Source organism: Lygodium microphyllum, chromosome 5, assembly GCF_053477565.2.
Source record: "Lygodium microphyllum isolate KBCC chromosome 5, Lygodium_microphyllum_v1.1.10, whole genome shotgun sequence".
In the NCBI taxonomy this organism is placed as follows: domain Eukaryota; kingdom Viridiplantae; phylum Streptophyta; class Polypodiopsida; order Schizaeales; family Lygodiaceae; genus Lygodium; species Lygodium microphyllum.
This window is the reverse complement of record NC_141139.1, coordinates 75,054,215-75,126,303: the sequence shown is the minus strand read 5'-3', so window position 1 is coordinate 75,126,303 and position 72,089 is coordinate 75,054,215. Positions and strand designations below refer to the sequence as shown.

Here is a 72,089-nt window from a genome sequence, read left to right as displayed (position 1 = left end):
CTAGTAGGTATGTATACACATATTTAGATACATATTCACAGACACAAGACGTGTCACGTACCCAATCCTTAAGCTCTTGTTTCACAAGACTCAATTTTTTATACCGACAATGCCATCTATACTACTTTATTTTGGCTCTTGTTCTATACTACTTTATTTTAGCTCTTGGTTTGGTGATCTCTCGAACCTCCAATTTTTATTCTAAGCATGTTTTTTCTCCTAAACCTAGTTTTGAATTTGAATTTGATGGTTTGTGGATTTTATAATAGCTACATAATCTATAATCATTGAGCACTATAAGGATATGGAGGTATAGCGACGGCGCTTTCTGACGCGAAATAGCAGCGTCGCTATTAGCGTCGTAAATATAATGCTAATAGCGATGGTGCTCAGACGAGAAAAATGCGGGCTAAAACTTGAGCGCGTTATTTTGCATGAGTGCACGAAAGAGAGAGAGAAAGCGAGACCAAACTCCATCTTGCATTTGAGAGGGAGAGGGAGAGAAAGAGAGAAAGAGGGAGCAGGAAAGCTTCTCACCGCCACCGCCCCCATTCGCGAAGAAGAGGAGGAAGTGTACGGAGGGCGAAGAGGAGCCGCCGAATCTATCCTCAAGTCTTTATGGTGAGTGCATTGTTTCTTCTTGCCTTGTTTTTGTGTTTTCTCTTTTTCTTTTACTTGTTTTTGTTAAAAATCATGTGTATTGAGAGAGGGAGAGGAAATGAGAGAGGGAGAGAAAGAAAGAAAAGGAATGAAGGAATGAGAGAGAGAGAGAGAGAGGGAGAAAACATTAAACATAATAGGGAAAGAGAGAAAGAGAGGGAGAGGAAATGAGAGAGAGAGAGAGGAAGAGAGAAATAGAAAGAAGGAACGAGAAAGAGAGAGAGAAAAAACATTAAACATAATAGGGAAAGAGAGAAAGAGAGGGAGAGGAAGAGGGAGGGAGAGGAAATGAGAGAGGAAGAGGAAGAGGCAAAAGGGAAGAAGGAACGAGAGAGAGAGGAAGAAAACATTAAACATAATAGGGAAAGAGAGAAAGAGAGAGAGAGGGAGAGGGAGGGAGAGAGAGAAGAAGGGAGAGTTTGTGGTTATTGTTGCTGTTGTTTTATTTCTTCTTTTCTTTTTTTATTATTTGTTATTGTTGTGGTAGTGGTAGTGGTAGTGGTAGTTGTTTAATTTCTTATTTTCTTGTTTGTTGTTGTTGTGGTAGTAGTAGTAGTGGTAGTGGTAATGGTAGTGATAGTGATAGTAGTAATTGTTATTTAATTTCTTCTCTTCTAGTTTGTTATTGTTGTGGTAGTCGTAGTTGTGGTCGTACTCGTCTAGTCGTGATTGTAGTACTAGTACTAGTACTAGTAGTAGTAATAGTAGTTTTTTTATTTGTTGTTGTAGTAGTAGTAGTTTTTTCTTTTCTTTTCTTGTTTATTGTTGTTTAGTTTTCTTGTTTGGTGTTGTTGTTGTTGTTGTTATTTTTTCTTCTTTTCTTGTTTATTGTAGTGGTAGTGGTTTGTTGTTGTGGTAGTCGTAGTCATGGTTGTAGTAGTAGTAGTTGTTGTTGTTGTTGTTGTTGTTTTTTCTTCTTTTCTTGTTTATTGTAGTGGTAGTGGTTTGTTGTTGTGGTAGTTGTAGTCGTGGTAGTAGTAGTAGTAGTAGTAGTAGTAGTAGTAGTAGTAGTAGTAGTAGTAGTAGTAGTAGTAGTAGTGGTTTTCTTGTTTGTTGTTGTTGGTTATTTTTTCTTTTATTTTCTTGTTTATTGTTGTTTAGTTTTCTTGTTGTTATTGTTGTAGTAGTGGTAGTAGTTTTTTCTTTTCTTTTCTTGTTTGTTGTTGTTGTTATTGTAGTAGTAGTAGTTGTTGTTGTTGATTTTTCTTCTATTCTTGTTTATTGTAGTGGTAGTGGTAGTAGTAAAGAGAGAGAGTTGTTGTGGTGGTCGTAGTCGTCATAGTCATGATTGTAGTACTAGTACTAGTACTAGTAATAATAGTTTTCTTGTTTGTTATTGTAGTAGTAGTAGTAGCTTTTTTTCTTTTCTTGTTTATTGTTGTTTAATTTTCTTGTTTTTTGTTGTTGTAGTAGTATTAGTAGTAGTAGTTTTTTCTTCTTTTCTTGTTTATTGTTATTGTAGTAGTAGTAGTAGTAGTTGCTGCTGTTGTTTTTTTTTTCTTATTTACTTGTTTATTATAGTGGTAGTAGTAGTGGTAGTGGTTTGTCATAGTCGTAGTCGTAATCATAGTCGTAATCGTAGTCATAGTCGTGGTCATAGACGTAGTCATAGACGTAGTCATAGTCATGATTGTAGTAGTAGTACTAGTTTTGTTGTTGTTGTAACAGTAGTAATAGTTTTTTTTGTTTTCTTATTTATTATTTTTTAGTTCTTTTGTTTATTGTTGTTGTTGTAGTAGTGGTAGTAGTAGTAGTTTTTTCTTATTTTCTTGTTTGTTGTTGTTGTGGTAGTAGTAGTAGTTTTTTCTTCTTTTCTTGTTTGTTGTTGTTGTTTTTTTTTTTTCTTCTTTTCTTATTTATTGTAGTGGTAGTGGTAGTGATAGAGAGAGAGAGAGAGATGTTTTGTTAAAGGAAATTGGTCGTAGAGAGATATGTTTTGTTAAAGGAAATGGGAGAGGAGGAGGAAGAGAAAAAGGAAGAAGGAACGAGAGAGAGGGAATAAGCATACATCATAATAAAGAAAGAGAAAAAGAGAGAGAGATGGAAGGAGAGGAGAGAATGAATAGATAAAAAACAAAGAGAGAGTAGTGGCGAGGTCCGATGCAATACCACGAGACAGGAAACACTCTAACATACGTTAATTTGTGGGTGGGTGGAGACGTTACATACATTAATTTTTGCTGAGTTACAAGAGAAGAAATCCCTTCTCAAACAATTTAAGAAAGAAAAAAAGAATGATAACAAAAACAAATTGTTTGTCGTAACGTAGACAAAATGGAAAACGATGAAGATCGTGATGTTCAAGATCATGAGGCGTATCTTAATCAGCGTGTCCCATGTCCTTGCTCTCAATGTAAGCTGGCAATTAGACGAAAACGTCGATTGTCTATAGAACATGTATGACACTTCGATCTGAAATCATTGATTAGGCAATCTTAGATTTTGAGCAAACGATAAGAAAAGTTTATATCAATCATGCATTGTATTCGCAAGCTAATTGAATACCATATACAAAAAGATTGGGTGTGGCTTACAAATTTTCTATCTAGGGAGGTGACGTCTTGTCCCAAGGAGGAGTGCACCCTTTGCGGCCAATTAGAAGAGTTCGTGGGCATGCGATGGATGGAGTGCCTGAGCCAATCCACCACTTGGAAGGTACTACCCAATCTATACCATCAATACCAAAGGAGACACGGAACCTTTGAGACTTACCTACAATCTTGGAGCCTGAGACGAAGGCAATGATCGATATATTGATTCCTATAGATGTTGAGACTTCTGATCTGCTTAGAGCGAAAGCATCCATACCATTATATGATGGGTGCCGAGTATCTCGCCTGAAAACACTGCTTGCACTCCTAAGTGTGCAAGCAAAATATGGATGGAGCAATGTGAGTGTGATCGAGTTGATCAGGTACCTTGTATGTACGCTTTGTACATTTCTTTTCAGCACTATCATTAAAAACATTTGTGCTTTTTCAAGGTGTTTATGATTTTTTTCAGGTTACTGAAGTATCATATATTACCACTTGTAAATACCATGCCTGAGTCTTGTGATGATACACGACATGTTTTATGAAAGCTTGGCATGGACTACAACAACATCCATGCATGTATCAACGATTGCATACTATTTCAAGGAGAATACGAGACTATGAAGACATGTCCAAAGTGTGGTTCTCACAGGTATTGACAGGACTTGCAAGGACAAACCATCCCTCAAAAAGTTCTTAGACACTTTTCGCTTCTCCCCCACATAAACCACATGTTTTGTACATCCAGCATGGCGAGCTTGACGTGGCATGCGTAGAATATGTCCATAGATGGAGTTCAATGAATATCAACGAATTCATGCGCATGGAGCCACATTAACTCTACCTTCCCAAGCTTTTTCCGAGAGCCAAGGAATCTTCGGCTCGGTCTTGCAATGGATGGCGTGAACCCATTCGGTCTGCGCTCAACTTCTTACAGTGTGTGGCCTATAGTCCTTGTCAACTACAATATCCCTCCATGGCTTTGTACGAAGAAAGGACATCTCATCCTTAGCTTACTCGTTTCTGACCGCTACAAAGTAAAAAATATGGACGCGTATCTTTGTCCATTAGTCGATGAGCTTAAGATTTTGTGGAAGAAGGGGGTCACTGTGCAAGATATGAGCAAGCTCAATGGTCAATAGTTCGCCAATATTCGAGCCATTCCCATGTGGACAATGCATGACTTTTTGGGATTCGAAGAGTGCTCAGGTAAGTAGGCTTCCGTTCTCGTTGGTAATATCTATCATAGCTAATTCAAGATTGTATTCACTGGATAGAGGTGTTGGGACAGGTCTAGTTACCTCAGGTTATTATGCATGTCCATTGTGCGGGCCACAGTTAGATTCCCAAAGGTCACGAACCATGAAGAAGATGGTATATCAAGGACACGCTGCTTTCTTGCCAGAGGGCCATGAACTCAGGGAAGGTTTTCTTGGATGACCTCCAACACGTATAAATGCCCAAAGTTGGTATGAGTTGAAAATGGTCCACACGGAGTCACATCCAAACGGAATGTGACGGCTCTTAGTTTTCTACGAGTTGCCATTTTAGACCCACTTATAGATCAACCACTTGGTTGATCCCATGCATATTTTCAAGAACATGGGCAGCTTGCTATGGGACCACATCATAGGAAAGAGAGACACTAAAGGGGCATGAATAGATTTGAAGGAGGTCAGCAAGATGGAGGCACTTTGGCCACAGTCGAGTGCTGATGGTCGCTTGCAGCTACCTCGCGCTCCTTAGGTTTTGTCCACTAAAGAAGAGTGCATTGTGAAGCAAATAGTCAAGTCTATCCGCACTCCAACGAGTATGATGCGTTCTCTCAGGTCTATGTTTTCTAAAGACGACCAATTATTAGGGCTAAAATCCCATGATTGGAATAAGATATGTCAGGTTTGTACTACGAATGGATTGTAAGTGACATGCGTATTTTGCTATTTGGAGTGTAGTCATTGTTCATAATGCTTTCTTATTTTTTGCAGTTTGTATTACCGATTGTGATCGTAGGATGCCTTACTCCAGAAATACGCGGGGCAATTTACAGGTTGTCGACTTTAGTATAATGGATCTCACAGAAGGAGATTAAGACATCCTCTATTGAATCCGCGAGGTGGGGAGCAGTGGAGACGGTCTGTCTTTTTGAGAAATACATGCCTACCAGCATGCTCACGATACAAATCCACATTCTTGTGTATCTTATAGATGAAGTGGAGATTGCTGAACCTGTCCATGTGCGATGGATATTCTTCTTGGAGCGCTTCATGAAAACCCTGAAAGGCTTTGTGCGACAACGAGCTCGGCCAGAATATAGCATGGCTGAAGGTTGGTTGATATCTGAGGCGCTAGTGCATATTTCACAATGGCTACTAATGGTGGATTCAAACAACAGTATGCTATAGTTGCTGAAGAACGATGATAAACTGACCGGAGATGTGGTGGTTAGAAATGGGGTAGAAAAAAGAATGGATGTTGCAATGGAGGAGAAAGTGAATTGCTTTTGTATGTTGCACCATGCCTCTATGGAGACGTACGTGGCTCTCTAAGTACCAACAAGCAAGGTAAGCAAGATTGAGAGGAAGCACGATCTGAATTTCAACGTAGTACGCGCCATCGACCGATTCGATATCCCGAGGGCATGGAGGAGATGCCGCGGTTTATGTCAACGCGATGGTTGCATGGAGCTTTGACCGCAACGTCTCGCGAAGGGATGGAGGTCTCAACCAAGGAGTAGAAATTCTCAAGGGGATGTAATCCAAAGGTGATGACGTATTTAGGGTTTGCCGTATCTATATTTTATATGCGACAACTAATTGAGTGTTTCAATGTACAATACAAAATATATAGTGCAGCGTGGTCGCACGGACGGCATTTCGCATGAAATATATTAACAAAATGCACTCCACAAATAAATTGTGGTATCATGACAAGGTTCGATCAAGAGAGCCGACGACGAGTAGTGGATCCAAACACAGTTATAGATGAGATGGAGTATTTTGGGAACTTGCAAAGTATTGTCATGGTGGATTACCGTAGCTTCTCCATGATACTATTCAATGTGCAATGGTTCAAAGTGGTACTTGAAGGAGCTGGAGCAATGGTTCCATGAGGTCCATTTGGATTTCTTGAAATAGATTCCGAAAAAAATGGACGAATTTGGGCGATACTTTTGTATTCCCAGCCCATTGTGAACAGGTGCATGAACTCATTTGTTTTTTAATTGTATTACGACATGGTACATGCCACAATAGTTAAATCTCTCTTGTATGGATTGTGAATAGGTAATCTTCTATCCAAACCCCTGACAACCTCAATGGTAGTATGTTATACCTTCAACTCCCCGAAGTGCGAGAGTATATGATCAAAGCAATGTTCTGAGCATAGATAAGGACAATATGCAAATAGAGGGATCGATATTGTAAGGGGTGGAGGCCACCGAAAGCTTGGAGCATGTAGAGGAGCCAGCATCGGGTAAGAATGATGGAAATACAATAGTCCAAGAATTCTTTGAGAACGATATGGACTCATTCTTTTGTGGTGACATGTCTATCGACCTTCTAGTGTATGCCAAGTTGTGTCAGGAGATTGACATGGGACCATAGGATATTTCATACTTGGAGTATCCACCTACTCAATTCGTTGACAAATTGCTTATAAGGGTACATAAGATATGCATTTTAAGTAATATCATTTTTTTAAGATTTATATTACCATGATTTGTATGATTTAAATTGATTATGCTAACATCATTTTTTGTTTGTGCAGGTGACCTTTGTGGATACTTAGATCATCAGGATGAGTCGAGGGATGAGTGATAATGATCTTCACGCTTATGTTTCTAGATCAGATAGTGAGATTCAGAGACATGGCAGACCAAGAGCTGTCTCGGACACCGTCATGCCACTCTTTTAGATCTACTTCGACGTTATTTGATGCTTCAGTTTCGAGCAGACGAGGTCGATGCTCCAAACTTGGGCCAGAACGGAGGGAGTGGTTCAAGGGGATGTTGCAAAGATCCGGATGCAGTGAGCCCGCGGTCAGCTCGGGATACATGTACTACTCCTTGCTCTCATAGCGGTTCTAGAGAACGTGGCTCAGGTAGTTGCTGTGGAGGCATGAACGTGGTGTCTCCGTCTCGTCGTTCTGTTGGAGTTGCATTACCTCTGAGATTTGTCACACCTATGGGGATGTCTACTCCAGTCACTCCGGCTTTTGCTTAGCCGTCCGCAGGTGGCACCCCTATGAGTGCTACTCCGATAGATACTACCCCGGTCGGTACACTAGATGTACAAGGGGTCTCTTGGATATGCCTAGGAGCGTGGTCGCAGGTGGGAGAGGACCCATCTTAGGCATACCCTAAAGGGGTATGCCTACCTTGTAGATGATAGGTCAGGAGCCATCATCATGAATGATGAGGGGAGGAGGGTGATGGCTCGCATGAGAGAGTTGTGCTAACAAGTTTTTCATCACAACGTCTTGGATCATTGGAAGAACATACTGGAGGGGAGTAAGGACTACATAGTAGCATCCTTGCATGAGGAGTTTCCGGTACCAGTCACAGCAAATAGGTTTTCTATAGGTTGGATAATGGAGTGCACACATACATATATGTCACACAGACAATCGAACGCACACAAGGCACTCAAGAGTGAGACTGTAAAGCCCGAGTAGCTAAATGATGCAGACGACTAGCGTCGACTTAGGGAGGAGCCTACAGATTCTCCAAGACATTGGAGACAGCAGCGCGAGGTAGCAAGGGCACAACTAGAGGCTGGAGTGATCCATCATCTTGGGAGTGGCGGCCATAGAACATATCTGGAGGACTTTGTAAGTTTTCCTTTTGTTTTTCTTGCTTATTTTTTTGCAATATCCTTTGTACTGACAATCGTGTTTTTAACAGTTGACGTATTTTGTTTTCTTTGTAGCACTCCATTACAAATCGTGATCCAACCGACCTTGAGAGTCGATATGCAGAGAGGCACTGTCTCACTGCATTGATCGACCAATTGTATGGACGCGGCAGCCTTGTAAGTCACTCATCTTTCTTGTCCGTAGTTACCATGTTTAATTAGAATGCATTATTGTATGGTGGACTGATATGTAGTTGTTTCTTTTTTTGCAGAGTCCATTCGATACTCCTTTGCGGCGGGACAAGGTTTCAGATAGCGATGATCTATAGCTCGCCCTTGGATCCTTGGAGCTCACACACCCTTCCTTTTTGGTCACGTGATATGTGTAGACATTTTCTATCACTACAACAAAAAGGCTCCATAGATGCGCTTGTAGACGCAATATTTAAATTGTGAAAAAAAAAGCCAGGCGCATTTATTAACGTGTCTATTTTCGCGTCTACAAAATTGCGTCTAAAAGCGTGCTTATAAGCAGAAGTAGACGCACACTTAGACGCGTCTATAGACGCAGATATAAACGCGCTACGTAAATATATAATCATATTTATAAAAAAGTGGATATATTCATATTATGCGTCTATACATGCGTGTATCTACGCGTCTAAAACCACGTTTACTCTGAAAGTTTTTGGCGAGAATAGACGCGCATTTATCCTGCAATTTAGACGCGCAAAACAGAGGTATGAGAAAAAAACTAGAGAGAATGTGGCTTTGCAAGCCACATGCTCTTTGGCTTTTTCCCCCCCCCCCCCATCAACATCAAATTGTATACTTAGGGAAAACAGAGAAAGATTATTTCGAAGATTGGATATTGAAAACAAAACAATGTATGTAGCACACGAAATTTTATATATATAGATGAAACGTTTTTACATTATGAGTTCTAGTGCTTGTGACCTCAAGCATGGTCATGGTCGCAAGCACTAGCTGAAAGTAACACATATCAAAAATGAAAATTACAAGCCAAGGGGAGGCATGCATGCATGGGGATCCTCTATATCTCCTTACAAGAGGCATCATCATCGCTACCACCACCGCTGCCTGTGCCGCTACCATTGCCGCTACTGCTACTGCTAGTCCCCCCTTCGCTATCCTCAACTGCATCAACGTTCGCCTACACAAAAGATTAAACACTACAAGATATAGACCTTATACCGACGTTTAAAGCGACGAAATTACAAACAATAAAATTTGCCCCTATCGTCGCGAAAAGTGTCGTTATTGACGACGCCATAGAAACGTCGCAATATGCGTCACTATTTGCGTCGCAATATGCATTGCTATTTGCATCGCTAAATGGTGACGCATATAGCGACGCAAATAGCAAAAATGGCGACGCACATAGCGACGCTACCAGTAAATTTGCGACGCTCATAGCGAGGCCAATAGCGACGCGAGCAGTAAATTTGCGACGCAAATAGCGACGGTAACAGGGGAAAAAAATTTGTGGCAGGGCAGCTTGCATATAGCACTGTGTGCTGTATGAGAGTCATACAAAATAGTTTCTGCACTACTGCATACAAAGCGCTTGCAAACAAGAATGTATACTGAAATCATAAAACTGATACATGAAATAAATACATGATCACATAAAATGCGATTGGTACAATCATGAAAGGATATCACTAATACATAGAAAATGTCTACATAGATTAGGCGACTAAAAACTAAAGGTGTGTGAGCTCCAAGGATCCAAGGGCGAGCTACAAATCCTCGTCCCCCGAAAGCTCGTCCCGCCGCAAAGGAGCATTGAACGGATTTTGCAGAAAAAGAAACAACATATCAATCCACCATACAATAATGCATTCAAATATCTCATGGTAACTACGGATAAGAAAGATGAGTGACTTATAGGGCCGCCGCGTCTATACAATCGGTTGATCAATGCATTGAGGCTGTGCCTCTCTGCATATCGAGTCTCAAGGCCTTGCGGATCGCGATTTGTAATGGAGTGCTGCAAAGAAAACAAAATGCTAACTGTTAGAAACATGATTGTCAGTACAAAGAATATTTCAAAAAAACAAATAAGCAAAACAAAAGAGAAACTTACAAACTCCTGCAAATATGTCATGTGGTCGCCACTCCCAAGATGATGCACCACTCCGGCCTTGAGTCGTGCCCTCGCCGCCTCCCGCCTGCTGACTTCAACGTCCTGGTGAATCTGTAGCCTCCTCCCTCAGTCGGCGCTAGTCGTCTGCATCTAACCACTTGGGCTTTGCAGCCCCACTCTTGATTGCCTTGCGTGCGTCAGATCGTCTATGTGACATGTATGCATGCATGCAATCCATCATCCAGCCCGTAGAGAATCTATCTATTGCGGCTAGCACCGGAAACTCCTCGTGCAAGGATGCTACTATGTAGTCCTTGCTCCCCTCTAGTATGTTCTTCCAATGATCCAAGACGTTGTGCACAAAAACTCCACTTCGTCCACAAGATGCACAAGAAGGTGAACTTATATCGTGAGTATGCTAGTGGGTAGGTATTTCTCAAAGAGACAGACCGTCTCAACTGCTCCCCGCCTTGCGGATTCAATAGAGGACGTCTTAATCTCTTTCTATGAAATCCATTGCACCAAAGTCGACGCCTTATTAATAGCCCCGTGAATTTCTGGAGTAAGGCATCATGCAATCGCGATCGGTAGGACAAACTGCCACAAATAAGAAAGCATTATGAATAATGGCCACTTTTCAAATTGCAAAATATCCACGCTAATTACAATCCATTCTGTTCACAAGCCTGACATATCTTATGCTAATCATGGAATTTTAGCCCAGACAATTGGTCATCTTTAGAAAATGCGGACCTGAGAGAACGCATCATACCCGTCGAAGTGCGGATAGACTTGATTACTTACTTCACAATGAGCTCTTCTTTGGTAGACAAAACCCAGGGAGCGCGAGGAAGCTGCACTCCCCCTTCAGCACTCGACTGCGGGCCAAAGCGCCTCCATCTTACCTACCTCCTTCAAATCCATTCGTGACCTGATAGTGTCTCTCTTTCCTATGATGTGGTCCCATAGCAAGCTGTCCACATTCTTGAAAATATGCATGGGATCCAACAAGTGGTTGACCTGTAAGTGGGTCCAATATGGCAACTCGTAGAAAACTGAGAACCGTCGCATTCCATTTGGATGTGATTTCAGGTTTACCATTTTCAGCTCATACCAGCTTGCAGCATTCATATGTGCTGGAGGTCGTCCAAGAAAATCTTCCCTGAGTTCATGATCATTCGGCAAGAAAGCGGCGTGTCCTTGATATACCATCTTCTTCATGGTTTGTGACCTTCGGGAGTCTAACTGTGGCCCACACAATGGACATGTATGATAACATGAGGTAACCAGACCTGTTAGGCGAGCCACGACCTAGTGAATACTTGATTGAATGAATAAAATATAGATATTACCAGGAGAAGGGAGGTCTGCTCACCTGAGCACTCTCCCAATCCCGGAAAGTCATGCATCGTCCACATGAGAATGGCTCGAATGTTGGTTGACCGCCGACCATCGCGCCTGCTCATATCTTGCACAATGACCCCCTCCTCCCACAAAATCTTAAGCTCATCGACTAATGGATGAAGATACACGTCCATATTTTTTTCTTTGTAGCGGCTCGGGACGAGGAAGCTAAGGATGAGATGTCCTTTCTTCGTAGAAAGCCATGGAGGGATGTTGTAGTTGACAAGCACTATAGGCCACACATTGTAAGAAGTCGAGCGCAGACCAAATGGGTTCACACCATCCATGGCGAGACTGAGCCGAAGATTCCTTGGCTCTCGCGCAAAGCTTGGGAAGGTAGAGTCAATGTGGCTCCATGTACGCGAATCCGCTGATATTCGTTGAACTCCATCCGTGGACCTATTCTACACATGCCACGTTGTCAAGCTTGCCATGCCAGACGTGAGAAACATGTGGTTTATGCGGGGGATGAGCAAAAAGTATCTGAGAACTTTTTGAGGGATGGTTTGCCCTTGCAAGTCCTGTCGATACCTGTGAGCACCACACTTTGGACATGTCTCCATAGTCTCGTATTTATCTCGAAACAGTATGCAGTCGTTGATACATGCATGGATGTTATTGTAGTCCATGCCAAGCTTCCGTAAAACATGTCGTGCATCATCACAAGACTCAGGCATGGTATTTGCAGGTGGTAATATATTATATTTCAATAACCAGAAAAAAATCATAAAACACCATGAAAAAGCACAAACGTTTGCAATAATACTGGTTTTAAAAAAAATCAATAAAGCCTATGTGCAAGGTACCTGAATAACTCAGTCACACTCGTATCGCTCCAACCGTATTTTGCTCGCATACTTAAGAGTGCAAGCAATGTCTTCAACCGAGATACTCGGCACCCATCATATAATGGTATGGATGCTTCCTCTCTAAGCGGGTCAGATGTCTCAACATCCATGGGAATCAATGCATCGATCATTGCCTCCATCTCAGGCTCCAAGATTGTAGGTAGGTCGGGAAGGTTGTTTGTCTCCTTTGGCATTGACGGTATAGATGGGCCTTGCGAGTGGTGGATTGGCTCCTGCAATCCATCCATCGCACATCCACGAACTCTTCTAATTGGCCGCAAAGGGTGCACTCCCCCTCGGGTTGAGACATCACCCCCTGGATAGAAAATTTGCCAATAAGACCCAATCTTATTGTGTATGGTTTTCAATTAGCTTGTGAGTACAATGCATGATTAATATTAACTTCAAATTACCGTTTGTTGAAAATCCGCAATCGCCTGACCAATGATCTCAAATTGAAACTCGCCAAATCATCGTACGTGTTCTATAGACAATCGGCGTTTTCATCTAATTGCCAACTTGCATTGAGAGCAAGGACATGGGACACGCTGATTAAGATACATCCCGCGGTCTTGAATAATAAGACCTTCTTCGTTTTCCATCTTATCTACATTACAGCAAACGAGGCTTAAATGGATAGCTTTATGGAGATGTAAGTCAAGTTGCAAGTTGACCATAAATCTTCCATTGTACGTCAAGTTACATAGTAGTTGAGAGATTTTCCGATGTTATATCTCGGCCTTGTATCATGCTCAAAGATTTGTTCGTCCCGATAGATAATTATTCGTTATTGTAAAAAACTGCACTAAAGGGCTTTGAGTATAAGTAATCCATTTTGAGCATCATTAAGGATCTCTTAGTCTAATAATAAATCAGTCTCAACAAAAAGCATCTTAGAAATGTGGTTTTTTTGTCCTAGGATCGCGTATTAAAATTAATGCCATCTATGAAATTTATCAACTATAGTAATAAAATTTATTTCAATCAATTCTATTCATAGTCATAAGACCTGAGAGAAAATATCCTATACTCAATTTAAGGGATTCTTTTTCTATAACAATACTTTTGGATTCATTTTGATGAAGTACCGTAATGACCATTAGCTAGGGTATCATTTTCTTTTAGTCCTTCCGTTGACTAGTTTGCATGATTTCTAATTTGTTATGCCTATAAAGTTAATACAAAAACAATGAATTATGCATATCACAATTAGATCCCCTACTTAGACATTATGAAGGACATGACCAATTTTAAGCCATCTTAAAGAGTCACCAATATACGTGGCCCATGGCAAAGCACATTGCATACCATTATCGATAAGTCTATTATCTTAAATTTCCTTCCCCTCCCTCTCCCTCTTTTCTCTCCCTCTCTCTCCCTCTCCCTCTCTTTCTCTCTTTCTTTCTCATTTTCTCTCCTAAACAAGCAAAAAGGAAAGTGATTCAAACATTAAACAAGCAAGAGGGAGAGTGAGAGAGAGAATGCACTCTCCCTCCCTCTCCCTCTCCCTCACCCTCACCCTCTCTTTCTCTTTCTCTCCCTCTCTCATTTCCTTCCCCTCCCTCTCCCTCTCCCTCTCTTTCTCTCCCTCTCTATCTCTCTTTCTCTCTCATTTTCTAAACAAGCATAAAAATAAAGTGATTTAAATATTAAACAAGCAAAAGGGAGAGAGATAGAGAAACAATGCACTCTCCCTCTCTTTCTCTTTCTCTCCCTCTCTCATTTCCTTCCCCTCCCTCTCCCTCTCTCTCTCTCTCTCTCTTTCTCTCTCTCTCATTTCCTCTCCTAAACAAGCAAAAAATAAAGTGATTTAAACATTAAACAAGCAAAAGGGAGAGGGAGAGAGAGAATGCACTCTTCCTCCCTCTCCCTCTCTTTCTCTTTCTCTCCCTCTCTCATTTCCTCCCCCTCCCCCTCCCTCTCTTTCTCTTTCTCTTTCTCTCTCTCCCTCTCCCTCTCCCTCTCCCTCTCCCTCTCTTACTCTCTCGTTTCCTCTCCTAAACAAGCAAAAAAGAAAGTGATTTAAACATTAAACAAGCAAAAGGGAGAGGGAGAGAGAGAATGCACTCTCCCTCTCCCTCTCCCTCCCTCTCCCTCTCTTTCTCTTTCTCTCCCTCTCTCTCCCTCTCCCTCTCTTTCTCTTTCATTTCCTCTCCTAAACAAGCAAAAGAGAGTGATTTAAACCTTGAACAAGCAAAAGAAAGAGAGAGGGAGACTCAGCGATGAGATATGGCGAGCGTGGGGCGGCTCCTCTTTGCGATGAAGACTTCTTCTCTCCTTCGCGAACAACGGCGGCGGCGGCGGCGGCAAGTCTTCTTCCTCTCCTTCTCTCACGACGGTCGCTCTGTTCCTCGCTCTCGCTCTCAAAACTCACAATGGAGCAAACACGAAATGAAAATCACGCTCGATTTCGGCCGCGTTTTTTCCCTGTGGCCCGTCGCAAATGCGACGCAAATAGCGACACCGCTATCCACCGTCGCTAATCGGTGTCGCTACTAGCTCAAATCCTTGTAGTGAAAGTATGTAAATACCATTACAAACAATAAATCATATTGATCTATACTTTTCATGTAAAAAATAAAGCATACCTCTTCTGGTGGTGGAATCCTCATGGCATGATTATATTGCTCCTCCGTAACGAGTCTCTCCTCGTAGAAATGCTGCCAAGTGGACGCCTAGTTATGACCTCGATGGGAGCCTACCTCTCTAGGAGTAGGCATCCTACCAACGATATGGAACTACAAAACAATTTGAACATACAACGTATTAAAACACACTACATAATGAAGTGAAACAAATTACAAAATTTAATTTAAAAAAAGAAATCAAATAATGCTTACAAACTCAGCCTCCCATGACTCTCTGTCACCTAGATCCATAATGTGACAATCCCATGGTTGCCATCTGGATACGTCGCGCCTCTACATGCTGGCGACTTGTCATTTTCTCTGTTGCTCTCTTCTTGGCCTCTTTCCACTCCTTGCGGTGGCAATTGGGTGGTTGGCCATATCTAAGGCGCCCCTGCTCTTGTCTCCGCAATGACTCCTTGGCGCGTGTCATAAGGTGAGACCTCTTGTTATGAAGCGCGTCTCTCACCTTTGACCGTCCCCAATCATCTGAGAATCGTGAATTCTCGGGATTAGGGTACCTTTTATGTACTGCCCGCAGCACCTCTTGCCACAAACCATTTTTTTTGTGCTTGAAGGAAATCATGCAATCTTTGTATGTGGCATGCACGACACTCCTCAAGTAAGCTATCACTTCCCTCCCCTCGAAGTCATGCAAGATACCACCAACATCAGTGATAGAGTAGTACATTTGTGGAGGCTCACCTCTCTCATTTTCCGGTGAGGGTGATCGAGAGCCACCACCTAGGTAACCCCCACAAAGCCCCGACCTCCTCGTCCTCCCGCACCACTCTCCCTTCTCCCTCGACGTGCACTATCCTCTACCTCACTCGATACACGTGCCTCTGCAGATGTACGTGCTTCGACCGATCCATGTACATCAGCTGATCCCCGTGTAGGCAAAGATGTGATAGGTGTCCCAGACATCACACTGAAAACCTCATCTGCAGTGGGAGGACGACCAAGATAATTGGTCATCTCCCCCATGAATTGCTCCTTGTTGAATGGGGTGCTGGAGGATCCAGGATTCCACATCTACACAAAAAAAATCATATTACCCTGTGTAGATAAAACGTATTACATACAGCGTCTATACCTGCGTCTTTGTCCGCATCTATACCCGCGTCTCTCTGGGCGTCTGTCAGCGCGTGTATCCTCGCGTGTACACTGCAGAGCACATGCGCCCGCACACGCGCTGAAAGACGCACCCCCACAGAGACATTTTCCGCGTCTATATCTGCGTCTACACTGAGATTTAGACGCGCTATCAGAAGCGCTTGGTCGGATGATTTTCCCAGGCGACCGCCATTATTGATTTACAAAATGCAATACATAATGAAATCACAAATCCTAAATACACAGACAGAGCAAAGAGAGAGAGAGAGAGAGAGAGAGAGAGAGAGAGAGAGAGAGAGAGAGAGAGAGAGAGAGAGAGAGAGAGAGAGAGAGAGAGAGAGAGAGAGAGAGAGAGAGAGAGAGTCACCTTGGGTGTTTGGTGTGGCGGGTGGTAGCGCTTCTTCCTTCTCCTTCTTCCTCTTCTTAGTAAGTTACCCTCCCTTGATGCTTGCTTCCTTGCTTGCTGCTTCTTCTTGTTCTCCTCTCTCTTGTTCTCTCTTTCTTCCTCTCCTTGGCTTTCCTTTTTCCCTTCTTGTGTGTTTGAAATGAAAGAAGAGGTGAGTCATGAGGAGGTGAGGCATGAAAAGACTAGGTGAGGCATGAAGAGACTGCATGTCGGCTAAACTCAAGCTTCAGAACCGCAAAAAACATAGGAAAGGAAAGGCGTAGTTTGAAAAGAAATGATTTAAGTATGATTTGAATTTTGACGTGTACGTCTATTTTTGTGTGTATAAGTGCGTCTATTTACGTGGATATATAGACGCAAAAGGTGCGTCTATTTACACGCACGTATAGACGTGCCGATAGATGCGGTGATAGACGCGCCCGACTTTGCGCGTCTAACATGCACGTCTATGCCTCGTTTCTGTTGTAGTGTATGTAGTAGTGATATCTTGCCATGATTATATCAGCGCTTTCATTATGCGATCATGTATTTATTTCATATATCAGTGTTATGATTTAAATACACTTTGTCTTTATTTACACGAGCATTGTATACATTTATGAAACTATTTTGTATGGTCTAAATAAAGCACATAGTGCTATAGTCCTGCTCCACAATTTTTTTTTTCCTTGTTACCGTCGCTATTAGTGTCGTAAATTTACTGCACGCGTTGCTATTTGCGTTGGTATTAGCGTCACTAATACCGACACAAATAGCAACGCTAATAACGACGTTGATACTGATTGTTTTATGGCGTCGCCAATAACTACGCTTTTTGCGACGACAATGACAAATTTCTTTATTAACATTTTCGTCGCTTTTAACGTCGGTATAAAACCTATACCTTGTAGTGGAGGCCTGTTGAGATCACTTTAATGCACGACATGCTCTCTCTCTCTCTCTTCTCATGCTCTCTTTTTTATTTTGGCATTCCCATAGCTTTTGAAACTCACTCGGTGGTGCAGGCAAGTTGGTGATTGTGAGAGCACCTTTTACAAGCAAATTGGTGGTCTTCTTCTTTTGCTTCGGTGCAGTTGTTCACAGGCAAGGTGGTGATCATCCGGGATAGATCTCTCTCTCTCGCTCTCTCTCTCTCTCTCACCGTCATGGGGTCACTGCCTAGGAATAGGCTGCGTGTCTCTCCCTCTGACCGACACGAGGTCAAGGCAGCCGAAAGCTTTGGCTGTCTCTCGCTCTCTCCCTCTGAACGACACAAGGTCGCTACCCAGGAATAGCAACCGTGGCCAACACTCAGGTGAATTGGAGGGAGACGCCCGAGACCCACATCTTCCAAGCCGACCTACCGAGGCTGAAGAAAGAGGAGATGAAGATGCAGGTGGTGGACGGGTGCGTGTTATGCATTAGCGACAAGCGCAGCAGGAAGAAGAAGAAGCAGGAGGGCGACAAGTGGCACCACATGGTGTGGGCGCATATGGTAGCTTTCTAAGGCGCTTTCGCCTACCGGATGATGCCAAGAGCGAGGAGATGAGCGCATGAGTGAAGAATGGCGTGCTGACCATCACCATGCCCAAGCATTAGACTCAACGGCCCACCAAGCATGCCATCACCGACGTGCCCATCTTCTGACTGAGCCTCAAATACCGCAGGTCGTGTATCTCTCTCTCTCTCTCCTCGACTGATGATCATCTCTCCGCAACCAACCACGCTTCTCTCTCTCTCTCTCTCCGACCGACACGTGGTCATCCCCAGGAACAAGCCGCATGTCTCTCTCTCTCTCTCTCTCTCTCTCTCGGACACATCTCTCTCCCCCCGACTGACATGGTAGCGCGGTGACATAGCGGATGGCAGGGCCGGGGCCGCAGCGCCACGACGTGGCGGAAAAGTAGGTTATTAATAATTAATAATTAATTGATTAAATTAAGTTGGTTAATTAGTTAACTAAGTTAAAGGTAATCGGTTAATTATAATTAAGCTTAACTAAGTTAATTAGTTAATTAGATAGATTAAACTTAATAGTTAAAAGTTAAATTAAAGTTATTGTTGTTATTTTATTATTATTTTTTGTTGTTGTTCTTGCTATTAAAATAAGATAAGATTATAAGATATAAGATTATTAAACTTAATAGTTAAAAGTTAAAGTAAAGTTGTTGTTATTGTTATTATTATTATTAAAATAAGATAAGATAAGATTATATTATTATTTTATTGTATTTTATTTATATTATTAATTAGTTAATAATAAATTAACAATGATATTAATATTAATTAATTAGTTATTTTTATAGATTCGTTAGTTAGTAACATGATGATGACGATATTATTATTATTATTAGTTTGTTAACTAATAATAATTAAATAATGGTTAGTTAATTAATATCAATAAAATCAACTTTATACTACTTTATTATAAGCTATATTATTAGTTAGTTGATTAATTAATAGTGATATTAATATTGATTAATTAGTTATTTTTATAGATTCATTAGTTAATAACATGATAATGATTATGATATTATTATTATTATTAATATTAGGTCCTTAACTAACAGTTGATTAATGGAGATTGATTGATTAATAATTAATTATTTAATTGTTATTTCTATTTTTTATTACTTTCGACATTAGTTAGTTAGTTGTGAGTTAATTGATTGATCAATTGGTTAATAATTAATATCGATAAAATAAAATTTATACTATTTTATTATAATAACAGGTTAGAGATTAATTGATTGACTAATTGGTCAATAATTAGTTATGAATATTATATCGTTATTATTATTATTATTACTTATTTTATTGAAGTTAATAAATAAAGTTAATTATTTTATAATTAATCGTTATTACTATTATTATTTTATTAAGTTATATTATTAGTTTTTATTAATTAATTGATTAATAATGATATTAATATTACTTAATTAGTTATTTTTATAGATTGGTTAGTTAATAACATGATGATGATGAGATTATTATTATTATTATCATCATTAGTTAATAACTAATAATAGGTTGGAGATTGATTGATTAATTAATAATTATTTAATTGTTATTTTTATTTTTAATTAGTTTTATTAGTTAGTTAGTTGTGAATTAGTTAATTGATTAATTGGTCAATAATTAATATTGATAAAATAAACTTTATATTGTTTTATTATAACAATAATAGGTAGGATATTTTTTTATTGATAATTAATTAGTTAATTTTTATTTTTTATTGCTTCGATTAGTTAGTTAGTTGTGAATTAATTAATTGGTTGAAAATTAGTTTTATTATTATTATTATTATTAGTTGATTGAAGTTAATAGTTACAGTTAATTACTTTATAGTTAATACTTACTAGTTTTTAGTATTATTATTTTATTAAGTTATATTATTAGTTAGTTAATAATTCATTAATGGTGATATTGATTAGTTATTTTTTTAGATTAGTTAGTTATTAATAATATGATATGATGATGATTATGGTGATATTATTATTATTATTATTAGTTTATTAATTAATAGTTTGAAGATTGATTAATTGATCATTAATTATTAAATTACTATTTTTTATTTTTTATTACTTTCATTAGTTAGTTAGTTAAGAATTAACTAATTGATTGATTGGTTAATAATTAATTGGGGGTGTATGTGTAGTTAAAGTTAATTGGTTAATTTTTATTTTCAATATTTATTATTAATTAAATTTAATTATTTATATTAATATTATTATTGGTTATTAGTTATTTTTATTTAGTAGAGAGAGATCAGCTTTTACTATTAGGTTAAGATTATTATTATTGTTTTATTGTTATTATTAAGATTAAGATAAGATTATTAGTATTAGTATTACTATTATTAGTTTTTTAATTTAGTTATATTATATTAGTTGGTTATTATTATTATTGATTAGTTAATGAAAGTTAATAGTTAAAGTTAATTACTTAACATTTAATTTATAGTTATTATATTATTATTATTAATTTATTACTATAATAATATGATATAACTAAGCAACTAATTAAGATAGAATAATTAATTTATGAATAATTAGTTTATTATTAATATTTTTAGAAATTAGTTAATTGATTGACTATGTTTTAAATTTTGTGTGTGTGTATAGAATTTATTTATATTTTATTATGTTATTATTAATTATATTTTATTTAATCAAATAGTTAGTTAGTTATGACTAATTAATTATTTTTTAGTATTTTTCTATTCTTTTGTGTGTGTGTGTGTGTGTGTAGTTACATAGAGTTATTATTATTATTTAGTTACAATTGTAGTAGATTGTTATTTTATATTTTGGATTTTGGTTTCTTGGAGAGAGAGAGAGGGTGTGTGTGGGGGGTGTTAGTAATTAGTTGATCGATTGACCATTTTATATATATATATAATTTGTATTATATTATATGATTATTAATTATTAAATAGTTATGAATAATTAATTTGTTTAGTATTTTTCTATTCTTTTATATATATGTGTGTATAGTTAGATATAGTTTTTATTATTATTACAATCGATGGTTACTTTATATTTTGGATCTTGGTTGCTTGGAGAGAGAGAGTGTGTGTGTTCGGGGGGGGGGGGGGTGTTAGTGAGTAGGTTTTGCTTAGGTTTATATATATGTGTGTGCTTGGTGTTGGCTATGTTATTAAGTTGGTTTTGTTGGTAGGTTGGATATTAGGTAGTTGGGTACATTGGTTAGAGAGAGAGAAAGGGGGGGTGAGAGGAGGCCTGAGAGAGTTTTTATTTTATTATAGATTTGTTCATATGTTAGTTGTGTTAGTGCATTAGTTGGTTGAGAGAGAGAGAGAGAGAGAGAGAGAGAGAGAGAGAAGGTGGAAAAGAGACGCAGAGAAGAGACCGAGAGTGGAAGCTCGTGTCGTCATTGTAGCCAGGCCGCGGCCATGGCTGCCTCCGTTATTCTCCTCTTCCTGCTGTCCTCCTGCGCTTGCCTCGCCGCCGCGCACGTCTTCTTCGAAGAGCGATTCGACGATGGATGGGAGAAACGCTGGGTGAAGTCAGATTGGAAGAAAAGTGAGAATGCTGCTGGAGACTGGCTGCACACAGCCGGAAAGTGGTCTGGTAATCCAGATGACAAAGGAATTCAAACAAATCCAGATTCTCGTTTTTTTGCTATTTCAGCTGAATTCCCAGAATTCAGCAACAAAGACAAGACATTAGTGCTACAATTTTCTATCAAGCATGAGCAGGATCTTGATTGTGGTGGTGGTTATATAAAGCTAATAAATGGCGAGATGGATCAATCCACTTTTGGTGGGGAGACACCTTACAGTATAATGTTTGGCCCCGACATCTGTGGTTATAGTACCAAGAAGGTTCATGTGATCCTGTCGCACAAGGGGAAAAATCATCCTATTGAGAAGGATATTCCTTGTGAGACTGACCAACTTACTCATGTATATACTCTTATCTTGAGGCCGGACAACACGTACAGTGTATTGGTTGACAACAAGGAGAAGGAATCAGGAAGTCTGTACAAAGATTGGAAAATGTTACCTCCTCAGAAAATCAAAGATCCGAATGCTAAAAAACCAGAAGATTGGGATGACAAGGAATACATTGATGATCCAGAAGATACAAAGCCTGAGGGCTATGATGACATTCCTGCTGAAATAACAGATCCTGATGCCACAAAACCAGAAGATTGGGATGATGAGGAGGATGGTGAATGGAAAGCACCTACTATTCCCAACCCTGAATACAAAGGTCCATGGAAGCCCAAGAGAATCAAGAACCCTACATACAAGGGAAAATGGAAAGCTCCAATGATTGACAATCCTGACTTCGAAGATGATCCTGAGATTTATGTTTTCAAGGGTCTGAAGTATGTAGGCATTGAGCTTTGGCAGGTTAAAGCTGGTTCCATTTTTGACAACATATTAGTGACTGATGATCCAACATATGCAAGTACTCTTGCTGAGGAGACCTGGGGGAAGTATAAGGAGGCTGAAAAGAAGGCTTTTGATGAAGCAGAGAAGAGCAAAGAGGAGGACTCTAAGAAGTATGATGACGATGAGGAGGATAATGATGATGGCCAAGACTCTGATGCAGACGAGGAAGAGGATGCTCATGATGAGCTCTGATCATGGCGGTCCACCAACATGGCCAAAAGTTGCTGCAAACCTGCAATTTATGTGCCTCAACAAATGGACACATTGTAGGAAATTAACCTCAGATTTCAAAAGCCCATTCACTGGCTCCCTAGGAAGTTTCTTGATGATCACTTGGGTATTTGCAGAGATGGCTACTGAGTGGTGCAATTTTGTAGACACTTTTATTTGTAGGGAGTTGGGTCTTCAATATTACGATGTCCATCCAAATCATTCAAATGAGAAATAGTTTTTTTCTAGGAAGTCGCTTATGCCTATGTATGCCAATCAGTGGAGTGTTAAAACGTTTGTTTGAGCGTTTTCCATATGTGAGTCAGTTAATCACACATTGTTTTTGTTTGCCACAAACCCTATGGGCATCTTTTGGATCAGGTGAGTAAGCCTGCCTGCCTTGAAAATGGATCTGAGTATGAAGCAAAGCTGGCTGTTTCAGTAGTTTAAGTAATGTTCTAGGGGCTTGAAGAAGAAGCCTTTTGGATTCAGCAACAGAATGCAATCAGTGAAATCAGAGGTTACTTGTCACTAAAAAGAGAGAGAGAGAGAGAGAATATTTGTTGAAAGTTTTATTTGGTTTTGTTGGTGAGTTGGTAAGCTAGTTTTATTTATGTTTATGCATGTTTGGCATTAGTTATGTTGGTAGGTTAGTTTATGTTGATTGGTTCTGTTAGTAGATTACATGTCAGCTGGTTGGGTAGGTTAGAGAGAGAGAGAGATTTCTTTATGTTTATATATATATATATATATATATATATATATATATATATATATATATATATATAATTTGCTTTAGTTTGTTAGTTGGTTGGTTTGGATCAAGTGTTGGTTTATTGTGTGATGTGATGTAATAGGTGAGAGAGAAAGAGAGAGAGAGAGAGAGCTAGAGCTTTTAATTAAAGCTTTGGTTGATGTTGCTTTGTTGGTTTTTTTTACAGCTATTGGTCTTTCGGGCAGTTTTTTGTGGTTGTTGTTCAGGTTGGTGGTCTCTCTCCTTGATATGATTGTGATTTTGAGTTGGTTTGATTGGATTTTGATGTGTTTGTTATTGGTTTATGTTATTGGTGTAGTTAGAGAGAGAGAGAGAGAGAGAGAGAGAGAGAGAGAGAGAGAGAGAATATATTTATTGGCTTATTGATCTAGATTAGTTTTGTTGGTGTTGTTAGTTGGGGAGAGGGACAAAGATGTTTACTTGGTTTATGTTGGTGAGCTTATGTATATGTTAGTAAGGTTATGTTTGTTGTTATTAGTTTTTGTTAGTGAGTTGCTAGAATATTTATGAGTTTTTTTGGTGGGTTGGAGAAAGATATCCTCTCTCTCTCTCTCTCTCTCTCTCTCTCTAACCTACCTAGGTAACCTCCCCAACTTTTCATTAGCCTCCAACTTTCATTTGTATTGGTATTCGTTTTATTAGTGGGTAGGTTAGTTTGTTAGAGAGGGAGAGATAGAGAGAGAGTATGTTGGTTATTCTTTTAGTTTGCTTATTTTATTATTGTGTGATGTGATGAGAGGGACAGAGAGAGTAGTTGTTTGTTAGCTTATTTTATTTACGTGCGGGGGGTCGTCCGAAGTTAGGCGTGGGGGCCGAGGGTGGATCGTCTGAAGCCAGGTGCATAGGGGGACGTTGCGTTGGAAGCCACCAAGCGAGGGGTCATTAGAAGGGAGGGGGACATCGCCCATTTCTGCCCCCCCCCCTTAAGGGCTTTGTAGCTATACCATGCCATTGCTACCGATTGCACCTATATAGGGAGTAGTAGTGACTCAAAGCCCTGCCTTGTTTCCACTCTACGTGTGATTCCCTATGCCCAGTGGTGAACCCTCTTATGTGTGGCGTCACGAGGGTGTAGTCCTGGGATGTGTCTGTGTTGTCCCGCTTTTTGGATTGAATAATACAAGAGTATACCTTGAGCTCATATCGTGTTACCTTTCTATGCCGTGTTGAGTGCGTAACGAGTGCAGGTTTATCACACTTGGTATCAGAGCAACTCTTGCTCGGAGTGAAGGAGTGCTCACGGAAGCAGAAGGAAAGATCCAGTGCCCCGAAGAGATCGAAGTCGTAATGACCCACAGTGTGACGCCCTGCGTCGTGTCGCCCCACGTTGTGACGCCCCCCCGACGCGCCGCGTCGGCGTGACGCCCCAACCTCGACATCCCACCGTCTGAAGACGCGACGCGGCTTCCCCGCGACACGACCCACACCACCACAGGCGAAACACGGCTTCCCCGCGTCGACACCACCACCAACCACATGGAGGACGAAAGGGAGAACATCACCCTCCTAACACTGGAGGAGAGGAAGAAGAGTAGGGGGCAAGAATGGAGAGTGGCCCAAGAGGAGAAGGTGGCCGGACTAGAAAGACAATTAGATGGTATGTCAGGTATACTAGAATCAATATGGAGGAACATGCAGATGAAAGAAGAGGAGGAAGAAAGGAGGAAAAAACTAGAAGTAGAGCAGGGCTATAGAGAATGGATGATTCAACAACAAGAAGAGGAGAAAAGACACTGAATGCAAGAGGAGATGGATAGAACGGGTAGAGAGGAGACATCTAGGAGGGCACAAGATACAAGGAAGGAGAAGGAGAAAGTAGTAGAATTAGGAAGCAAAAAGAAAGACAAGAAGAAGGAGAAGAAGCACCATCGCAAAGAAGAGGAAGATAGCAGTAGTTCAGAAGATGATTATGGAAAATTCAAGATGCCCCAATCCGCCAAGTACAAGGGAGAGAGAGATGGGTTGGTTCTGAAGAAATGGATCGTAGAGGTGGACAGGTACTTAAAGTATTCACGAATTACCGAAGACAGGAAGGCAGAGGTGGCAGCCATTTGCTTGGAGGAGGACGCTGCCAGTTGGTACCTGCTAGAACAAGAGCAGGGCCACACAATCTGTTCGTGGGAAGAACTCCAGGAAAAACTGAAGGACTATCTTATTCCAAAGCTAGAGAAATTCAAAGTGAGAGATGAATGGAGGAACCTCAAGCAAACACAAGGAAAGATGAAAGAATATGTCAGCAAATATAGGCAAATCATGCTGCAGCTACCAAACATGGATACAGACACTAAGCTACATGGATTTTTGTTTGGGATGCAAGAATGGGCTAGAAGAGATGTGGAGAGACAAGAGCCAACAAGCTTAGCAGAAGCCATGAGAATGGCCGAACGACTGGTGGACCTGGAAGGCAGAAGAACAGCACAAGGGAATCAAAACAGGTTCAACAACAACTTCAACAACACCTTCAACAACAACAACTCATGGAACCAGAGGCCCAATGCTCCTAGAGGGGCATTCACATATACAAGGAGTCAAAACACCACTAACACCACGGCCATATCACAAACCGCATTAGTACCAAGAGGAGCAACAGGAAGATGGGGAAACAATCACTACAGGCCAACCCCTAGCACATCATATGGGCCAGTAGGATCAAATACATCATGGTGGAGACCCCCAGGCCCTTTCACCGGCATCAGATGCTTCAAATGCGGGGGTCCACACTACCAAAACAGATGCCCAATAGAAGATACAGCTTCATCGAGTGGATCAAGGGTGAATGCAACTTGTGCATATGGAGGAGAAGAACTACAACCACCACGGATCCAGGAAATTCCAAATGGGAGTGAAGAAAGCATGGACCACCCAAGGGTAGGGTCGACCCAATGCATGGCAGCCAGGGTAGCGGCAGTCCACCATCTATATATCAAAGGCCAAATGGGCGAAGGAAACCAACCTATTATGGTGGACACAGGAGCAACGCACAACTTCATGACACCACAGTGTGCAGCAAAACATGGATTGAAGCTATCAAAGGCCCTAGAAGGATTAACAGTAACATTTGTACAAGGAGAAGCCAAGGAAGTAAAACAAGTCTTTGCAGTCCAAGTGGAAGCCGACAAGTGGAAAGCGAAACTCAACTTCTTAGTAATCCCCATGGATGACTTTGAAGTGATATTGGGCTTAGAATTCTATGACAAGTATGTCATTGCAATGCTTGGTAAGGGTGTGAATGAAATGATGCTAGATATGCAAGGAGAAGGCGTCAGAGTGCCATGCGAAAGAATGCAGCTACCTGGTAGGACCCCAATCAAGGTGCAAATGAAGGAGAATAAGCCAGGAGTATCATGCCAGACAGTAAAACCAACTGCAAACCAACCAAAGGGCTAGACCCAAAAAGCACCAGTCCAAGGGACCGTGATCAGGCCATGTATCATGACATGTAGTGCAAAGCAAGTCAAAAAATCAGTCAAGCAAGGAGATATGGTCTATCTGTGTATGATCCAACCAATTGAAGAAGAAGAAAATGGCAAGAAACCCAAACAACAGAATAGGAACATAGAAGTGACAGAAATACTTGAAGAATTCAAAGACGTAATGCCAGCTGAGCTTCCCAAGGGTCTACCACCCAGGCGAGATGTGGATCACAAGATTGAGCTGATTCCAGGGTCTGCCCCACCGGCCCAAGCTCCCTATCGCATGAACCACACTGAGCTCATGGAATTCAAGAAGCAACTACATGAACTAGAAGAACAAGGATTCATCCACCCTAGCAAATTCCCCTTTGGTGCCCCAGTGTTGTTTGTAAAGAAGAAGGATGGGGGACTTAGACTCTGCGTAGATTATAGGGCTCTTAACAAAATCACCATAAAAAACAAATATCCTATGCCCCTAGTGGAAGACCTCTTAGATAGACTGCATGGGGCCAAGTACTTCAGTCGGATTGATCTTAGATCAGGATACCACCAAATCCGCAGATATCCCAAAAACAGCCTTCTGTACCCGATATGGTAGTTTTGAGTGGTTAATCTTAGGGTTCGGCCTAAGCAATGGGCCAGGCACATTTTGTGGCCTTATGGATGGAATTTTTAGACCGGAGATAGATATCTTTGTCATTATCTACATAGATGACCTCCTAGTCTACAACAAGTCCTTAGAAGAGCACAAGCAACACTTATGCCGAGTTTTTGAGAAATTGCGGCAGCATCAGTTATACGCCAAGCCGGAAAAATGTGAGTTCGCAGTGAAAGAATTGGAGTTCTTAGGCTTTATTGTAGGAGCAGATGGAATCAAAGTGGACCCTAAGAAAGTGGAAGCTATCCAAAGATGGCCTGTACTGAAAACTGTAAGAGAAGTGCGGGAGTTCCTCGGCTTCACAGTATTTTGTCGAAGGTTCATCAAAGATTACAGCCTTATCACTGCCCCCCTCTCCCACCTCACCAAAGAAGATCACTCTTTTACATGGGGGAACGCGCAACAGGAAGCCTTTGAGCAGATGAAGAAGTGCATGAGCCAAACTCCTGTCCTAAGGGTACCAAACTTCACCAAACCCTTTGAAATCTCTACAGATGCATCTGACTATGGCATAGGGGGTGTACTAGTCCAAGAGGGTCACGCCATTGCATATGAGTCAAAGAAATTTACCGATGCTGAAACAAGGTGGAGCACACATGAGAAGGAAATGTTGGCAGTCATCCACTGCCTTAGAAAATTGAAGCACTATGTTCAAGACAAGCATACAATAGTCTTCACCGACAATATCTCCCTCAAATACTTCCAATCCCAACCCAAGTTATAAGCAAAGCAAGCCCGCTGACTAGACTTCCTAGCCGAATTTGACCTGGAGATTAAGCACAAGCCCAGCTCTACTAACAAGATAGCAGATGCCTTGAGCCGAAAAGCTGACCTGAAAGCTGTCAGTGTGGTCAGCAACAACTTCATAGAACTTGTCAAAGAGGCCCTAGAACATGATCAAGAAATGCACAAGATAATCAAAGATGTGGAAGCCGAGAAGACACCACATGGAATGTACACCTTAGAAGAGGGTATTCTATTTTTAGGCAAGAGATTGTATATCCCCAACAATGTGGAATTAAAGAAACTCATCCTACATGAGATACACGACGACAAGATTGGAGGCCACAAAGGGCAAAGCAAAACCTTGGAGGCCCTTAGGAAGCAATTCTTTTGGCCGAACATGAAGGAAGAAGTGATAGACTACATCAAAACTTGCCCCACTTGCCAAATGGTCAAAGCACCAAGATCAAGACCAGCTGGACTACTACAACCATTGCCAGTACCTAACCGCCCATGGGATGTGGACTATTTCTCCAAACAGGCCCACTTCATCTCGGCCAAACCACCACTGAATGCCAAGGAGGTAGCACACCTCTTCTTCACACATGTATTCAAACTGCATGGCTTACCACTGGCCATTGTATCAGATAGAGATGGACGATTCATGAGTGACATGTGGAAGAAACTCTTCAAAACTCTGGAAACCCAACTAAGATTCTCATCATCCTTCCACCCGGAGACAGATGGACAAACAGAATGAGTCAACCAAGGCATCGAAGATTACCTCTGCAGAGCTATGCTCGAGTGGACCAGAAAGATTGGGCCTTGTACCTTGATGTCTTGGAATTCCACTATAATAGCTCCATCCACTCGGCTTCGGGGTACACTCCCTTTGAGTTAGCCACAGGAAAAGAAGTCATTACACCACTGGCCTCAGCATCCGGAGCGGCCAAAGCGGAGGATCAAGATGCAAAAGAATTCTTGAAGATATGGAGAGATCTCAATGCAGCAGCTAAAGCAAAGTCTCGAGTAGAGCAAGATAACCATGATAGAGCAAGCAAACAAGAAGAGAAAGGTTGTACTATTTGCCAAAGGAGACATGGTCCTAGTGAGCTCTAAGAATATGTCACTTCCCAAAAACATGACCCCCAAGTTCAATCACTGCTACTATGGATCCTACCGAATCACTCAAGTGCTGAATGAAGTCACTTACAAGCTGGACCCGCCAGACAGTATTTGTGTTCATAATGCATTTCATGCTTGTCTTCTGCGCAGGTTCTATCCCGACAACCAATGGGGACGGCGCGTACCAATGCTCCATTCCAATGGTCCCTTCGAAGTAGAAGCATTTCTTCAATGCTGGGAACAAAGAGGCTTCCCCGAATACCTCACCAAGTGGCGCGGACGTGCACTCAAGGAGGCCACTTCGATCTTAGAAGCGGAGGCCCGTGAACGCGGAAAGGATGCCTTTGCCCTTTGGCTCGAGAAGGACCCCCCTGCTCCTTCTATCGACCCTTGAGCCGCCCCGACACTCTAACAAATAATGCGGTTCTCAATCATAGACCCCAAATGTGCCTCCACTCCTCAAATGTAATCGAGTCGAGGGTAGACTCGCATGGTAGCAATCATCACAGATAACTCCATCAAATGAAAAAGCCCCAATGTCTTAGTGTAGCAGACATTGGCCAGTCTGATAGTATAGACTGTGTTAAGACCTCGCGGTCCCCTTAGATCGACAGACACTGACCAGCTTGCTAGGAAAAGCTGCGTTAAGACCCCGGATGAGTCAAATAACAAACGCTACCCTTAAATTGCTGAGGTCAGCAATCTAGTAAGCGAGGGTGAGTGTAAGGGCTTTGTAGCTATACCATGCCGTTGCTACCGATTGCACCTATATAGGGAGTAGTAGTGACTCAAAGCCCTGCCTTGTTTCCACTCTACGTGTGATTCCCTATGCCCAGTGGTGAACCCTCTTATGTGTGGCATCACGAGGGTGTAGTCCTGGGATGTGTCTATGTTGTCTCGCTTTTTGGATTGAATAATACAAGAGTATACCTTGAGCTCATATTGTGTTACCTTTCTGTGCCGTGTTGAGTGCGTAACGAGTGCAGGTTTATCACACCCCCCCAGCCCACCCGCCTACCCATGGATTTGCCCCCCCTCCCCTCCCTAGCCTACCGATGGATTTGCCCCTCCCCTAGCCAAGCCGCCCATGGATTTGCCCCCAGCCCGCCCATGGATTTGTCCCTCCTCCCCCAACCAACCCACCCATGGATTTGCCCCCCCTCCCCATCTCTAGCCCGTCGCCCATGGATTTGTTGTTTCGTATATTAATTTAATTTAATGGTATTAATTTGGTGTGTTTTTATTTATTAGTATTTATATAGATATAGATTTTTATTTGTTGAGTTTAGAGAGAGAGAGAGAGAGAGAGAGAGAAAGATTTATTTAGTGAATTATTTTATCAGTTTAGTGTTTATTTATTAATAATATTATTATTAGTGGAGAGAGATTGCTATTTGTTTGTTTTGGTATATTTAGTTATTAGTGTTGATTTGGTATTGATTAATTTTGTGGTGGTTATTTTGTTTGTTATACATATTTATACATTTATAGTTGATATTTGTTTATGTTTATAATAATTTATGTTGTGTATAAAGTGGTGTACAAATTAATTTGGTTTAGAGAGAGAGAGAGAGAGAGAGATTTATTTAGTGAATTATTTAATTATTTAATTATTATATTTATTATTATTATTATTAAAGAGTGCTATATAGAGATTGTTATTGTTATTATTTTTATTTATAAGTATTGATTTGGTATTTTAAAAATATTTTTTATTATTAGTTTATGTTTATAATAATAATAATTTGTGTTGTGTATAAAGTGGTGTACAAATTAGTTGAGTTTAGAGAGAGAGAGAGAGAGAGAGAGAGAGAGAGAGAGAGAGAGAGAGAGAGAGAGAGAGAGAGAGAGAGAGAGATTTTATTGGTTTAGTATTTATTATTTATTATTATTGTTATATTTATTGAGAGAGATTATTGTTGTTATTATATTTATCTGTTTTGATATATTTATTTATTAGTATTGATCTCATATTTTTATATTATTATTATTATTAGTTATTATTTAATATCTATAATAATAATAATTTTTATTATAGTTGAGTTTATATATATATATATACTCATTCATTTATTTAATGAATTATTTTATTAGTTTAGTATTTATTATTATTATTTTTTATTAAAGGAGAGATTTTTATTGTTATTATATTTATTTATTTTTGTATGTTTATTTATTAATGTTGATTTGGTATTAATTAATTTTGTAGTAGGACATGATTTTCTAGGGAAGGATTTTGTGTAGTGTGCACAAGCAATGAGACTCTTTGTCTTGGGAAAAAAACCTCATTCCAATTAAAAGGCCAACTCGTTGGTTGTAACATTAGGTATATCAAAAGATCCATCCTCGACTCTACTTATTGCAATTCGTAAGGTGGGTATAATTTTAGGAAACTTTTAATTTGTCCATGGGTTGTGAACAAATATAAATTATTAGACTTAAGATAGGACTTAATATTAAGGTAAGGTTGAGAGAGGGGTTTGGGATCATGATGGATGTATTTATATGGATATTCAAATGAAGACATCCATTATCACAAAAACTCTAATCTCTCACCTGGGAAGCCATGGGAATTTGCTTGAAATTCTCTGATTACACCTTGAAGACATGTGCATGACCTGTAAGTAAGTAAGTGAAAAAGCCACTTGAGTTTTGTGTGTGAGATAACCAAATTGGAACCTCTCCAAACGTTGCTTACTATATAAGCAAATCTTGTTGTAATCAATCATATGACGTGCATGTAAACTAGTAAAAAGGAGCCACTTAAGTTTTATGTGTGAGATAAATAAATTGGAACCTTACTCTAAATGTTGCTTGCTATGGCAAATCTTGTCATGATCAATCATATGGTCTAGAGCACATATATTTTAAATTTAATGTGTTGGAAGGCTAATCTAATGCCATCTAGGATATTTTCGTGTTTCTAAATTTTAAGAATAGTTAATATGCACCTCAATGTTGATGCATCTGTTTTGCGTAGCATGGGGGCTTTTACAGCGAACAAAGATGTTTCTACAGCAGGAAATGTTGTGTGATGCACTCCCAGCGTGCAAATGAATATGTGCAAGGTAAAAGAGGCTACAAGGAAGAAGGCAGTTCGTCGTGCACTCAAGCATGTTGGAGGGTATGATGGTTCTATTAGGTTCTTGAGAATCGTTCATCACTTGGATGGGATTGAAAAGCAAGTGAAGACACTATTTCGATGTCAAAGAGCTTCAATTTCTCTTAGTGATAACATTGATAGCCATTTACATAGGATTGAGAGAATATTGGAGGAGAAATATGAAGGGGACATTGGTGATGGAGTGAGGATACATGATGAGTTAGAAGAAATCAAGGGCTATATAGGGGAGATATATGACCATATTCGAAAATATTGGCCACATGTTGGATCCTTGGATGATCATGACAAGAAGATGAAAGAAGCTTACTTCTTTGAAAGTTTGTCTTAATAGGATTTCAGCGATGTTGACCTAGATGAATCGCCGCATAGTCTCATCCCCTTACATTAGAGAACATTGCCCTTGATGTGCAACTTGTTTCTTTCAAAGTTTATCTTGGTAGGTTTTTGGCAATGTTAACTTGAATGAATCGCCACATAAGCACATCCTCAGATCTATGGTTTGCTTGGTGTATATATAACCTCTACAAGACTTCTTATTTGACTTATTTGATTGATGAAAATCTCCATTTTGAAATATGTTGTCTATCTCTTCTAGATTATTAAAAAAAATTAAAACCATTTTAATGGTTTGTTTTTCCATCTTTCACCTTGGTATTCTTTCGATTTGGAGCCTCAAACACCTTTGGATCTACAACACCTTCAACCCTTTGGCAATCCCTACGTATGGATGTAAACGAACAAACATCCATTGGCAAGGCTTGGAAAGAGAGAGAGAGAGGGGGGGGGGGGGGGGGGGGAGATTAGACAATGCTCACCTAGCCTTTATTGAGTGTTGTGTACGCATGTGCTCACACATGGCCATATACGCATTTGCTTATGCATGTTGGACCTAATGCATGTCTATTCTTTTTCTTTCGACTCTCAAATACGCTTGAGATTAGCATATTTTCAAGATTAAGTGGTGCTTGCTAGGCCTTCGGTGACGACAAGAGTTGTGTGCAAATGTGGATGAATGGACATCCGTTAGAGAGAGAGGGGTTAAGAAGGGTTATCAGGTGGCCTTTGGTGAGCACCATGTATGCATGTGCTCATGCATGACTATTCTTTTATCTTTGAGTCTGGTTACCTTCGATGTAGGGTTTTTGATTACAAATGTATTTATCAATTGTATATTGAGTAGCTTTGAGATTTCTCTATTGGAACTCTTATACTTTCTTAAAAGTTTTGTGTAGTCATTATGGAACAACGCAATGCCATGGACGATGTTCTAGACATAGTGCATTCGACACCATTGAATGCAATTGATTTAGTGGAATTAAAGAAAACAGCCACGACATCATCTCTTCGATACTTGTCTACTTAGAGCCATTCGCATCAGTATGGGAGATATCTCTAATTGTATTTACGTCAAGGTGTTGTGTACTTTTTTTGGAGATAATTATTTGTATATGTTGTTGTAGCCAAAATGTGGAGTCTAATAGAGTTAGTAAAGTTAGTGTGCAAAAAATGAAAGAAGTGGTAAGGCAACAAGGAACGTATGTTGCTAAATCTACAAGAACAACAGGGTTTGAAGGAACACAAACAATGCTTCAAGTTCTTTAGACTTTGAACGTCTCGAGACCAAGAAGCCTGCATCAGTTTTAAAATGTAAGGAGTGAGTGAAATGTAATGGATACATACAATGTGATGCCTCTTTCTTAAGGTTTAATTTATATAAAGACTTATTGTCTTGCAATCTAGAGAGAAAACTTAATTGATTTTTGCAATGTAATACATATGAAAGAGTGATATTTGGATCTCTCTCTCTCTCTCTCTCTCTCTCTCTCTCTCTCTCATAGTTATAGTCTTTATTGGCCTTTTTTGATTTGGGTTTGGGCGAATTTCGATTTTGACTACTAGCATTTTAAAGTGCATACATGTGCTTTTTATAATGTTATGTGCTTTCTTTTTATGAAGTTGCATGTCATGGGCTAAGAAATTATACAGCACTTTTGATGTGACAAACTTAAACTAAGCTAGACTAGATGTATTAAGTTTAAAGATTAACTTATAGAAAAAATATTCGCTTGCATTTTGTGAAGAGATAACTGTGTTGCTATTTTCGTCATGGCAAAGGTAATTCTTTAATCTTCATCAAGTCTCAACTAAGTGCTAGCATAGTTTCATGATTGTTGGTGTTGGAAATGATTTAAGAATCCTAATGTTTTGGGTATACTGCACATTCCTATTGAATGATATATTTGGGTTTGAGTTATAGGCTTGGGGGATCACTTGCTGGTTAGATAGAATTTTTCTTTGTCTCTCTTTGGATAAGATATCCAATTATATATAGAATATTTAAAAAATCATTTTTATTTTGACTACTAACGTTCCTTGCGTACAGCACTATGCTAATTTAAATAAATTACTGCAATGTTCTGAATTATGTGATTCTAGGTTGATTCTACTTTTAAGTCTTTTTGAAAATACTAATCCCAATCAAGTCTCTCCTTGAAAGAATGCACGGTCTCTCTTGGCATGCAGGCTTTGTGAGGATCCAATGAATATGGGATTTTCACATCGGTCAACTAGTAGAGATTATGTGTTACATATTCATAGGCATAAACTCAACTCTATGCGGCATAAAGGATGACAAGTTGCTAGGCTTAGGACTCAAATGATTTGGCTACGAACAAAACATGGTCGAAGGAGGCACAAAGGGAAGTGTTCTGCTATGGTTAGGTGCCAAAAAATTTCATAGAGAGAATCTCTAAATCATGATAGCATGATTCATGAGGGAGTTTAGAGTAGCCTGCATAGTATGCAAAATATGCCTTCTCGCGTGGGGATTCTAGATGGAAATAGTGAATTGATTGAGTAGCAATTTACTTTTGCTATGAATTATAATTGCAATACTGAAAATAGCCAAAATTTAGGAAATCCTATGATTAACAAGTTGCGTGTCAATAATGCTTCAATCTTTAGCCCTCAAAATGGAGTTTTGTTCCATTTAGCATGCTTTACCTGCAATAGATATTTATATTGCAACTACAATATTGCTATTTCAAGACCCAGTTGTGCATTCCATGGGAAGTCTTTTTGAGACGTGTGAGTGATGTTCGCTAAATTATGGAGATGCAAGACTCAAGTGCAAGGATCAGTTTTATTTGGTAAACATTGTTGTCGGAATGGAAAAGTAATGTTGCCACTGTTGCAATGTCCATCACAGCCATTGCATGATTTGTTACATGGTATGCATCCTCAAAGTAAAGTATTTAATAATAATATATGGGCGTATAATAGTTCTCTTACATTTGTATCACTTGGTGCTAATGTTGATGAGTTTTTGTCTATTGTGGGGAATTCTTATACCTTTAGAGTGCAACCCTTTGCTTCCTAATGTGCAATGACAGGAAAGGCCAAGATTTGCACAACTTTATGTTTATGATACTGAGGGTGAGTTATTTAATCAATTGGGTGTTATCCTAATTTATTGCCAAATTTACTTGGGGAACTTCAATCTATGATACATCAACACAATGTATATGCACTAGCTTTTAGATCCATGGGTATGCAATTGCAAAACAATCCCTTGCATGATTTAAGAATGATTATTTTTGGCATTCAACAACCTAATAGACAATACTTAGCTCCAGTGGAGTTGCGCCTCTATCATGGTGGGACAAGGCAATGAGAATAGTCTCGATCATCAAGATATACATGTTTATAGTCAAGATGGACGATGTATTGCTATTTCAAACTTGCATAGGGCGTATATGCCAATGCTGTATGTTCTTCTTTTTCCTATGGGTGATGATGGAAGGTTCCATGATAGTAATGTTAATATTCCAATTAATGTACATGGATTGTCTAATAAGGATTGTGTTATTCAAATGCAACTTTATGCATTTCGACTAAAAGTGTATAAGAATACTAAGGTTTGAACGTTGTGTGGTAGTCGATTGTTGTAATGGTTTATTGTTGATGCTTATTGTAGTGTAGAGTAATGTAGGTTGGCTTGATGTCATCAGAATCAATCAGTTTTATACTCAAAAGTTTATAAAGGCTTAGCATATATGATAGGATTGATGGATAATGGGCCAGTACATGTTATTGGTGCCTTTGTTGATAAAAGGGTGGTTTTGCCATCTTCTTTTACTGGTGGGCCAAGGCACATGTATTACTTGTATCAAGATGCCATGGCTATAGTGTGGAGTAAGGAAAAACTATATCTCTTTATAACAATGACATGTAATCCAAAGTGGTCAGAGATAACTAATGCTTTGTTGCCTGGACAAACTACTTATGTTCATCGTGATTTGACCGCTTAGGTCTTGTATAAAAAACATGTTGATATGATGCATACATTGTTGAAAAAGAATTTGTTTGGAAATGTTATAAGCTATGTTAGTGTGATTGAGTTTCAAAAGCAAGGGTTACCACATTCTCATACTTTGCTGATTTTGGAGCACCTTTTAAACTCTCCAAAGCATGCCATTATGATAGGTCTGTTTGTGCTGAGGTTCCTATTAAAGCAAGGTTTTTAGGTTTGTTTGAAACTATCTCAAAGTGCAATGTCCATGGTCCTTGTGGTGCGTTGAATCCTAAGAGCCCTTGCATGCGTGATGGTTGATGCACTAAAAAAAAATCATTGGAGATTTGTGAGTATGAACTATTGATAGCTCTGGCTATCCTATTTATAAAAGACGGGATGATGGAATTACATTCATAACAATAAATGGTAATACTATATGATAATCGATGGATTGTTCCATACAATCCTTACTTAACTAAGAAATACAATGCATATATAAATGTTGAGGTATGCTCAACAGTGGCAAAGTTGTTAAGCATTTGTATAAGTATATATACAAGGGACATGACTGTGCAACCATTAAGTTTTCTATTAGAAGCTCAGGGTTGAATGGTACGAGCATTCGTGAAGTGGACGAGATCGAGAGTTATTTAGATACATGATATGTTTATGCTTTAGAAGCATGTTGGCAAATATATAACTATGCATTACACAATGAGAAGCCTAATATACAGCTGTTGCAAGTGCACTTGCCTAGTGAGAATTGTGTGGTGTTTCGAGATATGGAAAATATATTAGATGTTATGCAAAATGAAGATATTAAGAAAACCACTCTTACATAGTGTTTTGCATGCAATTGTGTTCATCCAGAGGCTCGAGCTATTCACTATCAAGACTTCCCAGTGTACTGGGTGTGGAGTGCATGACAAAAGGTGTGGACGAAGAGAAAGCGTGGAAATACATGTGGTCAAATATACTTTGTGTCACCTACATGTGGTGAGCGTTATTACTTGTGAATGCTCTTAACATTATCTTGCGGATGTACATCTTTTGAGGATTTGCGTACTGTTGGCAATGTTATGTACAATACTTTTAAGGAAGCTTGCATTGCAAAGGGCGTGTTAGATGGTGATGATGAGTATGCTATGTGCTTGGAAGAAGCTGCCTCTGTGCAGATTGGTGCCCAGTTATGTGCTTTATTTGCTGCAATTTTGGTCTTTTGTGAGCCTACTCAGCCTCGTCAGCTTTGGGATTGTAGCTAGAGCGTACGCATGTATCTTGTGCAATTCTACATCAAGAGGCATCAAACAAGGCTTTATTGCATCTTCAAGACCTTTTACGGTAGCATGGGTGAAGATTGTCTAACTTTGATGGATTGTCAGAACCTCATCGAATGAATTCTTAGTTGTGTGCTAATCCTCTTTTAGAAGATGAATATACATACAATATACTAGAGCAACATAGACTTTGTCTTTCTATGGAGGCAATGTTGAATGACGGACAAAGAGTTGTATATAATGCAGTTATGGATGCTATTGGTGGAAACTCTGGGGATGTTTTTTTTTTGGATGGTCTCGGTAGGTTTGGGAAGACATTTCTTTATAAGTGTTTGCTTACATATAAGTGATCTCATATTGCAGCTTTTGCTTTTGTAGGGTGGTTGTACCGCTCACTCGAGGTTTAAATTTCCATTTGATCTAAGGAATCGATCCACCTGTAATATTCCTGTTCAGAGTGATCTTGCTCAACTATTGAGACGGTCAAGCCTTATTTTATGGGATGAGGCTCCCATGATGCACACGTATACACTTGAGGCAATTGATAAAACTTTGAGGGATTAATATTATGAGTTGTGATAAACCATTTGGTGGAAAGGTCACTTTACTTGGAGGTGATTTTAGATTAATCCTACTTGTCGCGATGAAGGGTTTCCATGAAGATATTGTTAATGAAACACTATGTTACTCTCATTTATGGCAGTGTCTTTAGGTGCTAAGGTTGTTTGGGAATATGCGGATGTCAACCGCTGGTGATGTAACAGATAATGGGTTTATTGGTTGGATTCAAGGGATAGGGGATGGGGTGGGTATTATAGAGAATTATGATAAGTTACATATATCCATGTGGCATGGTATTAAAATGACACTCTATTGAAACCTTGGTTGATAGTGTGTACAGTGAAGTATCCACTATGAGAGACTTTGGAGCATATTTCAGTGAGTGTGCTATACTTACAGCAAGGATACAGAGATGGCTTCTTTGAACCATCATGCATTGCAATTGATGCATCGAGAGGTTATATAGTACTATAGTGCGGATTCGATTGTAGAGACGGATGATAGCTCATTTTTGTACTCTGTACAATATCTAAATACACTACATCTTGGAGGTGGGTTTTCTCCCCATCTATTGTTACTAAAGATGAATGCACCTATTAATGTGCTTAGGAACTTAAATTCGGGAAAAGGTTTGTGTAATGGTGCACAATTGATATGTAAGGCATTCAATAGAAAGGTGATAGATGCTGAAATAATAACATGAACAAATATAGGGAACGGGTTTTCATTCTTAGGATCACTTTTATTCATAGCACTTTGCAATTTCTATTTACTATGAGGCGGAGGTAGTTTCCTATTTGATTGGCGTTTGCTATGAAGATCAATAAGTTGCAGGGCCAAACTTTCTCTGTTGTTGGTCTTAACTTGAAGACACTGGTATTTACACATGGACAGTTGTATGTTGCATTTTTAAGGGTGAAATCCTCATGTGGTGTAAGAGTCTTGCTGGATGAAAATGGGAGCATTGTGAATGTCACGAACAAACATTGTATATAAGGATATAGAAGATGCAATAAGGTGTATTACTTTTTTGCAAGGATGCATATAGAGGTGATTTTTGGAGGGTGCAATGGTATGCTTGCTTTTTTGCAGGGATGTATCCATTGAAATTTGACGGCTTCATAGTTACTATGTGAAATGGCCTTTATGCCATGTTCGGTTGGTATATACTCAATAGTAACTGATTATTTCCTACACTATATTTAAGTGTTTACTTAACTTTCGCAGATGTCTACTCCAAGTTGGGGCTATTATCCAGCTTCTGAGGATCAGAAGGAACTGCAATGTATCTTGCGTGTAGTAACAACACATGATATTATAAGAAGAACGCCTGCAAGGGTCATTGAGTGTTTATATGATGATGTCAATATAGAGATTTTGCTTCCAGTTTTTATTGAGGTTCTGCATTGTGGATATACTTAGTGTTTTTGAGTGCATATGGGTGAAGCTGAATAGGATAAGAGGTTTCAACGATCTCACACTGATAGAATACCAAGGGGGTGGCCGACGTATGAATTTAAAGACCTCGGTTGCTTTGTGATGCTACATCAAGCTATGACAATGCCTACTAAGTGGTTTGTAGGTGTTAGGCCAGGTATTGTTATTCTAAAGTTAAGTAATATTTGTCAATCATTAAATGTATTGACATTTACATTGTGACTTTTTAAAAATTTAGGTGCAAAAAAGAGAGGAAAGACTGCCATGTTCCTTGTACCAATGCCAAGGTGAGGAGTAGCAACGGGACTTGCTTCACCTAACCATGTTGTGTTGGAGAATGGAAATTTTCCCAGTGATTCCTCGAAGAAAAGAAAGCTTTATTTTAGTTAGGTTTCATATGAAATTTTTTATTTTTTTGTTCACATTGGGGCCCTTTTTATAACATTTGGATAAAGATGCATAGGCACAATCAAGGAGTAACACTTTGTACTTTGTTGATGCTTGACTTTGTGTGCAAAGTTATTGGCGTAGTCTCTGGAACAAACTTTGGTTTCGGGCTCTACTTCATCTATGTGTATTATTAATACACTGAGAGCTTGTTTGTAATGCTTGGATACACTTAGACTTTGTAATTGTGACATCAAAGGATAATATAGAGATACTTCTAACTATTGTGCAAAGCAAGTATATATACAAGTTTACAAGTTTAGTGCATGGTCATTACATATATATATGAGTGTCTGTATGTTTAGCCTTTTATATATGCATATACGAGAGAGAGGGAAAGAGAGAGTGCGTGTGAAAAGGGGGGAGAGATGTAACAAAAGGGTGAGAGATAGAGGGGTTGGGGGTAGAGGAGAGGGATAAGAAAGGGGAGGAAGGGGGAGAGTTGAAAAAGGGGGTGGAAGGAAGAGATAGAGGTTGCAAAGGGAGAAGAGATATGAAAAGGGTGGAGGAAGGAAATGAGGAGAAGGTATGAGAGTGAGAGAGAGATGAGTAACAAATATATGAGAGAAGAGTCACAGAGAGAGGAGGGAGGTGAAAAGGGGTAGGGAGAGGCAAAAAATAGTAAGAGAGATTCAAGATAAAGAGAAGATAGTGAGCAAGCATGTGATTTCTTACAATCAAAGATACAAAATATGCATTTCGTATGTCTTTTGTTTGTGGTCAGGTGCAATGTTATTTCTAATTGTAACATGCAAAGTAAGTATGAGTAAATTTTACAGGTCTAGCGCATAATAAAAGGTATTGTATACATATATGAGTCTCTATACACCTACATGCAAATGCATGTCTATCCTGTTGTGCATGCGTACATGAGAGAGAGAGAGAGAGAGAGAGAGAGAGAGAGGGAAGAGATGCAAAAGTGGTGTGAGGGGTCGCAAATAGATGAGAGGGATAAATAAGGGGAGGGAGAGAGAGGTGGAAAGGAGGGGAGAGAGGAAGCGATGGTTGTTGTATAGAGAGAGAGAAAGAGAGAGAGAGACATAACAAATATGTGAGAAAATTCTCAAAGAGGAGAGGTGTGAAAAAGGGTGGGGAGAGAGAGATTGGCAACAAATAGTGAGATAGATTCAAAAAAGAGATAAAATAGTGAGCACGCATGTGACCTCTTACGCTCGAGGACGCAAAAGAAGAATATGTGTGATGTTATGGTTGTGCGATTGCATAGATGTTACAATTGTGTACATGTTATGGGTTTACAATGGAAGCGAATTATATGGTGTTTTTACACTCAAAGATGACAAAGTTAGTATGCGATAGGAAAGTGAAGCTGATGTGCGACACTTGTTGGCCTGCTTTGCCATAGAATAGTGTTCCCACGCAAGGAACGCTAGTTGCACATTATTACTATATCAAATGCTCGATCTGGATAGTGCCAAGTGGGCACGACGAGGGGCTTCGCATCGTTGAAGGTCTGCGAAAAGCTGCTGTCTCATCTCATCTCATCTCATATAATTGTTAGAATATAATAAAACTCGTGTGGAGCTGCTGCGTCACTGTGCACCTGACAGGAATCGGTCGGTCCGTCTGTTGTGCAACCTGCGGGGCGCGACAATGTCGACTCCATTGTTGCGGAGGGAGCTTTTCAGAGCAGCCGCTTCTGCTTGCTCCAGCTGTCGAGTGAGTCTGAAACCGTGAATTGGTTTCCATATCCCCATGTAGACTGAACTTTCTTCCGCCTTTCTCCATGCCGTGCTTTTTTTCTGTACCAGTTCACTACAGGTATTTGTTCTTGTAAGCATATATAGACTCAACTGCATAGATCATAGCAGCTCCCCATCGATTGAAAGTTTGGGGAATAGCTGTTTACATCCACCAGAAGCTTTCCCCTGTGGTAAAATGGGCTATTGTCTCTTGCTTTTTCCCCTACAGTATTCAACATCATAAGCTTCTACTTGGGACGCACCGCAGACCTAGCCAGGTGCGGTTGAGGTAGGGGGACTGCTGGCTCGGGTTGCCTGTTTGTACCCTAAAGGGTTCAACATCATGATCTTTTCCTTGAGACAGAGGGGGCGACAGTCACCTGCTTCCAACAGCACCTAGCTAGGTAGCGATCCCTTTATCGCAGAGCTCATGATGTCGTCATTCACAATGTGGGAATTTGTCTAAAACTTATTGATTCAACTGCATATACTGAAGTAGCTAAGCTTACAGATCACGCACGTCTAATTGATTCTGTGGAGTTACAACTGGCCATGAACTCTCATTTCCATGCTCTATGACTTCTTATCTTTCACTTTCGGTAGGTGAACTGGACAACAGCCGTGGCTGCAAGGAGAGCCTCCAATTCATTAGCCTTCTTGCTGATTCTACCCATCAATTTATGCAGCATAGGCTGTTGTGATTGAATTTAGAGGGACATGTGACGATCAACCACAGTACCTCCAAAAAGTAAAACTCTGATAGCTAACATCTTAATTTTGCTTACATGGAATGGTGAGTTGTCAATCCAGTGATATTCGCTCCATCAATGGCTGCACATGCTATTTTGGAATGCTATGCAACTTGTGGAGCAAATCACATTTAAGCTGGCTAACTCAGAAATAATGCATGTTTTATGGCTGCTCTTCAGTTTCACCATAGTTCGGGGACGTTTGCATGTCAAGTCATCAATCTTTGTCCATAGTTCCTTTTTTGGAGCTCATGTGTGTAGCATATCATGTTAATCCCATAATTGTTACCTTATTTCTTTGGCTCTTGTACAGCCCAAAACAGATCAATCCAAAAAGATGATAGTCTAAACCTTTGGTAGGATAAATGGCTCTAATATATAAATAGCGCACTTGGACATGGCCATTCCATCTTCGATCTCCACATCCAGGTGCCATAATTTGCCATCGGCTTCCATCAACATCATCCTCGCTATCCATTGCCATCAGGTTTCAGCCAATCTTGGAGTACATGTGCTCATCCTTTCATGTCTGGCTACTGCATCTTGGGGGAGGCATTACTGTTTCCTGCCTTGGTGTCAGCATTGTGTGCCTCGAGGATTTGTTAGAGAAGAAGATGATGCTGAAATCTCTTCGACATGATGGCTGTTGTTAAGAGGATTGTTGGGCAGCCAATTGGAGAAAGAAACACAAGAATGTCGATGATAATCTCTTCAAGTAAGTGGCTGCGGATAGCTGATTGCTGGACAATTGTTTAGGAGTGAAAAAAACACAAAGACACATGTATCTAATGTAGGGTTGATTTGTTTGGAATGGTTTCACATTGTTGTTTGCCCTTGATGTAGGACATACACTGGGTATGGATCACCCTAACATCTAGTAAGCCATAAATCAGCTGATCACAAGACACCTTTTGAGGGTACTTGTAGTTGAGGTGACCAAACCGAGCATGCCACAATTTTGTTTGTGATTGTGAAGAAAGGAGATAAGAAGTGAGGGGCATGGTGCTCCAAAGCTTGTAAACACCATTGCCCTTTGACCCTTGATACACCACTTGTTGAGTCAAGCCATCTAGAATCCTAAAGGAAGTAAAGCATCAAATTCCATAGTGAGGCCTAGTTCACATATTGCTCACTGAAAGTAAATTGCATTGGATGCAAGTGGGCAATAGCTTCCTTGGATGGAGACGTGTGGCAGGAAGCGCCACTATCCATGCAGGAAGCACCACTATCCATGATACACACATGGGTTGTGGAGCCATCAGTGCCACTTTAGATGTAAAAGGTGTCTCAATGACTTCCAGATGAACAAAGATGGAGGAATGTCTGCTCTTGATGAATCACAATACTTGTTTTCTCCTCGTCTTCCTTCTTGTCCTTGGCTCGGCAATCCTTCTTCCACCGACCAATCTTGTCACATATATGGCAAGTGGTGTCTTTCTCCTTCTTAGACTTGTTCTTTTTCTTCTCTTTACCCTTTCTTTTTTACTTTAGAGTTTTGACCCGTAAGAGCCATTGAATATAATTTTTGAGAATTGTGGTTCTCAAACTAAGCGCTCCTCTTGGTCCAGAACCATGGGAACCAACTCTTCCCATACTCCATGGTGTTGGTATGACCTGAGGTTAACAAAGAAGAGTAGAAACTACCACACTAGGAGGGCACCTATGGTAGAAGAGTCACCTCTATTTCTTCCAAGGAGAGCACATTCCTAACATTTAGAATTTTCATCTATAGTTAGTTGAGGATGTTGATGTGATTCTGCATAAATGCAGACTTGTTCAGGTCCAAAGTTTGCATCAGTACTTCCAAGGAGACCCTTTTCATAGGTGTCATCTTGTTATAGTCGATCAACATTAGCCATTATTTGATGAGCATCGGTCATATGCTTGATGTGAGCAATGATGGCCAATGTACATGAGAGGAATAAGAATGAGCGAATGTGAGCATTCAGTTGTCCCAATGTGCATGGGTCTTCTCTAATCGTGATTTCTTGGCTTGTCTCAAGGATTGAAGACTCCTTGATTGTTGGATGGTCAATGGCTTCGGTCACTAGCTCTGTAAGATCATAGGACTCCAACATGGCCTTCATCATCCCTTACTAGATGCTGTAGTTTTATTGATTGAGCTTTTGATCATGGGAAAGAGTTGGTACGATTGGAACCTTGTGGTCCATAAGGGCTTGGAGCTTCATGTCAACTTCAGACAATATCCTATTCCACCTTTGAATAACTTTGTATATGCTTGGTAGCCCCCTCTTTGGCTCTAAAAAGGCAGTTGGCTAGGACTACCTTTGCCCATTTATTGAACTTCTTTATGGGTGGAGGTGATAAAAACTCAAATCTGCTCCAAAAGGCTCGAAGCACAGCCTTTTTCACCCTTTGACAGCTGTTCCTGCACAAACAAACAGCAAAAAAGCCTCTTTTTGCATGCGTCTCCGCTTGCTCCACCTGCATATTGATGTGCAGCCCTCTTGCTTGAACCTGTATGCTGAAAAAACAGCCTTCTATTTCGAAGGATGACACTCTCCTTCTGTTAGCCTGCTCTTCTTCAGTCTCAGTCTGTCATCTCCTGGTTGTGAGCTCCTGTCAGAGTCTGACAGGAGACAGAGGAGCTCTGTTAGGACATTTTTGTGGCTGCCTTAGTCAGCATGCAGTCTTGTGTTTGTTACAGCCCAAACTGGGCTGTTTTTGTCTAGACTGCCCATTTATCTGGGCAGTCGGCCAGATCTGGCCAAAGTCGGCCAGATCTGGCTGGTCGGCCAAATCTGGCCAGGTCGGCCAGTTTGGCTGGTCGGCCAGTTTGCTGGCCTGGGGGCTATTTATAGCAGCCCCCCCAGTCAGTCCAGCATTGTTCTCTGCAGGTACAGCACTGCTCCCTCCGTCTCCGTCTCCGGCATTGGTGTTGCCACTGCTTCCAGTCTGTCCTGGTTCCCTCACTGACGCTCCGGGCTGCGTGCAGGGACTGTTCTGTCCATTCCAGTGTATTCAGCATTCATCTCAGTCAGTGCAGACTTTCTTCCTTCATTCTCTGCTTTCTCTCTCCTCTCCTCCGTGTTCGTGTTCTTCCGTTGCGCACTCTCACATGGTATCATCGCCTGATTGAGAGCACGGAGGAGAGAAATACCTTACTGCTGCTGCCAACAAATCAACCACAGCCAGGAGACTTCATTAGGCGGCTGTTCAGCCTGCGTTTGCTGTCCATGCTGACTACAGAGGCTGCCACGTCATCCAGCGACGCAACAACCCTGCGTTTGCCACCAGGCGGCCTCTCCTGCTGCTGGGCGACCTCTCAACAGGCTGCGTTTTGCTGCTCTGCAGGTCGCTTCCATCCCAGGCGGCTCTTTTCTTGCTGGCGACCTCTGTCCGGGCTGTTTTCTTGGTGCTGGTGGTCTCTTCTCTGGTGTTCGACATCAGTATTCTTGCGTTTTGCAGATCTAGGTGTTTGTAGGCACTCTCTGCCTGCGTCTTGGTGGTTGGTGACCACATTGCTGGTCCTATTTCGACAGTGGCACAACTTTCTTTGGTATTTTGCAGATTGGAAGATGTCTTACCAGTTTTCAGGCTTTGAAGACTCAGAGGATGAGCTTCTCACTCATCATTCCTCTGAGCGGAGGCGGGATTATCGTGAAGTTCGACATCGGGAAGAACCTCCTCGCACTCGTCCTTCTTCAGTCCATGCATCTCAGAGGGTTCCATCTACTGCGAAGGTTTCTTCAGTGAAGACTGCTTCAGATGTGCGGATGCCTTCCTTGATTCCCTCTATCCAGGTGCCAATTCTCCCTTCCTTTCCGAAGGAAGATAAGTTGGATGGTTCCAACTACTCCCTATGGTCGTGCAAGGTGGCTTGCATCCTTGATACCTTTGATCTTTGGGAGCTTGTTTCTTCGCCCATCGACCGATCCCTCGTGGATTCGTTCGATGGCACCTCTATGGACCGTGCAGCCTTATGGGATAGGCTCAACTCTCGAGCCCGTTCTTTTCTTTTTATGAGTCTACATGATTCTGTTCTTGTACATGTTTACAGGTTACAGACCGTGGCGGAAGTGTGGACAAAGCTTGCGTCTTTGTATCAGCACAATACATTTGCTCACAAGATTTCCCTGGAGAAGAAGTTGCGGATGCTCAGTCTTGATGGTTCTTCTTCCATGAAGGAGCACATCACGAAGATGGAGGATATGCGAGGCGAGCTAGCCTCTCTTGGTCGTCTGATATCGTCTGAGGATATGGCGATGATTCTGTTGACTCAGCTGCCATCACCCCGTTATGATGTCTTCTATACCAGCCTCATCACTTCGAGGACCTGTGAGACACTCCTATGGGAGGAGCTTTCCCCGCTTGTCTTGGAGCATGACGAGCGACTTAAAGAGGTGGGAGCCAGTGGCTCCACCAAGGCATTTACGGCCGGCACAGGTGGCGGCAAGAAGAAGAAACAAAAGAAGGAGAAGGCCAAGGACAAGAAGGAGGAGGACAAGAAGGATGCGAAGGAGAATAAGCCCAAATGTTCCCATTGTGGGAAGGGCACTCATCCCGAGGAGAAGTGTTGGCAGAAGTATCCCCATTTGAAGCCTAAGGAGAAGGACTCGAAGGCGGCCCCAGCCATAACAGAATCTGCGTTTGTGCATCTCTTTGTTGAGGAAGGCACTGGCCTAGCTTCTGCCACTCAGGAGAAGCCTTGGCTCGTCGACAGTGGAGCATCTTCACATATGACCTTCCGTCAGGATTGGCTTCAGGATCTTCGTTCCAGAGGGGGTACAGTCACCATTGGTGACAGTTCTACAGTTCCTGTTCGAGGCGTGGGGACTTTACCTATGTTTTCTGACAGGCGGTCTTCCTCCGCCAAAGTTCTCTATGTCTTGATTTGGGTTTTAACCTATTATCTGTGCATGGCCTCAGTTAGGTACCCGAGTCATTTTTACACAGGATGCAGTCACAGTGGAGGATACTTCTACAGGTGATGCTCTTTGGACAGGTACACAAGAGGGTGGGCTTTATACGCTCACAGCCTTGGCTGCGCGGACTTCCCATGAGCTTGGGCTGCTTTGGCATGCTCGGTATGGTCATTTGAACCTTGATTCTCTTCGCTGGGCTTCTAGGAGGAAGATGGTGGAGGGACTTCCTGATTTCCCTCCTCTCCACACTTTGTGCCCTAGCTGCTTGAGGGGCAAGCAGCACCGGCAGCCTCACCTGCAGGTTGCTTCTAGGCGGGCTACTTCTCCGCTTGAGTTGGTTCATACCGACCTTTGTGGACCGATGGGCACGGCCTCCCTTGGGAAGGCCAAGTATTTGATGCTGATTGTGGACGACTTTAGTCGTTATGTGTGGCCTTATTTCTTGGAGTACAAGAGCGAGGCGTACTCCCGTTTCTGTGAGTGGCAGGTGTTTGTGGAGACCCAAACAACTTCCAAGGTTCGTGGTGTTCGAGCTGATCACGGTGGCGAGTTCACTTCTCACCTTTTTTCTCAGTTTTGCAGGGATCATGGTATTCGGGTGGAGTATTCCCATCCGAACACACCATCAGAGAATGGTGTGGTGGAGCGTGCGAATCGGACCATGATTGAGATGGCCCGATCTATGCTGGAGCATAGGAGTCTTCCTCATTTCCTTTGGGGTGAGGCGGTGGCTACAACGGTGCATATTCGCAACCGCTCTCCAACTTCGGTATTACAGGACATGACTCCGTATGAGGCTTTCTTTGGGAAGCAGCCTTCCGTGTCCCATTTCCGCATCTTTGGGTGCGATGCTTTTGTCCATGTGGACAAGAAGAAGAGGAAGATGAAGTTCGACTCTAAGTCGCGAAAGCTTATCTTCGTTGGTTATAGTACGACCACGAAGGGATATCGGCTCTATGACCCGACGACGCGGACGGTTGAGGTGAGCAGGGATGTGATCTTTGATGAGGCTTCGGCCTCTGAGGATCCGATTGATGGTTCTATTACAGATGTTTCTTCATCCTTGACGGACCCCCCCCCCCCTTCTCTCCCTTCCCTTCCTTCCAGGATGCCCTTTAGCACCTCCCCTATTCCTCCTCCCTCGGCTTCCCTTTCCCCTTTGGTGGATGTGCCTTCGTCTTCTACGAGCTCTTCTACCGCCACTTCAGGATCTTCACGGGATATACAACCTTCTTCAGAAACGGAGGATCTACCTTCACTCGGTGAGGGGGAGTCCCTCTCCGATATGGGTGCTTTACAGGTTCCGGAGACCCCCTGGTCTCCCTCACAGCAACAGGAGTCTCTCAGGATTCCTTTATGGTATCGCCGGCTCATGCAGGATTCAGGTGTTACTCACTTCTCTGCTTCTTCTTCAGGTCCACATCGATCAGCATGTTTACAGGCCCAGCGGGACAGTTCACTATGTGTGAACTATGCTCTTATGTCACAGATTCTTCAGGATTCCGAGCCTTCCACTGTGGAGGAGGCTCTTGCACAGGATATTTGGAGACAGGCTATGCAGGCCAAGCTCGATTCCATTGAGCGAAACCATACGTGGGAGCTTGTTCCGCGTCCCGCGAAACGGAAGGTGATTGGTGTGAAATGGGTCTTTAAGACCAAATATCTTGCAGATGGCTCCTTGGACAAGCATAAAGCTAGGCTTGTTGCCAAGGGTTTTGCTCAGCGTGTAGGGTTGGATTACTTTGAGACTTTTGCTCCTACAGCCAGGATGTCTACCATCCGAGTTCTTTTGGCTCTTGCTGCTCACCACCGTTGGCCTGTCTTTCAGATGGACGTCAAGTCTGCTTTTCTGAATGGCGTTCTTGAGGAGGAGATTTATGTTTCACAGCCTCCTAGTTTTCTTGTGCAGGGGAAGGAGGATCATGTCTACAGGCTGCGGAAGGCTCTTTATGGCCTAAAGGAGGCTCCTCGTGCTTGGTACCAGCGGATTGACCGCTTCTTTCTACAGAGTGGCTTTGCGCGCTCCGCTTATGATCCCAACCTCTACTTACGGGTTGTGGATTCTCTTTCGGTGTTCCTTATCTTGTATGTGGATGATCTAATCATTACAGGGAGCGACACTCAGCAGGTGGAGCATACACGGTCCCTTCTTCAGCAGGAGTTTGACATGACGGATCTAGGGATCCTTCACTTCTTTCTAGGTCTGGAGATCTATCAGATGGCACAGGGCATTTTTATCTCGCAGCACAGGTACATCTCTAAGCTTCTTTCAGAGTTTGATATGGCTGAGTGTCGGCCTATCTCATGCCCCATGGACCCTGAGTCCAAGCTTTTCACAGCTGGAGTTCCTCTTACCAATCCCACCCGTTACAGGTGCCTTGTCGGCTCTCTTATCTGGCTGCTTCACACTCGGCTGGATATCTCTTTTGTGGTGGCTTTATTGTCTTCTTTTATGCAGACTCCTACCCAGGATCACTGGCAGGCGGCCTTGCGGGTTCTTCGCTATTTACAGGGGACTCGATCCTTCGGGATCATGTATGGAGATGGGATTACCCTTTCTGGATGGAGTGATTCTGATTGGGTAGGTGATGTGGATTCGCGACGATCCACTACAGGTTATGCTTTCACCCTTGGATCTGGTGCTGTCTCTTGGAGCAGCAAGAAGCAGCCTACTGTGGCACTTTCTTCTACAGAGGCTGAGTATCGGGCCCTTTGTTTGACCGCTATGGAGGCAGTTTGGCTTCGTCGCTTACTCGCGGAGATTGGCTTTTCTCAGACCGGACCTACGGAGCTGCGCGTGGATAACCAGAGTGCTCTTGCTTTGGCCAAGAACCCGGTGTTTCATGCTTGCACGAAGCACATTGAGGTTCAGTATCACTATGTTCGAGAGCGGATTGTGGATTCGGAGCTGGTGGTGGTCTATTGTCCTACGGCGGCCAATGCAGCTGATCTCTTTACGAAGCCGTTGCCTCAGGCTTCTTTGCTTCATCACATGCGGTTCTTGGGTCTTCAGACTCTCCCAGGAGTTGAGAGGGGGTGTTAGCCTGCTCTTCTTCAGTCTCAGTCTGTCATCTCCTGGTTGTGAGCTCCTGTTAGAGTCTGACAGGAGACAGAGGAGCTCTGTCAGGACATTTTTGTGGCTGCCTTAGTCAGCATGCAGTCCTGGGTTTGTTACAGCCCAAACTGGGCTGTTTTTGTCCAGACTGCCCATTTTTCTGGGCAGTCGGCCAGATCTGGCCAAAGTCGGCCAGATCTGGCTGGTTGGCCAAATCTGGCCAGGTCGGCCAGTTTGGCTGGTCGGCCAGTTTGCTGGCCTGGGGGCTATTTATAGCAGCCCCCCCAGTCAGTCCAGCATTGTTCTCTGCGGGTACAGCACTGCTCCCTCCGTCTCCGTCTCCGGCATTGGTGCTGCCACTGCTTCCAGTCTGTCCTGGTTCCCTCACTGACGCTTCGGGCTGCGTGCAGGGACTGTTCTGTCCATTCCAGTGTATTCAGCATTCATCTCAGTCAGTGCAGACTTTCTTCCTTCATTCTCTGCTTTCTCTCTCCTCTCCTCCGTGTTCGTGTTCTTCTTCCGTTGCGCACTCTCACACCTTCAGCTTTCCTCAGCCCGCTCCCATGAGACAAAGTGGCTGTTGGACAGCCCTCAAATTCTTGAGCATCTATTGTATCACACTTAGCATCTTTGGTTTGTTCATCAAGTTCATTTCAACATTTATTCATTCTTGTTTCTGCATATGTATTTGTTTGAATTCATTTGTTAGTTGTGTTTGTACACTTTGTGTTTCTCTCCAAACCCTAGTGCATTCTAACACAGTATTGGAGCAAGTTGCTCTTAAAAGAGTTACTTGAGCTATCATGAGCACTAGCTTTTTCAAAAGCCATAGGATGTGTCTGTGTTTTGTGTTCTGCATTTGTATTTTTCATTTTACAAGAGTGAAAAGAACTAACTTGTGATGTAACAATCTTCCCCACTGAAGTACTTACTTGCAATAAACCCTCTCATCCACAATTCCTTGTCTTTAGAGGGTTTGAGGGAGCATTTCTCTTCATCTCCATTACCTTTAACAAGCATGAATCCTATCCATATTTCTTCTTGAGAAGGTGCATCTTGGTCGGGGCAACCAATTGTTGAGGATGGCCACCTCATAGCTGAGAAAAAACATACCATTGGGTGAACAACTGACAATATGTCTCATCACAACCATGCTTGGTGGTAGGTTTGTACATGCATTTTGGTTTGTATGAGCCAAGTGTATAGAAAGGTATGGCAAACGTAGAGGAGCACGAAATGTGCAACACATAGAAGGTGACCTGTAGAGTGCTGAATGAGAATATGAATGATACAATTAGGGGCCTCGAACCTCTGTCTCAAGTACTGGGGACATGACTGAGAATGATGTTAGAGCATGTTGTACTCATGAAGGATCCCAAAATGCAGAAGCAGCAGTCCACCAGGCTGGAATGATGATGTTGATGGCAGCAGAGGGAGTAGTATGCATTCTCTGGAGTGTGATGGCTGTCTAGTTGATAGGTGGCAGCTAAACACAGGTGTGGTAGCCCAAAAGGTAGGAGTGGTGATGAATGTAAAGATGTCAGCTGGTCAGATGGCAGCAAAGGATGAAGTTGATTGCAAGGTGGCATCATTGAGGTACCACACTTACCATACATGTTATAAGTTCACTGCCGACAGGTATAGATACATCTCTGCATTATGTATCTGTTGGCAATGCATTTATAAACATGTACATGTATTTGTTGGCACATATATGAGCCTACTTTGATCCAGCACACCTGTGATGGAGCATACTTCAGAAGATTCTGAAAATTACTTAATTAGGCTTTACACTACTAATCTGCATTTCTTGGAAAAGCTGGAAAGCATTGTGCCTATGGCCACATTGAACATTTTACCTTACATAGATATTATGTGGTACAGTGGAGAAAGGGTACACATTCTGAGCTGGAAGATAAACAAGTCCTAATTGTGGGAGATCTTTCCTGAATGCTTTACAACCTGGCATGATCAGTTACACCAGTGGTTGTGTAGCCATGTAGTAGCATGATAATCTAGAAAAGTTTGGATATTTCAAGTGACTTTTAATCATCCAGTGTACATAGATAGGAGAAGGTGGAATGTGTTCTGAGGTCTAGTATTGGATCAGCACTTTGCAAAAGTGAAGCCATGAGAAGAAAGATCAGCAAAATGCATGTGTAGAATAGCTCCAGACATGTCCAAATCAGGTTGCCTAATAAATTGACAGCAGGGTGGCCTGCTTCAGCCAATAAATGCAACAGTAGGGTCTCTAACTCATGGTGTGGCGAGCTGGGTGGCAGCAGAAATGGCTTCCTCTACTGATAAATATCTTCCAGCTGGGCACTAGTAGCAGCTTGAGGATGGGGTATGGGCAAAAGTGTGAGGGTAGAAGACTGATGGGTGAGGGCTGATCAAAATGGGATAAAGGGATGCCCACAACTTACTCTATTGATAGATGATGTTAGTGCGTTTGTCCTACTGCCCAAGAATAAAACCATTTATTTTTGGTAACCAGCATTAATTGTTTTTTGCAGCTGTTTTAAGGAGAATGAAATAGGGATTAATGCACAATACTTTAGGGGGATTAGTGAAAATCTTAACATCAATGGCTCAACATCTGCTCTCAAGTCCAAAAAGATCTGCCCAAGATGGTGAAGATGTCAGAAGTGGTGCAGCAATGGAAGCATAAACATGTGCTGAAATAAACTGCTGAACACAAGACAAAATAAAAGAAAGAGAGAACACAACATAGATGAGATCTCAGATGTATGCTCAGGAAATAGAATCCATTTACCAAGATATGAGACAGTATAGAAGCAATGTGAGTCACCGGGTGTGGAGGCATTGGCACATGCTCCTTCTCTCCAAGAACTGTTAGGTGATGAATGAATGAGGAGGGGGCCTAACAATAAATAGGGCAAATAAATGCCAAAAATATGAATGGTCTCCGATTGGCTGCAAATAATTCCAAATCCCCATAAATAGTAACAAATAAATAGCCTAAATAATCTCTAAGCCCAGCCTGTTGTACCACAAGTACAGACTCAACCATGAACTGACTAATCTGATACAATGCAATATAATATACAATGATAATGTCGCATCATAGTATATACAACAATGTCCATCATTGTAGAACTATGGATATCCAAGTAGTGGGTGTGCAAGCCACCACCAAGGTGTCTTGGAGAGAACCTGATGTCGATGTTGATCGTACCAGCTCCTGAAAATAGACAAGAATCATAGCAACTCTCAATGAACGAAGTAGCATATGTGACTAGCTTGTCACCAATGCCGCAGCGCATAAATGACCATGAATGCCCCTTCTTTGGCCAGACCTCCAAAGTGTCCCCTCATGTGAGCTCTAGACGAAAACCACCCGCTCTTTGTCAAAGAACCAGCCCCCACGAACCTGGATGTCAATTCTACCTGCAGGATTTGTACTTGCCAGGCGTCAGGGATGTCCCTCTCTAGATCCTGTGCATCTGTATAGAAATATAGATGAGGCACGGCTGCTCCATCTCACCACCCTCTCACACTCTCTCTCTAGCATTGGAGAGTCGTGATGGATGACCTCATCACCACCACTAGAAAGTAGCCGAGGAAGGGAAGGGGCCACCAAGCCCTTCCCACGATCCGAAGAAGAGGATCCCTTCCGCACTTGGGACTTCGCCTTGGTCGGAGGATCGGAATCGGAATTTGAGACAGATGAGGACTCATCAGAGGAGTCTGCATCTCACTTCGTCTTTTGTTCCTTTTTCTTCCTGGAAGCTGCTAACTCTTTGCAATCCTGTCCAAATACCTTCTTTTCTCTACTTCTTTTCTAAATCCTCCATCAAGTGGCAACAAAGTGGATGGAAATCTAGTAACACCTTCGTTTGAAGTGGGATTAGTTGGTTGGGGCAAGAGTAACTGTCAGATTTGTGTGCATAATGCTCATGACACTCTGCAGCATCTTGTTTGTAACTGGTGCTCTGATACAATGTCAAAAGTGGTGCAGCAATGGAAGCATAAATATTTGCTGAAATAAAGTGCTGAACACAAGACAAAAGAAAAAAAAGAGAGAACACAACACAGATGAGAACTCAGAAGTATTCTCAGGAAATGGAATCCATATACCAAGATATGAGACATTATAGAAGCAATGTGAGCCATCGGGTGTGGAGGCATTGACACATGCTCCCTCTCTCCAAGAATTGTCAGGTGATGAATAAATGAGAAGGGAGCCTGACAATAAATGGGGTAAATAAATGCTAAAAATATGACTGGTCGGCCAGCATTAAATGCTGGCCGATTGGCTGCAAATAATGCCAAATCCCCATAAATAGTGGCAAATAAAGTGCCTAAATAATCTCTGAGCCCATCCTGTTGTACCAGAAGTACAGACTCAACCATGAACTGACTAATTTGCTAATAGAAGAAGTCACATCTCCACCCTCTTTTATACTTGAAAGGTCCCAATCCAAAGGAATCAAGGCATTGGACTAAGAATGCCTCAATGGGCTGCCCAAGGGTGAAGCTAGCCTTCCTCCTTGGATAGGGTGGTACTAATATGATTTAACACTAATTACAACAAGTAATTAATTCGCAAAATTGAAATGCACACTTTACCACTTTAATCTTGGACAATGGATAGCTCGGGGCCCCAAAACTGGCGCTAAAGAAATACTGCCCAGTGTCCCTTGTAGTATTTCTTTAGCTTTTATTGCAAATGGATGGAGCACAACCGAGATTCTGTGCTCCCCTATGTTAATCCAAGTGCCTCTTGCTGTTAAAACTGACCAGCTAGTCTCTAGACCAATTTGTCCCTTGGTTTGTTCGGGGATTGGCCTTCACCCTCCTTCTTTAAAGACAAATTCAGCTCCATATCTGATATTGCCTTATTTTGTGCATTTGGTTAAAGGAGAGAACCTATGCTACATTTTCTGATCAAGTATAATAGCATGTGTTGCATTTTGTGTTAAGGATGAGAGCATATGGTCTTGTTGCGCCTTCTAACCTAGTATAATCCCAATGTTTTTATGTGGGCAATTTACCTTGATCTAGAATTACTGAGTTTCTATAGTGCTACCTAGATCATATCATAGTCATATATATGATACTAATCACGTATGATTTACTTGTAATTTTTTTAGAGCAACCACACATGTAGTGCTCCGATCTATATGGCTTTGGCTCAAAAACTCTAATCTATTATCTATTATTATCGTGGGATCATCAAATCTCCTTGAAATTTCTCAATTTTAGTTTTTAGAATTCAAGTCCTAGGCCCTCAATTTTTGAGCATACATCTTGAGGTGGTTATCAAACACTAATTTCTGCTGTAAATTAGGGTTTAGAGTAGAGATTTTTCAATATCTTCACCTCTAATGACCGAAATGGCTCAGTTTTGTTGAGATAACTTGAGAGATGGCTGTAAGATGAGAGAGAATGCTGTAGAGAGAGAAATTTCAAAGTTTAATTGCAAAAAAGGCCGAAAAAGTGTTGTTGCTTTGCTCAAACAGGCATGGAAGATGTTATCTTTAGCTTAGGACCATTAGAAAGGCTCATGCTCCCTCTTGTATGCCATCACTTGCACAAGGACCTTGGGCTGTTGTCACCCACACTTAGAGGGCTTCAAACAATTGTTGCTTGTAGGACTAGTCTTTGGTGGTTGCAAATCATATAAACACTATCTTCTTACTCTCTAACAACCTCCTTCTCTTGCAATGGCTTGAAGAACTTCCGCTAGTTCCCAAAATATTTTTTTTACTTGCATGGGCGAGTTTTTTCAAGTGGCAGCTTTCTAATCCCAATTTTCAGCATTCTCTAGCTTATTAGATAATTTTTAAAATATTAATTTTGTAAAATTAATTTAATAACTATTCCAATGCTTGAAAAATAATTTTAACAGCCAATAATCAAATTGGCTAGGTCAATTTGTCTCCCAAGTGTCCTTGAGCAGTTATTGAATCATAGATTGGTAGTAACTAATTAATTAATGCTAGTCTCTAATATCACTACTAACATTAGTGGCATTGGGTACCACCTAGTACCTATCAAACATAGCTTATTACAACTTTTCCCTTTGGTACCCAACTGATATCTCAAGGTCTTGGGTCCCACACTGTGAAACAATTAACTTGCGCCTCATATATACAAGTCGCATTTGCACATTTGATTAAGTTTTAGTCAAATACTAAGCAAAGCAATAAAATTTCGCGTGCTCGTGACAAAACGTCCCCTTGAAATCCTTGCAATCGTCCTTGAATTGCATTGCAATGTGTCAAAGCATCCGTTCTTGCTATTGGAAATACATGTTGAATTGCATTGCAATGTGTCAAAGCATCCGTTCTTGCTATTGGAAATACATGTTAGCATTGTAGTCAAGCAACATGTGCATCTATCATTTAACCATGCCCATGCTCTTTGCATGTGAAATTCCAATCACTCATCAGTTTACAATCCATACACATGAATCATAGCCAGTGTTAAAACCACAAGGGATGCATCCACATACCAAAGCCCGACATTGTTCTGGTGGCTGACCACTAAGCTTGACGACCACTAAGGCATTGTCATACATAAACTAAGCATAACCAGTGCCTCATCGCAATGATGATACCACATGATAGTCATGTAAAGCATACATCAGTAGCAAATTACATGTAACTTATGCAATTGTATTTCTTTTGCATCATTTGCAAATATTCGTTGCATACCATCCATATGTCCCATACATGCCTTATAAATGTACATCACATCAAAATGTATATTCCATGTACTCCATACATGCCAATAACCTTGCAAATGTATAGTTTTAGAGCCTAGGTGCAAAGCATACCATATGCATACTGACTCACAGTGACTAGTACACTGAATAGTAATCCCAATGGCAGAAATACTGTTAGCACACAATACTTTGGATGGAAACTAAGTACATCTGAGATCCACTATATAACCGAGTTTTCCATCACTAGGGGAGTGGAGATGCAACCTCCCCATTGAGCATTAGGCAATACTTTGGACCTTCTATGCTCTGTAGAGCATGAAAGAGCTCGATCCAAAATCAGCTCTAACTGAAATACATCAAGTTAAAGTGTATGACTGAGGATAATTTGCCAAGTCACCCTTCTCCATCCGGTTGCATTCTTTTATAGGGGAGACAACGTTGAAGCTTTGCCTCAAAGCCTCCACTAGGTTCTAGGCTTTTTTCCCTCTTAAGCATTGCAATGCTTTATACTTTCACATTGTTGTAGTTCCAACTTAACTAATATGTAACATTGCATCCAGTTGACTACGCCCTCATATTTACTTGATATGCTAGGAGCAGCACATGCATTAGGAAGCATTCTTGTTTGTATATTTTGGACCATTGCAATGTGATTGTGTATGGGAATTTGCATACTACCAATTGTATCAAGATACATTTTTCCATACATTGCATGCATTACTAGCTGCATTTTTTGTCATGTAAGCATCACTAGCTACATTTTTCCTCATGACCAACACTATATGAAGTATTTGCACGATCAACATTAATATCATGAGTCCCAAACACACTGGGTTGCATATATGCATTGCCAAACTTGCCACTTCATGCTCCAAGATCATGCCAACATTGCTATACATGGGGTTATGCATATTACTGGCCATACCTAGATACATTGGGCCTTGCACACCATACATTAGTTGCTGCATACCATAAGGAATTGTGCCATACATCCTCGTATGGAGTCCTTGACCCACCATAGCATGGAAACTAGTGCCACCACCAGAGTATCTTGGTTGCTCCATCATTGCATACATGCCTTGCTATCCAAAAGCATTAGATTGACACTTCCAAGTCCGCCTTGCATGTGCATCAATTGCCATTTAAGAGTTAATTATAACAACAAATAAATGCACATAAAATGAAATACACATTACCATAACATTTTTGGACAGTTGACTCTCTGTTGGTCCCAAAACTGGCGCCCCTTGCGGTATTTCTTTAGCTTCATTCAATTGGAAGGAGTACAACTTGAGATTCTTCAATCTCCTCTTGCTAACCAATTGCTCTTGCTGTCATAAATGACGAGCAAGTCTTTTGGGTCATTTGCCCCTTGATTCACCCAGGAGTTCTTCTTCAATTTGACCCTTTGCTGGCCAAATGCTACCCCAAATCAATTTGGGATGGACTGGATCCTGAATTCCCTTGATAATCTTTAATTATCAACTGCTAATTTCAATCCCTTGAGCCTTCAATCTCTGGCACGGATCCTAGGGTGGCTGCTAAACCCTAATTTCTGTTGTAAATTAGGGTTTAGTGCAGAAATTACATATCAACCACCAAAAATGGCTGAGACCTCCCCCGAATGACTAAGAATTGCTGAGAATGGTTGAGCATAGGCTGAAGGAGATGAGAGAATGTTGTAGAGAGAGAAAATTCTGAAATTTGTCGTGAAGAATTGATAAAAAATCAGTTGCTGCCTTGCTATACCAGTTCCAAATGGATGCACCAACAACAATAGAAGCACCAGAGTCTGTGATCTTCAGGAGAAAGTGCATCAGCAATTGCCAGCTTCCCAAGGTCAAGAATATGCAATCTCCATCACCTAAATGGTCTCCAATGGCCCCAAAAGCTGGCAGCAACAGTCCAATACCTCTTTCCAACAGCTCCAAAATGAAAAAACGAGATTTTCCTCTCCCTTTAGCCCTATTTAGCATTTCCTCCACTTGCATGGGAAAGTTTTGCCAAGTGGCAGCTTTCTTAATCCATTTTCAGCAATTTTCAACCATTTAATTAATTTTCAAAATTAATTAATTATGAAAATTAATTCAGCCCTTAATCCATGCCTAGAAAATTGACCTTGCCCATCCAAAAATTAATTGGCTAGGCCATTTGCAACCCAAAGTGGTCCCATGCATTAATTGACCCTTGGACAAGCATTAATCCATTAATTAATGCCTAGTCCCTAGTGTCACCAGTGACACTTAATGATCAATTAATGGTCCTAGGGGCAAGTTGACACTAAAATTCACCTAGAATCTAACAAGTGTAACTTGTTACAACTTTTGCCTTTGACACTCATATTTTTCACAGGGTCCTTCAGCCTTCACAGCCTTCAACTATGAAAAAGTAGCTTGCACCTCACATGTGCATCTTTTAATTGCACATTTGATTAATCCTTTAATCAAATGTCAATTAAACATAAGCAAAGCATCAAATTTTCACGTCCTCGTGACAATCTCCACCTCTGATGACGCGTATGGCCGGATTTTGTTGAGATAACTTGAGTGATGGTTGTGGGATCAAAAAGAATGCTACTGTAGAGAGAAATTTTAGAGTTTCATTGCAAGAACGATTGAAAAGCTATTGCTGCCTATGCTCAAATAGCCATGGAAGTTGTCACCTACAGCTTAGGACCACTAGAAAGGTTGTTGCCCTCTTATATGTTGTCACCTGCACAAGAGGGACCTTGAGTTGCTGTCACTTGCATTTGAAGGGCTTCAAATTGCTGTTGCCTGAGGGCTTCTAACTACTGCTGCCTGCTATAGGAGTGGTCCTTGGTGGCTAGAAACCACATCGGCAGCATCTCCTTGCTCTCTAACAATCTTCTTCTCTCTTACAATGGTGGAAATAACTTCTACTAGCCCCAAAACGTTTTTTTCACTTGTATGGGCAAGTTTTGCCAATTGGTAGCCTTCTAATCCCATTTTCTAGCATTATCTAGCTTATTAAATTAATTTTTAAAATATTAATTTAAAAATTATTTTAATAATTATTCTAATGCTCAAATAAATAATTTCGAGAGTCGATAATTAAATAAGCTAGGCCAATTTGTTTCCTATGTGTTTTTGAGGAGTTATTGACCCTTAGATTGACATTACTTAATTAATTAAAGCTAGTCTCCAATGTTATCTATGACATTAGTGGCCAATAAATTGATTTAGACGAAAGTTTGATACTGGGTATCACTTAGTACCTATCAAACATAACTTATTACAACTCTTGCCTTTGGTACTCAGCTGATATCTCGTGGTCTTGGGTTCCACACTGTGAAATAATTAACTTGCACCTCACATGTGCAAGTCGCAATTACACATTTGATTAAGTTTTAATTAAATGCAAAGCAAACCAATAAAAATTCACGTCCTTGTGAGAAAAGGTGCTCCATGATCGCAAAGGTGATGTATATCTTCTTTCAAGAGCACAATTTACTAGTCCTTGGTAGTTGCAAATCACACATATCTCCTTGCTCTCTAACTATCTCCTTCTCTCTCACAATGGTTGGATTAAGTTTCACTAGCTCCCAAAACGTTTTTTCTACTTGCATAGGCAAGTTTTGCTTAGTGGCAGCCTTCTAATCCCATTTTCTAGCATTATCTAGCTTATTAAATTAAATTTTAAAATATTAATTTTGAAAATTAATTTAATAATTAATCTAATGCTAAAAAATATATTTCAAGAGTCGATAATTAAATTGGCTAGGCCAATTGATCTCCCAAGTGTCCCTTGGCAGTTATTGACCCTTAGATTGACATTAATATATTAATTAATGGTAGTCTCTAATATCACCTATGACATTAATGGCCAATAAATTGGTTTAGGCCAAAGTTTGCCACTGGGTACCACCTAGTACCTATAACTTATTACAACTTTTGCCTTTGGCACCCGATTGATATCTCAGGGTCTTGGGTTCCATACTGTAAAATAATTAATTTGCATCTCAAATGTGCGAGTCACATTTGCACGTTTGATTAAGTTTTGATCAAATGCTAAGGAAACCAATAAAATTTCACATCCTTGTGACAAAGTGACTTTCATGACCGCAAAGGTGATGTACATCTTCTGTTAAGAGCCCAATTTACTTGGTCTTACATTTGTGTCTTAGAGCTATAAATGAACAATAACATGTAAGATTTTAATTTTCTCTATAAATTGACTTGTTGCAAGGCAAGGATGGAGCTGATGAAGTTTAAAAGAAGTAAGCTGTGGTGGTAATTGCGAAGACACATTGCCATAATGATGGTGTGTTGCGAATATGGTGGATCCAAGTTGACCAGTCTTTGATGAAGTAAAAGGGGGACATATTAGCATAAGAGTTTTTACCTTGATGAAGTAAAAAGGAGACATGCTTACCAGTGCAAGGAGTTTTTATCTTGAGTGGGTGCTTGATTTCACATGTTCCCCCCCATCCAAAGCTTTCCCTTTCTCATTACTACAATGCTAATACATGGGTGATGCAAGGGATAATGCATGCCATGCTCAAACACAATGATACACAAAGGGCAGTAATGCCACTCAAGCACTGCCCTCATAAGGAATTGTTCACTTGTCCAAGTGCCCTTTTACAAGCATGATCATCAAGATGCGAATGGATAATGATGCAAATGCATGAGTACATCAATGTAGTGACCAAGATACTGCAGGCACCAAGAGAATGAGACCTCCCCCTCTTACCACTGGATGGTGGTGTGAAGAAATGCTCTTAACGCAGAAAATACAAAACTAATCGTATGACAAAGCACAAACTAATAAACACAAAACACAGTTAGAGTTAGGGTAACTCAAAGACAGCGAACACAATGAATAATGAAGTGAATGACTACTGAATATACAATGCTCATGCAACAAACATACGATGCAGTGAATATTGAATCTCGAAGTCTTGTATCTTTGGGATCAAGGCAGAAGAAGAGTGTGTCGTACTCGGCATGGATCATGAAATGTAGCAAGGCAGCCTCCATGTGTCAAACAACAACAAATGCAGCCAGAGAGGTTGGATTTGATGCAGACAGGTAGTGAGAAGAGAGAAAGACCAAAAATGCAGGTACTTGAGGAGAGAAAAATTGGGCAATAGTTGCAAACAATAGATGACTATGCAGGAAGTGTAGGCAATAACTGGAGGAGAGAGAAACTCAGCAAACACAGATTTTGGATGATGGCGATAGCTCCAGATGATGATGTCAACAGCAAATGGAAGGTTCGACAATATAGGCGACAGCTCCAGGGCACCAGGCGATAGCTCCTTGATGTAGGAGACAACATTTGATGTAGGAGACAACTCCAAGATGTAGGCGACAACTCACAAGTGGAGGTGAAGGCTGGAATTAGGCGCCGGTTGATAGCAGACAACAATGGGAAGCTCTGACTGCGATGTCCTCTGCGAATGGGGTGTGGGTAGTAGAGATATGGCTCTTGAAACCTGCAAAAACGAGATTGAGGGAGAGTGGTGGGCTGCATGCCTATTTATAGAAAGTTTTGGGGCACCCAAATTAGGATTTTGCATGTGGGACATAGTAACTCTCTAGGATCGCATTTCTTTTCAAAATAGTAAGGTTTCTTCATCATTAATTAAGCGTGTTTTAGGGCTGTTTAAGTCAAACTAATGCAATTTTAGCTCAACAAAGGAGAAGTAAGCACCACCTCTCAGCCTATCATGTTGATGCCAAAGGGGGAAGAAGAAGCATTTGATGAAGGAGAGTGTGACATGGCACTGCCATACTCCGCTGTCCACCAACTGTCCAGGAATCCAGGAAATGACTGTCTAACAGAGTGAAGTACATGTTTTACTGAAAACCTATGATTCCTTCATGTCTAATCATTGAGATTGGGGTTGGTAGAGATTACAACCCATTTTTTACAAATCACGAACCAAAGTGCATGCACCAGGTTTGTTGTGGATGCTGTCCTAAAGTAGATAGCGAAAAACTAGATTGAACTAAATGTATCTCTAGATTTTTCTTTAAGTTGGTTCTGAACCAGTTGCTTGTATCTGCAGGTGCGATGACAATCTTTACTCTCTTATCCAGTTCCATGGTGTTGGCATCATCTTGTGTTCTCATTTGTAAGAATGTTTATAATGCTGTACATGGGATGTAGCAGAAGTCTACCTTCAGAGTTGCACAGTGCACAGGTATGACACAAGAACATCTGATTTTTTGAAGAATGTCATTGGAAACTCCTTTGAGACTATAAGTTTCTATCATATATTTCTAAGTAGCCCATATAACCTTTTTGACTGCAGGCTGATTCTCTGCAGTTTACATGAGAATCTATGATACTGAAGTTGTAAATCTGAGAGAACCTCTTCACAAGTCATTTTAGAAAATCTCACTGCTGGAAGAGAAAATCACAGCATGATTTGACATGAATGGATCTCAAAAAGCTATAGGCTGATGACCTTACTTCAAGTTCAGCTTGATGCTGCAGTGGCATCCTGAGCATATGCAAGTTTATGTGGTCAGGACATGCCAATCAGAAAAGGGGATGGGAGATTTCTGTACAGCTGATCTCAGGAATGAACCAGCAATAGCATTGAAAACATACACTGGGGAGAGCTCCACTTTTACTAGCAAAGCTCTAAATCATGAGGTCACAATGGACAGCTATTTCGCAGATGTTATAGGTGCAGGTGCAGATGCAGTTTCAAGTGTCCATGTCAGGCCCAAGCGAGGGGGTCTTTGCGTGCTTGAACATGAACAAGAGACAAGCCATAATTATGCTCTCCTCCCAGAGAAGGTGCTATCATGTGGTGGTTTTTTTCAAGAGAGTGATGCCAAGTGAAGACAAAATATCTAACTTTTTAGTTGTTCTGTGTGCTCTCAGGTTACTTGGAGTGGTGCAGAAGGGAATTTAACTGGATTTAGTCCTTCAAAAGGCGGAGATCTGAAAAGTATGCATTCACAGTTTGCTCTTGATGAAAGACCACCAAGGAGGTGTGGGTCAAGAATTGGAACTGTAAAAGAAAGACCTTTGTTAGAAGGTTTGGAAATGCAAATTCCAAGTATCTGTTTCTAGGAGATTGAAACTTACTGAACTTTGAGAAGTTGATAATTTATGTTAGTCACGGTTGCATTTAAGGCTTCATATAACTGTCTTTGCAGCGTATGTTCTAATGTACTTAGGCTAGGTATAGATTTATGTGTGACTACACGTCTTTGGAATGTGTTCAAATGGTAATTTCCTAACTGCCTAGCGAGTCACCAGTGGCGTTTTTGATCTTTACTACTTGTGTTTACTTTACCATTTTGAAAAAGAGACTCTGTGCTTTGGTTTTGTGAAACTTGTATTGCCTTCAAGATGGCAATGAGACTAATAGCATATGTACAAAAGAAGTTGGTTGTAGCAGCTTTGTTCAGAACCCTGAATAGAGGCAGCATACCATCTTCATATATGAAGGGGTAGAGCAACAGTCCTTAGAGAAGTTTTTACGATTTAAAGTTTCTCAGATTGTTGTTGAATTCTTTGCAAAATTTAAGATCTGTAGGAGCATGTTAATAATAATGATGAATGATAGGGCACTTTTTCTAAAAATCAATCAGTAGATGCGTCTAAATAACAAATATTTTTTGCAGTGTGCGTTGGGAAACCTAATTTTATGGAAGCTACAATTACTTGTGCACAAAAGCAAGAGGAGGATGTGCAAGAATTTGGTAACAATGGACTTGCTCTGTTTGAACTGAATGAGGCTAGAAAAGATCTAGTAAGGCATGCACATGATAGATGGGTCTCCTTTGGACTGCAACAAAGCTTACCAGCTTTGTATAGAAGGCCTCGTCGCCAAAACATGATCATGGATGCAGTTCCTCCCCCGGTTTCAGCTTCATCTCAGCCAGAGTCTGTGGCTCTAATTCACAATATGTTAGGTAGCTGTGTGGGCCCTCCAGCTGTTAGTATAAGTGACAGTGATGGAAAAAATACAGTTCATTCTGCTGGTACTAGTCATAGGTGTATAGATATTGAACAATCATCAGGGATGATGACATATGCAAGTAACAAGCCCAAAATTGATACTGTACAGAGCATTCCTCATCATGGTTATCAAGAACTTTCTGTATCAAGCACCTACTCTGTTCAACCATTGGTCAAAATTTCAGGAGAGCTTGGGAAGGGTAAGGGCCTTCCTCAATCTTATTCATTCGGTGAAAAACAGCAGGATGTGCTCAGTCATGGAAACAGAGATATTGATCAATTATCTCAAATCAATGAGTACAGGAAAGCAGATAATGCTATGCAAAGGTGCAGAGGGAGCATGTGGGTAGATCGTTTCTTGAACAAAGGTTCACTTAATGGTTCCAATCTCAGTGAATACTTGGCATTGAACAAAAAACTCGATAACAGTACAAGTAATGATTGTGGCTCAACATTGAGAAAGAAGAACAACAGTAGAAAATCATCATTAGATTGCATGGAAAAAGCAGTGAGTTCTGGTGATTGTGTAGTATATATGCTCTCAAAACGTTCAAAGCTAGATTCTGACATGATGCTTTCTTTTAAGGATAGCACACCTGCCCGTCATGGATTATCAGAAAGGTTGGCAGGTTCTAAAAATTCACAAGAGTTCAATAGTGATACCCTTTATGTCACTGATAACACAGCTTCAGAGGATACTAATGGCTGTCGTGCTATTGATTTCTCAACCAATTTGTCCTCTGTGAAGGATTGGGTAGAAGAGTGCAAAAAACACATGGCCAATCTCTACAAAGAGGAGGGCACAAATGCTGTGCCATCTCTCTGCTTCTTCTGTGGGATGCTTGGTCATACCATCTCAAATTGCTCTGAAATAAGGGATTATGAGCTTCATGAACTCTCTAAAAAGCTCTTAGTCATGGATGGGGTTGAGCATGTAGGGGGCTACTGCCTACACTGTGACCATAAAGGTCACTGGGGAGCAGAGTGTTACCTATCAGAGGGTTCAATAAAAGAGACAGAATTGAACAAGGGGCAGGATCTAGGACATGAAGATGATGCCTGTGAGGCCATGTTAAACTTTCAATCATACAAATTGTTGCCGAACTCTATCAATGAGAATGCACAGGAACAGCTTTGTGCAAATGCGAGTTCTTTAGATGCAAAGGCGAGGCATAACTACATGCCCATGGCAGGCCTTGGCAGTATCTCAAGTGGGAGAGCTTCCCTGTTGTCTATGAACATCCTCAAAATTATTGAATCGATTCGTTTATCTCGAGTGGATCTTTTAAAGTGAGATTCTATTTTACTTTTTCTCATATGTTTGATTTATTTATTGTGTTTATGGATGGTCCTCTATTAGTATCATGTTTTCTAACCAGATTAGTGCTGCAGCTGTGCAAACCAAATGAATTTCAGCGCAAATATGAAAGGTTTTTTTCTAAGATTGCGGTTTGGAAAACGGGAGGAGGAACTAGGTGGTACAGGTTACCGAATGGCAAGCATTACAGGTCAGCCCTATCTGAATTGGTTTTCAACATACTACTTGTTCTGTAGGATGTGAGCTGAAAGTGTAAAGGAAGCTTTCCATTGAATAACAGAGATCTGTATTTCTGATGATTGCTTCCTTTGATGTTCAAAATTAGGAGCAAGGTAGGTCGAAAACTGCAATCATCATTTGAGCTGTCTGATATGGTGTATTAAGCTTTTCAGCTTCAACCAAACTGAATGGATTCATCTGTGCATTTAATGTAAATAGAACTCGGTAGGCATTTCAAGACAAATCTTTAATCCTCCAAATTACATTTTCATGATAGGTTCTTCTACAATGTTTGCTTCGTTCTAGAAGCTCTCTGTAACATTTGACAATGGTAGCCTTTTGATACTTTGAACTTTCACATACAAACCTGTCATTTACTCAAACATATTATTCTAGTCATATGGGTCACAACGTTGCATCTCCACGGTCTATTTGAATAGCAAAACAGCATTTGGATCACTTCCTCCAGCAATCAAAATTCAGTACTTGCCAAGAATACATTGTTGGCTTCCAGTTCTCTTAATGTTCTCATGACCAGTCAAATCCAACAAGTGATACTGAGGCTGCTCAATGAGCTCTCATATTTCTAGTTACATTTCTCAGTGGGATTTGTTGGAGATATCAATGTCTGCATAATTCATGTAATTGTCTTTCTTTGAGAGGAAGTACAGATGTATCAGGAGGTCAAGCTACAGGAATTGGCCTCAAGAGGACCTGTGCAGGACATTGCAGCACGTGCAGATTATGGAAATGATCTCCTTGTGCTTGACAAGTCACATGGATTAGCCATTTATTAGCAAGATATCATGGTTCTAGTTCTTTCACAGAGCATGGTGCCAGCACGTGGATTGGGCTATCCCCTTGTTATATAAACTGTATTGAGATGTCACCATCTTGCTCTACAGGAGTTGCAATAGATCATGCTTTCTTGGCATTTTACATCCTGTGCCAGTATATGACCCAGATACTGCCAACCATACCCTCTTGATCCTAGGTACCACTTCACAATTGAGACCTCTACCATATACTCTGGCTGAATCTCTCATTCTCTCCAAACTTGACAGCCACTCTGCTTTGGGGTGCTCACTATTCAGCTAACAGCATCCTACCCTCAGGAGCCACTGCTTTCTCCTCCGTAGGAACCATGCACAGACCACCTAAAGGAGTGAGTGTATCTAGCCAAGCCCATGAGGGAGCTGTACCAGTAAATATTGTGACAGGACCGCAAGGAGGCTTGGAGCACTTCCAGAACCACTGCTAATCAACACCAATCACTTCTCCCAAGACATGGTACAATGTATGCTACCTGTCCTCACCATGTGCCCATGTAGCTCCCCACACACTTCCCAACCTCTCTTCCTCCACTTGTTCATGGGCAAAATGGTGAGAGATACCATTGACAGGATGCAAAGACTGAGCACTTCCCTCATGCCAAGGATATACAGCAACCATTACTAGCCCTATGTTACAGGTTCTTGGAGAGACATGGATTGCCCTCCAGGTTTGTGATGGGCTTCCCCTGATTAGCAAAAGCGATCCAATGGGTGTTGATTGGAGAAGTGAGAGTCATGCATCCTGATTGGCAATAGATCTGTCTTCCATGCGTGTTCCTGCAGGAAACATCATTAAGAGTGGTTGAAACTAGAAATAATCAATGGTTGGCAAGAGTTGTGTCATTCACCATGTTGTTAGTCTCAAATTCTTGATCATGCTTATTGCTTTCATTTGTTTTCGCAAAATTAAACTTTGGCTTCGTTGTACATTTTCAATCTTTTGCATGCTGGGTGCTAGTGTTTGTCCTCAGTCTCATCAATAAGAATGATGCTTTGGTTTTATGAACATTTTCATGTAGATGCTAGTGTGAAGGTCAATTTCGGAGTCAAAAAGCTGACCATGTTGGTTGACCTTGGGGATACTGAGTGCACAGTTGATAGTCAGTATGTGTCTAATCAAGGTTTCACTGAGGTGAGATATGCCTGCCACTTGCTTGATGTGAAAGTCCCTATTATTTATTACAAGTGCAGAATTATGTGACTTATGCTTTGGTTAAAGAGTCAAGAGCATGTAAGGATATATGCATGGATTCAGAGATAGTGTTCCATTACAGGTTGAGTTAGCCGAGTGGTGGCGGGCAACCGAGACAAGTGGTAAATCTTTACCACAAGAGAGAGAGCTCCAGGCCAAAGTTGAGGAACGTCGTGCATGGCCATTGTGAAGATGTAACAAGTGGCTTTATCAACCATTCATCAAAATAATGGTGAATATTTTACTGTCATATCTTGCTGCAAGAAAAGAGAAGTTGGAAACATGAGAGTTGAAGCTTTTCAGAATTTTATATATGCTATCTCCAACAAGGAGTAAGGATTATTGTGTTTGAGGTCATGAAAAGCCAGAGCTTTCAATTCCAGGAAGGGTAAAAACATGAAAAGAGGACTGGCTTTTCTGTCCTCCTATTAGCATTCCTGAGTGTGCCTGCATGTGTAGTACTATATCTTTTATGTTTAATAGGCCTTCTTTCACACATTTGAGTAAAGCTATGTTGATAAACATCCCTCAACCATTTTATTTTCTCTACCAAAATTCAGTGATTTAAGGTTCCTGCCCTCTGTTCTGATAAATTCCTAGCAACTTGATGGACATTTGAGGAGACTTAGAAACTGAGATGTGTGAAGAAACCTAGGAGAGCATTCTTTCTATATCAGTTTACAGAGCCTTCTCTTAAGAGCCAATAGGACGACCATTGACTTCAAAATTACATGTTTTTATTGATATTTTACAGGTCTGTTTCTATAAGTACAATGTCATCTAAAGGTTTTAAGCATGCCTGCACTCAAATTCAACTCATGCATCTGACACCCACCCTTGGCTCCCATCCATGTATACATAATACTGATGTACATAATACTAATGTGCTTGAGTAGCCAACATGGCTTTAATTATACAACCCTAGTATAAGTAGATTACTAATATCTATTTGAGTTCATATAGTTCTGCTGCAGCCCACTTTAGTATGTGGATCCACCAGTGCAAAGGGGTTTATTGGAGTCTCACAGATTAGATAAATGGTATAGCACTCTGCACAACTGTCTTTGGTGCTTACTTTGCCCTGGAGCTGAATTCCATGAGCAATGCATCTGCATCCTTACATGCTCCAAAAACCAAAATCACCAAGAGCAGACCTCAAAAGGTTTAACTTGAGGTAGTGAAATTGTTAGCAGTCATGTGTGGTCATCTCCAGCCTGTGAGCCTCAGTTTGAGTCAGATGAGGACATTAGAAGCTCTAACATTGTATTTTTTTGTCGCTTTACGTGTTTTAGACACTTTAGATGGAGGGCACATTAGTGCATTTCTTTTTTGTGCACTTTTGGCTGTTTTTTAGGGGTTTGACCACATTTAGGGTTTTCCCTCTTTTTCGCCTCTATATATATAGGTAGCCTGCCGTCCCACTTTCATTATCCATTATCCATCATTGATCCTTCGTGATTAGCCAGCCCTCCTCATTCTATCATCCCCCTGCTATCGTCTGGCGCCCACACTGATTTGTAGAGCTGTGTGTTGGGGCTGATTGTTGCAACCTTGTACCTTCAGCCATTGCACTCACATTGTTTCTCCTCTTTCTTGTGTTCTCTACGTCTCCTCTCCGTGTTCACTTTCCTCTTTCTGTTGTGCACTCTCACATGGTATCAGATCCATGCGTAGGAGCCAGAGATCTTGAAGATGAGCACTTTGTTCGAGGCAGCCCCGGTGTCCAGCACCTGTTTGAGGCGGGCGGCACCTCCTACCAACGGGTTGGTTCATTTCAAGTGTAGACGGCCCATTCTAGGTACATGTGGCTTGTTCTCAGGTGGACAAATAGGTGCATTTGACAACTGGCAGTTCTCCCTTGTCCTGGGTGGCATATCAGCAGCTTGGATGGTCTGTTTTTCAGGCATTTGCACCACCAGGCCTGCGTTTTACAGCTGGGTGACATCTTCAGGCACGAAAGACATTGTGTTGATTGTTCTATAGTGCAAGCCGGCCTGTTTTCTCCACATTCCATACTGCGTTTGGAGCTGGACTGCAACCTGCACCTTGTTTTTTGATCACGAGGAGCCTTCCTACTTGCTGGGTGGCTCTTATTCTCTGCAGGGACATTCCTTTACTGTCTGCGTTTCAGTGCGGCCAATTTACCTCATGCTGTGTTTTGTGCATCAACTGCCATCTCCTAGCTGGGCGCTACGTTCACAAGGCATGGGCCAACTCCTCTTTCTGGGCAGCTCGTTTTCTGAGCTGGGCGGCCTCAAACCTTAGGTAGGAGATGGGTTTGCTGTGCAAGCGAGTTGCTATTTCAGTGTGGCAATATACAGGCTAGAGAATCTTCCATCTCAGCAGCCAGGTCGACTGTTTTTCTTGCATTTTCTTATTGCTGGCCTCTTCAGCTGATGTGGGCCGCCTCTCACAGGCTGGACAACTTGACTTATTCGGTGGACAAATTTGTTATTTTGCTGTGTTTACACATTGGGCAGAACTTTTTGACGTGTGCGACCTACATGTGTTGGGTGGCCTGAGACAAGTGTCGTTCTCATCTCTTCTTGGCTGGATATTTCTGCTTAGCAGACCATCCCTTCCTGTCCAGCATTGTGTGTTTTCTTTGGCATCGGATACTCCTCGTCTACCTTGCCTCAGTCAGTCCTCTTTTTGTACTACGGCCCAGCAAACCCCGATTATCTCGAGAACCCCTCTTATCGGTCGCTTTCATTCCAGTGGCAGTAGCATCTTTGTTTCTTGCAAGTATTTCTTGAAGGATAGTTATGGCCGACATGTATACTATGGGGGATTGTGTGGCCGAGGATTATTCGGACCAAACACAATCTAATCTCTCTTTCCCATTATATTCTTCCAGGGCTTCTAGTCCCCGATTGGCATAGATGGCATCTTGTGAGTAGGTGCCGGTCCTACCCTCTCTACCCGCATTTGACAAGCTAGATGGGATGAACTACCGTCTATGGTCGTGCCGCATGGAGTGCCTCCTCGACGACTG

General features: G+C 41.2%; 2 protein-coding genes across 5 annotated transcripts; both read left to right on the top strand.

The window, feature by feature from the left end:
• Positions 1 to 21,368: 21,368 nt before the first annotated feature.
• LOC148035998 (calreticulin-like) lies at positions 21,369 to 22,971 on the top strand. Its single transcript, XM_087678000.1, has one exon. The coding sequence runs from the start codon at positions 21,450 to 21,452 to the stop codon at positions 22,647 to 22,649; it is 1,200 nt and encodes a 399-aa protein (XP_087534126.1). The 5' UTR covers positions 21,369 to 21,449; the 3' UTR covers positions 22,650 to 22,971.
• Positions 22,972 to 41,892: 18,921 nt separating this feature from the next.
• On the top strand, positions 41,893 to 69,812 carry TZP (zinc knuckle (CCHC-type) family protein). Of its 4 annotated transcripts, none has more exons than XM_087677998.1 (8): positions 41,893 to 41,970; positions 63,620 to 63,754; positions 63,866 to 64,359; positions 64,447 to 64,603; positions 65,196 to 66,822; positions 66,925 to 67,040; positions 68,922 to 69,034; positions 69,177 to 69,812. In XM_087677998.1, the coding sequence occupies exons 3-8, from the start codon at positions 64,042 to 64,044 to the stop codon at positions 69,282 to 69,284; spliced, it is 2,439 nt and encodes an 812-aa protein (XP_087534124.1). In that variant the 5' UTR covers positions 41,893 to 41,970; positions 63,620 to 63,754; positions 63,866 to 64,041; the 3' UTR covers positions 69,285 to 69,812. The 4 variants fall into 4 exon arrangements, with proteins under 4 accessions (XP_087534124.1, XP_087534122.1, XP_087534123.1 ...); XM_087677996.1 differs by lacking the exon at positions 41,893 to 41,970 and adding an exon at positions 41,993 to 42,178; XM_087677997.1 differs by lacking the exon at positions 41,893 to 41,970 and adding an exon at positions 41,993 to 42,280.
• The last annotated feature ends 2,277 nt before the right edge of the window (positions 69,813 to 72,089 follow it).

Coding starts and splice junctions, on each gene's coding strand:
- LOC148035998 (XM_087678000.1), top strand. CDS start 21,450: ATGGCTGCCTCCGTTATTCTCCTCTTCCTGCTGTCCTCCTGCGCTTGC.
- TZP (XM_087677998.1), top strand. CDS start 64,042: ATGCTGCAGTGGCATCCTGAGCATATGCAAGTTTATGTGGTCAGGACA. Junction 64,360..64,446: donor ATGCTCTCCTCCCAGAGAAG/GTGCTATCATGT, acceptor GTGTGCTCTCAG/GTTACTTGGAGTGGTGCAGA. Junction 69,035..69,176: donor CTAATCAAGGTTTCACTGAG/GTGAGATATGCC, acceptor GTTCCATTACAG/GTTGAGTTAGCCGAGTGGTG.